This window comes from Bidens hawaiensis, unplaced genomic scaffold (assembly GCF_021521415.1).
Source record: "Bidens hawaiensis isolate Kalapana, Puna unplaced genomic scaffold, B.hawaiensis_p1.1 tig00017819_1, whole genome shotgun sequence".
NCBI classification, from domain to species: Eukaryota; Viridiplantae; Streptophyta; class Magnoliopsida; order Asterales; family Asteraceae; genus Bidens; species Bidens hawaiensis.
In genome coordinates this window covers 68,104-139,383 of record NW_027492689.1, presented here as the reverse complement: position 1 = coordinate 139,383, position 71,280 = coordinate 68,104, and the positions used below count along the sequence as shown (strand labels likewise).

At 34.9% G+C, this 71,280-nt stretch overlaps 7 protein-coding genes across 8 annotated transcripts; 3 read left to right on the top strand and 4 right to left on the bottom strand.

Annotated features, from left to right (window-relative positions):
* Positions 1–18,137: 18,137 nt before the first annotated feature.
* Positions 18,138–21,240, bottom strand: LOC143554713 (WAT1-related protein At1g70260-like). The gene is made up of 7 exons (XM_077044410.1): positions 21,038–21,240; positions 20,626–20,670; positions 20,189–20,305; positions 18,907–19,147; positions 18,612–18,770; positions 18,364–18,515; positions 18,138–18,273 (listed from the first exon to the last, which is right to left on the bottom strand). The coding sequence occupies exons 1-7, from the start codon at positions 21,238–21,240 to the stop codon at positions 18,138–18,140; spliced, it is 1,053 nt and encodes a 350-aa protein (XP_076900525.1).
* Positions 21,241–25,272: 4,032 nt separating this feature from the next.
* On the bottom strand, positions 25,273–28,368 carry LOC143554716 (WAT1-related protein At1g70260-like). Its single transcript, XM_077044414.1, has 6 exons — positions 28,166–28,368; positions 27,919–27,978; positions 27,279–27,395; positions 26,030–26,353; positions 25,568–25,763; positions 25,273–25,464 (listed from the first exon to the last, which is right to left on the bottom strand). Exons 1-6 carry the CDS (start codon positions 28,366–28,368, stop codon positions 25,306–25,308), a joined length of 1,059 nt encoding a protein of 352 aa, XP_076900529.1. The 3' UTR covers positions 25,273–25,305.
* Positions 28,369–34,738: 6,370 nt separating this feature from the next.
* On the bottom strand, positions 34,739–36,634 carry LOC143554712 (WAT1-related protein At5g40230-like). Its single transcript, XM_077044409.1, has 7 exons — positions 36,395–36,634; positions 36,247–36,312; positions 35,867–35,980; positions 35,531–35,765; positions 35,299–35,457; positions 35,079–35,230; positions 34,739–34,982 (listed from the first exon to the last, which is right to left on the bottom strand). Exons 1-7 carry the CDS (start codon positions 36,577–36,579, stop codon positions 34,838–34,840), a joined length of 1,056 nt encoding a protein of 351 aa, XP_076900524.1. The 5' UTR covers positions 36,580–36,634; the 3' UTR covers positions 34,739–34,837.
* A 7,406-nt stretch (positions 36,635–44,040) lies between these two features.
* Positions 44,041–47,856, top strand: LOC143554722 (potassium transporter 6-like). 2 transcript variants are annotated; one of them, XM_077044422.1, is made up of 7 exons: positions 44,041–44,189; positions 44,277–44,763; positions 44,893–44,946; positions 45,615–45,875; positions 45,967–46,019; positions 46,104–46,227; positions 46,336–47,856. In XM_077044422.1, the coding sequence occupies exons 1-7, from the start codon at positions 44,151–44,153 to the stop codon at positions 47,613–47,615; spliced, it is 2,298 nt and encodes a 765-aa protein (XP_076900537.1). In that variant the 5' UTR covers positions 44,041–44,150; the 3' UTR covers positions 47,616–47,856. The 2 variants fall into 2 exon arrangements, with proteins under 2 accessions (XP_076900537.1, XP_076900535.1); XM_077044420.1 differs by having other exon boundaries at positions 44,041–44,198; positions 44,268–44,763.
* A 2,844-nt stretch (positions 47,857–50,700) lies between these two features.
* Positions 50,701–53,563, top strand: LOC143554721 (putative alpha,alpha-trehalose-phosphate synthase [UDP-forming] 8). Its single transcript, XM_077044419.1, has 3 exons — positions 50,701–52,738; positions 52,821–53,094; positions 53,170–53,563. Exons 1-3 carry the CDS (start codon positions 50,805–50,807, stop codon positions 53,476–53,478), a joined length of 2,517 nt encoding a protein of 838 aa, XP_076900534.1. The 5' UTR covers positions 50,701–50,804; the 3' UTR covers positions 53,479–53,563.
* A 1,758-nt stretch (positions 53,564–55,321) lies between these two features.
* On the top strand, positions 55,322–57,722 carry LOC143554711 (uncharacterized). The gene is made up of 7 exons (XM_077044408.1): positions 55,322–55,440; positions 55,562–55,642; positions 55,765–55,941; positions 56,040–56,210; positions 56,294–56,506; positions 56,577–56,665; positions 56,915–57,722. The coding sequence occupies exons 1-7, from the start codon at positions 55,359–55,361 to the stop codon at positions 57,632–57,634; spliced, it is 1,533 nt and encodes a 510-aa protein (XP_076900523.1). The 5' UTR covers positions 55,322–55,358; the 3' UTR covers positions 57,635–57,722.
* Positions 57,723–60,464: 2,742 nt separating this feature from the next.
* LOC143554710 (protein RICE SALT SENSITIVE 3-like) lies at positions 60,465–63,152 on the bottom strand. The gene is made up of 7 exons (XM_077044407.1): positions 62,980–63,152; positions 62,756–62,809; positions 62,157–62,324; positions 61,978–62,083; positions 61,800–61,841; positions 61,637–61,693; positions 60,465–61,131 (listed from the first exon to the last, which is right to left on the bottom strand). The coding sequence occupies exons 1-7, from the start codon at positions 63,111–63,113 to the stop codon at positions 60,640–60,642; spliced, it is 1,053 nt and encodes a 350-aa protein (XP_076900522.1). The 5' UTR covers positions 63,114–63,152; the 3' UTR covers positions 60,465–60,639.
* Positions 63,153–71,280: the final 8,128 nt, after the last annotated feature.

The window sequence follows — 71,280 nt, the reverse complement described above, 5'->3', positions numbered from 1 at the left end:
TCTGGTACATGAAATGGTTTGAGTTTGAATCTTTCATGACATGAATCTGTGTGGTGACCATATTCATCACATTTTCTGCACCAAACCTTTCCTTTGAAGACTTCATGTTCTTTTGGTTTCTTGAATCTTTCACTTGGCTTAGGTGTATTGACTCCTAAATTCTTCTGATTCTTCAAACCATCAAAGTCAATTGAAAAGGGAACAAATTCCTCAATCTTGATGTCTTGTCTTTCAACATTGCTTTTGACAAAGACAATTTTCTTCATAATCATAGGTTCTTCATCACTGCTTTCTCTAACCCTTGACTGTCTTTTCTCATATTCTTCCATTGTCTCCACTTCTCCAACATCCAACACTTCATGACTAGAAAAGATTGGATAAACTGGGATAAAGTTTTCTGTATCAGTCTTTTCGTTCACTTTCTTCTTCTTGTTGTTCTGCTTTATCCTATTCAAAACAATCTTGCTTGGTGGTCTGACTGCATTGTAGTTTATCTTCCTCCTTTCACAGATGTCAAAAGAGACATGTTCCCTTTTAATGTTATCATTTTGCTTCTTTGATTTTGGTGGGACTGGTGGATATTTTGGAAGCTTGTCAACAGATTCAGGTTTTTTATACTTTCTTCCTTTTTCAGCAGCTTGAATTTCCTTTTCAGTAATTTGATCACTCAAATCAATCAGATCATCTTGATCCAATTCATCTGAATCAAAGTCATCCTCAGAGACTTGAACTCCAATTGACTTTTCCATTTTCATTTCTTTCTTAATCACAAACTCTCCATCTTCATTCACTTCTACCTTTTTGTATAAATCAACAAATTCTTCTATGTCTTGAAAGACATCTTTGAATTGTTGTAAGTATGCATCTCCTTTCTCTTTATCAACCTTTGGCATAAAGTTGTTATTGAATGGAGGTGAAACTGTCTTGTATTTGTCCTGTTCTTTCACTTGATTCAGTATTCCACAAATGTTCCCAGTTGAGACCAAATTCTTAAGAAATTCAGTTTCAACCTTTAGTCTTGTGTTTTGCACCTTTTCTTCAATCAACATCTTCTTTAGACCATCAATCTCAGTGATGTATCTTGTTTGAGATCTATAAATGATCATACAATGATCTTCAAGGCTCTTAATCTTTTCATCACTTATCATTTCACTTGCCTCATACTCATTTATGATACTTTGCTTTCTAAAACACTCACCTTCCAGCTTGCCTACTTTTGTTTTTAGTTCACTAATAAGTTCATTCAAATCAACTGTAGGAGCAGAGTGTACCTGAGAGGAGGTTCCCTTTTCTTTCTCAATTATGGCCATGAATGCCACATTTGCCTTTCTGATGTCATCAGCAATATCCTCCTCATGACTGCTCCAATCAAAACTTCCTTCATGTTGTGTAGTCACTGCCACATTTCCTTGATTTCTGATCTGATTTTGATTTGCTGGAACAGTGTTGTTTTGACTATTTTGAGTTGCTTGAAGGTTTTGATTGTGATTCATTTGAGGCTGAAATCCTTGACTCTGTTGCATACCCTGTTGTTGATTGTTCATCAGAGGCTGAAAGTTGTTGAAGTTTGGATTGTAACTGTTGTTGTTATTGAAGTTGTTCATTTAATTGCTGTTGTGGTTGAATCTTGACAGATTTTGCTGGTAATGCTGTTGACTTCTTGATTGATTCTGTTGATATTGAGGTTGACCTCCTGGTTGTTGATTCTGAAATTGATTCATTTGAAAGTTTCTTGGTTGATTGCATTCTCTTGCAAAATGACCAGGTTGCTGACAATTGAAGCATATTGCTTTTGACTTGTCAAACCCAATCCTGTCATTTGGACCAGAAACCAAAGATCTACAAGTTCTGTTGTACAGTCTTCTACTTCTCAATCCAAACATGGCAGCTTGCCATTTCAAATCCATATCTTCTAAGTCATCTGCATCAATCTGTTCTAAATCATCTTGAACCACACTTGTGTGAATCATGTTCTTTGCAACAAATGCATTATATGACTCAGTGAACATAGAAAACAAAGCTTGTGTCTCATTACTTTGAACATGTCCTATTCCAGGGTTAGGAACATTTCCATTAGACACAGAGGCAAAGTCAGAATCATCAATCAATTGCACATTTAACCTTTGCTGATTTCCTTGAGTGCTTGTGCTACCCCCAATAAAAGAATTTGGAGTCACAACATTATGTTCTTGTAACACCCCAACCCGGAGCAGGCTGACGTGTCACTATTACAGATATCATAGACCAAACAAAATTCATTTAAATGAAATGAAAAGAATCCCATGGCAACCAAAAGAGTTAAAAACACTGAAAGAAATTCTAAGTCAAATTCATTAAATGCTTAAATAAAAGAAAATTAAATCAAGTCCTTATTCTTGAGCTTCATTTTACTCTCATCACTGATCTTCCCGATTTCCCGAATTACCTGTTAGCAAATAAGACAGACACAAACAAGAAAATACGGCTGAGCCAAAAATTGCCCAGTAACGGAGAGAACAATAGTACAGGTAAAGGCATACATAAGACAAAACACATACTGAAATAAAACTGAAACTATTGCGGATATAAAACCACGTTTTAGACCGAACTATAATTAGATGCGAAACATAATCCGATACACGATCGGGACGTAATCTGAATATACTCAAATTTAACCAAATGCGTATACACATATCAAAACGGACCAGAAATATAGCAAAACAAAATATAATTACTAAAATACACGACGATGATGTTAAAATAAATAGGTCGTGTAATACGGAAGCACCCAGAGCCTAAACAGAGGGGTACACAGCTAGCTAGTCCATGCACCAAGGAGACGGTGTGGGTGGCGTGCACACATTGTTCCATCTCAAACAGAAGTCAGGAGTCAGGAGTCAGAGCTAAGATCGATCTATACGCCTCTAAGTGGCCAAGGTACTACATGAGTACTTTCAGAGACGCCGTGAACTTTGATTTCGCACTGTCACGATAAGTGCCATGTCGTTGACGCCCCAACGACAAGTCAGAAATGCTCGGGTAACAGAGTACTGAACTAAAGTCGTATAACTAAAAGATATTTAAACAGGAACATGCAATAATGAATTCAAAATATATATAACCTATTGCATGCTATAAAATTAATATAACCATATCATACGAATAAACCGAACTAGATAACAAAAATCCGCACTACGAAGTGACGGACATCGAATATAAAATGGACTAGAACCAATACTATGAGTGAAGAAAAACAGAATCCGTACCTCAGTAGTCAATAAGTAAGCACGCAACGTCGAGCCACGTTAAGTTGTACTAACACCTACATTTTATTTATAGTTTGAATTATATTTACAAAACTTAATTCAGTTTCGCTGGTACCTTTAGCTCCGGCGACGGAGGCGTTTTTTTTTAAAACTTTACTATAACATACTCGACGGTGGAAAGTTTCACCAATTAATTCATCTAACACTAATATACAATATGTACCAGTTATGAAGTATGTTGACGTAAGTGTAAATAAACATTTATAATTTGAAGTTCATTAAAAGACCCTATTTTAATTATTGTATCAATATTAACAAAAGAATCAAGTTTATTAAGACACGGTTTTACCAATACAAATGTATACGATTTTAGTTAAAAAGATGTTAAAAAAAATTATTAAGTTTATAAAATATTATTCACATTATTTGACAAAATAAACCATGTGACAATTATTTAATCTGTTCATACATGTAGGAACATAAAATAAACAATCAAAACACACATACACTCACCATGACCGCACACACTCAATACCCAAATACGAGTAGACTTTTCTTTGCGGAACCAAAATTAAACGAACCACGGTCGCCGGAACAAATCGAAACGATACCAAAATTTATATCTTTAAATTTAAATCAGACGGAGGTTTCTATTTGGTACCTTAATAGTCGAACCAACAATCAGAGTATGATCGAGATGAGCGATGGCACACGAATGCGGGATGGCGGCTAGTTCAGAATGATGGCCAGGGCGGAGAAGTGCAACAGTGGTGGTTAACTACGATCGTGACAAAAAGCGGCGAGGAGGCGGTGGAGTCACAAGGTGGTGCAGCGGCGGATTACCAGACGTGGAGAGCGTGACCTTACTTCTCCTTTGTAAAACAAAGCTTCAGATTAGTGAGTATTAGTCGCCGAAACCAAATTAACAAAGTGGTGTACGTATATAACATAAACACAAAACAGGTTATTAAAACTCACTTCAATGGTTTAGCGAAACGAATCAGAGGACATAGACGCCAGCGTCGTAACTCAAGAACGCTGCGGGCTGGTGATCGTCGTCTCCGGCAGCAACCAATAGCAGCGGCGGCGGCAATTAACTCGAAAAGTAACTACGTAGTGGTGAATACTATAGGAGGAATGAGATTTAGGGTGATGATGTATGATATTTAAACAAGAGATAAGAACATGAAATCCGGTTTGGTAGTTCGAAATCGAATTCGTTTGAATTTGAAATAGGTCGATGACTAGATTAGGATTTGAAATTGAAACATAATAAACATGTGTGCTTAATAATGAGTTTGAACTCATCCAGGTTCCATATTATTATTATTATTATTATTATTATTATTATTATCTTATATATTATACATATATATATTTATTCATTTGTTATCTAATACAAAAGTTTGGGTTATTATAATTATACTCCCCTAAAAAAAATTTCGTCCTCGAAATTGTAAGGCATCCTCGAAATTGTAAGGCAGGGACACATACTTTCGGATATAACGGAAACGAAACAAACTTAAACGTTCATAAATTCAAACATGACAATTGCGAAGTCTTGGAAACAAATATTAGGACATATAAAACGGAATTCATATGAAATCAAAACCATCCAAACTGAAATCACCAAGTGCTAAAACGGAAATAAATACGGATATTGGGAACGAATTGTATCCTCCATTTCCCATGTAGCTTCTCGTTCAGAATGGTTCTTCCAAAGAATCTTAACGAATGGAATAGTTTTCTTGCGCATAATGCGTTCTTGACGATCAAGAATAGCTTCAGGTTCTTCTTCAACAGTTAAATCCTCGCGAATCTGATGGAGCGGATAGGTAACAACATGTAACGGGTGATAATTATACCCCCTAAGAAGAGATACGTGAAAGACCCTATGCACATGAGATAACTGAGGTGGGTCTAGGCCAATTAGTGACTGCCTCGATTTTAGCCGGGTCCATTGTAATGCCTTCGGCCGACACAATGGGACCCAAAAACGCTACCTTGCTTAGCCAGAACTCGCATTTTGAGAATTTTGCATAAAGCTTCTTTTTACGTAAAATCTCGAGTACGATACGAAGATGATCCTCATGTTCCGCTTTACTTTTAGAATAAATTAGAATATCGTCGATGAAGACTATCACGAACTTATCAAGAAATTCTCGAAAAACTCGGTTCATCAAGTCCATGAAAACGGCAGGGGCATTGGTTAACCCAAACGGCATCACCAAAAATTCATAATGGCCATAACGAGTACGAAAGGCTGACTTAGAAACATCTGAATCTTTGATCTTAAGCTGATGGTAACCAGATCTCAAATCAATCTTAGAAAAACATTTGGCGCCTTGAAGCTGGTCGAATAGATCATCGATACGAGGCAAGGGATAATGATTTCGAATGGTGATTTTATTCAACTCCCGATAGTCAATACAGAGTCTTAATGAACCATCCTTCTTCTTCACGAATAAGACCGGTGCGCCCCAAGGAGAGACACTCGGTCTAATAAAACCCAGTTCCAATAATTCTTGTAGCTGCTCTTTGAGCTCCTTAAGCTCCAAAGGTGCCATACGATAGGGTGCCTTAGAAATCGGCTCGGCACCAGGGACAAGATCAATAGTAAACTCTACCTCGCGATCAGGTGGAAGTTCAGGCAATTCTTTAGGAAAAACGTCCGGAAAATCACAAACAGTCGGATAATCGGAGATTTTGGGTTCATTAGAAGATGTAGCTTTAACCGAAGCAAGAAATCCCGCACAACCGTGCGATAGAAACTTATGAGCCTTAAGCGCAGAAATAATTTTTAAAGATTTTCGAGGCTGGGTCCCCTGATAGATAATTTCGGGACAATGAGGATTTCCAAATAAAACACGACGAGTCTGACATTCGATCGTAACATTATGTTGCGATAACCAGTCCATACCCAGAATAACATCAAAGTCGCTCATATGCATAGGATACAAGTCTGCGGCACGGATAACTGAATTGATTCGGATTGGACACTCATTATAAACGTGAGAGATAACAGTGGTGTCTCTCAAAGGAGTAGATATCACTAAAGGGTACTCTAAGGCAGTAGGCATAGTCATTAAATATTTAGCAAATAAGAGTGATACCACAGAATGTGTCGCACCAGTATCAAATAAAACATACGTATCACGATCACCAATTTGTAAATTACCGGAAACCATACCTGGGGCATTAGCTGCATCATTAGCTGTAAGTGTAAAAACTCGTCCTCCTGCAGCAGATCTAGCATCTTCCCTAGTATTAGCCCTAGGGTCCCGCTGAGGGCAGTCTCTGATCATGTGTCCTGCATCTCCGCATCTAAAACAACGACCTTCAGCTCGACGACAAGCACCTCCATGACGTTTCCCACACGTGCCACACAGAGGAGTATTTCAGTTTTGTTGATTAAGTGGTTGAGCTCTGGTGGGGTTATGATGTTGTTGCATTATTCTGTGCGGGCCTATGATTCTGATTTCGATTTCCCCCATTTCGTGGCTGATTGTTGAAATTCGTATCAGTACGCTGTCTACGGTCTCGGGGTACAAGGGACTGTTCGGTTCCAACTTGAGAAGAAGATTGACCTTGATTATTTTCTCTAGGCCGCTTACGACTTTCATCAAAAGATTTCTGGCGGTGTTTCTTATCATTATCAAGGTTTTTAACCACATCAACTATCTCATTTATGTCATTAAAACGGAGGTTCAAGATAAACTTCCTATCTCGGTCACAAATGGCCACTTGAAATGGTTGGTCTGTTGTTCTTGCGTGCCTACAGTTGGGCCAAGAAAACTAACCAATCGACTGAAAAGATTTTTAAACTCAACGATGGGCTCATCATTAGCCTGAATAATTAAAGAATATTCTCTCAAATATTCACTGCGATCAGCATCAGTGAAATACTGTTGGTAAAACAAAGTACGGAATTCATTCCAAGGAAGTGTAGCAGCATAATTGTCTCCACCACGGGCAGCTTTCAGTGTCTTCCACCATCTGTGAGCGTCATCTTCGAGCTTGTAAGTAGCAAATCGAACCTTAAACACATCTTCAACACCCAGCACTTCAAACAGTTTCTCGATGTGCGCGATGTAACATCCTAAAATTTATAATGTTGAATAAAGGAAGTTATGTTTAGTGATTTCGCGTAATTAATTAATATCGGGTAAGGAGCGGATCATGGACTTGGATTAATTGAGATGGGTTAAATGAGAATGGGCTTAGATCCATGGGATTTCAGGGATATAAATATCCCCTAAACCCAAAATATCTTTCATTTTCACCAAACTCCCTAACACTCCAAAAACAAACACACACCACCGACTTCGCCGGCGGCCGGAAGAAGGAAGACCGAGATCCGAGAGAGAGAGAGAGAGAGATTAGTTGGGGCTAACAAGTTAAACAATATCCAAACAAGCTCAAAAAGGTATGATTCTTGATCTTTGAAGTTTAAAGATCCAAGCTTTTTAGTGTATAAACAACCGAAAATGGTCGGGAAGCGTAGTGGGTGATATTGAACCATAGCAAGGGTGTTAAAATCGCTCGAAATGCTGGACAGAAACCGAAACAGCGGCTGATCTGGGCAACTTCGCCTGCAACTGGGCAACTTCGCCTTCAAAGCGATAACTTCGCCTTCAAAGCGATAACTTCGCCTGAGGCCAAGTTCGCCTAATTGATAACTTCGCTTACGGCTAAGTTCGCCTGATGACAACTTCTCCTAGAGCTAAGTTCTCCTAAGGCTTAACTTCGCCTAAAGCCAAGTTCGCCTGATGACAACTTCGCCTAAAGCCAAGTTCGCCTGATGACAACTTCGCCTAAAGCTAAGTTCGCCTAAGGTTTAACTTCGCCTAAAGCCAAGTTCGATTAGGAAGTAAATTAAAAACCTAATGAAAAATGTGTTAAGACAGTTAATGGAAATAAAATTTTTCCAAGCTGACCTGGCAGCTCGACCCCAGCCAAGGGCTCTGCCCCTTGGACCCTGCTAGGGGCTGCCGCCCCTAGACCCCGCTGCCAGGGGCGCTGCCCCCGGACCCCCGTTCGTTGTGGGTCATATAAAGATAGAAATACATTAAGAGAAGTGATAGTTAATTGATACGTATACTTGTTATACAGTCAGCCGTGCACAATTGAAGAAAGGGATTACGATTAACGGTGAACGTAACCGTGTTCAGGTGAGTTTCTAGCCCCATTTATGTGTTATGTTTTTGGGGCTGTGTGCATACTCGATATGTTTGTTAATACGCTTATCCTAAGAGGTAAGTGTATGCCTTATGTGAATGATATGATATGTATGAATGATTGCTTGATGGTACGTGAACGATCTTCGGATATTGCACGTACTGTCAGGTTGTAACGCTATGTGTAAGGTAAGTATGATATGTATGCTTATGTGTATGAACGTGATAAAGTTAATAAAAGAAGGAAATGACGGTTGCATGGTTGTATGGTTACGAAAAGGGTACCGAGCCCTAATAATACTCGAGGTATGATGTATGGTTGTATGGTAACGAAAAGGGAATCGAACCCTACTAATATTCGAGAACTAGGGAACCGAACCCTACTAATATTCGAGGAAAGAGGGAAACCGAGCCCTAATAATACTCGTGGAAAGAGGGAAACCGAGCCCTAATAATACTCGTGGAAAGAGGGTACCGAGCCCTAATAATACTCGAGGAAGGAGGGTACCGAGCCCTAATAATACTCGAGGAAGGAGGGTACCGAGCCCTAATAATACTCGAGGAAGGAGGGTACCGAGCCCTAATAATACTCGAGGAATGTAGGGCGTAATGCTCTTCATAACGTAAGATATGAAGGTAAGTTAATACAAAAGAAAGAATGAAAGTATGAACGAATGAAAGTATGAAAGTATGAAAGTATGAATGAAAGAATATAAGTTTATGTGTATTGTATAGTGTATGATTAACTAGAACTCACTCAGCGTAGCTGACTTTTAGTATGCACGCAGGTGAGTAGGATGAGGCAGCTCGCTTGAGGAGACACGTGGCATTGAACAAGAGTCTGGCGTCTGAAGACTTATGATGTTTTAATTTTAATGCTTTAATGTTGAAAGACAAAGGATGTTTTGAGACAAGTTATGAATTATGTAATGTTTTATGAAAGTTTTATATTCTGCGTAAATGTTTTAATTAACTCTGATATTTAGAACTGTGTTTATGAGTAAATCCAACACGAAAGTAGGGCTACCGGTAACGGGGCCTTACACGCGATCCAATTTTCAGCTTCTACTGGAGAACTAGCAGTACTAAAGGATTTTGGCTTTTGCTTTTGAAAACGCTCAAGCCAAACATGAATACCAACAGGAGGATTGTTGCCTCCAGCATTGTTTCCACTGGCGTTGTTGCCACCGGCGTTGTTACCACCGACATTGTTGCCACCGGCATTGTTCTGTTGCAACTGTTGTATGATGTTAGGGACTGCCGCAGCAATAGCCGCATTGACGGCGTTAGCGACAAGGGTCGCAAGAGGTGGGTCGTTTCCAGCATCATTCCCGTTTTGGCGGTTAACACGTCTTCTAGGAGGCATCTGAAAGTAAGATAACGTATGAATTGAACGATAAGGATTTACGGAATACGCGGAAGACGAAAAGGAAAATCCTAACTCGACGTCTACCCATTAACTCACATTTTTAATTATTTTCGTTTAAGTTTTCTACAAGAAAGAGCCTGGGCTCTGATACCATAACTGTAACACCCCAACCCGGAGCAGGCTGACGTGTCACTATTACAGATATCATAGACCAAACAAAATTCATTTAAATGAAATGAAAAGAATCCCATGGCAACCAAAAGAGTTAAAAACACTGAAAGAAATTCTAAGTCAAATTTATTAAATGCTTAAATAAAAGAAAATTAAATCAAGTCCTTATTCTTGAGCTTCATTTTACTCTCATCACTGATCTCCCCGATTTCCCGAATTACCTGTTAGCAAATAAGACAGACACAAACAAGAAAATACGGCTGAGCCAAAAATTGCCCAGTAACGAAGAGAACAATAGTACAGGTAAAGGCATACATAAGACAAAACACATACTGAAATAAAACTGAAACTATTGCGGATATAAAACCACGTTTTAGACCGAACTATAATTAGATGCGAAACATAATCCGATACACGATCGGGACGTAATCTGAATATACTCAAATTTGACCAAATGCGTATACACATATCAAAACGGACCAGAAATATAGCAAAACAAAATATAATTACTAAAATACACGACGATGATGTTAAAATAAATAGGTCGTGTAATACGGAAGCACCCAGAGCCTAAACAGAGGGGTACACAGCTAGCTAGTCCATGCACCAAGGAGACGGTGTGGGTGGCGTGCACACATTGTTCCATCTCAAACAGAAGTCAGGAGTCAGGAGTCAGAGCTAAGATTGATCTATACGCCTCTAAGTGGCCAAGGTACTACATGAGTACTTTCAGAGACGCCGTGAACTTTGATTTCGCACTCTCACGATAAGTGTCATGTCGTTGACGCCCCAACGACAAGTCAAAAATGCTCGGGTAACAGAGTACTGAACTAAAGTCGTATAACTAAAAGATATTTAAACAGGAACATGCAATAATGAATTCAAAATATATATAACCTATTACATGCTATAAAATTAATATAACCATATCATACGAATAAACCGAACTAGATAACAAAAATCCGCAATACGAAGTGACGGACATCGAATATAAAATGGACTAGAACCAACACTATGAGTGAAGAAAAACAGAATCCGTACCTCAGTAGTCAATAAGTAAGCACGCAACGTCGAGCCACGTTAAGTTGTACTAACACCTACATTTTATTTATAGTTTGAATTATATTTACAAAACTTAATTCAGTTTCGCTGGTACCTTTAGCTCCGGCGACGGAGGCGTTTTTTTTTAAAACTTTACTATAACATACTCGACGGTGGAAAGTTTCACCAATTAATTCATCTAACACTAATATACAATATGTACCAGTTATGAAGTATGTTGACGTAAGTGTAAACAAACATTTATAATTTGAAGTTCATTAAAAGACCATATTTTAATTATTGTATCAATATTAACAAAAGAATCAAGTTTATTAAGACACGGTTTTACCAATACAAATGTATACGATTTTAGTTAAAAAGATGTTAAAAAAAATTATTAAGTTTATAAAATATTATTCACATTATTTGACAAAATAAACCATGTGACAATTATTTAATCTGTTCATACATGTAGGAACATAAAATAAACAATCAAAACACACATACACTCACCATGACCGCACACACTCAATACCCAAATACGAGTAGACTTTTCTTTGCGGAACCAAAATTAAACGAACCACGGTCGCCGGAACAAATCGAAACGATACCAAAATTTATATCTTTAAATTTAAATCAGACGGAGGTTTCTATTTGGTACCTTAATAGTCGAACCAACAATCAGAGTATGATCGAGATGAGCGATGGCACACGAATGCGGGATGGCGGCTAGTTCAGAATGATGGACAGGGCGGAGAAGTGCAACAGTGGTGGTTAACTACGATCGTGACAAAAAGCGGCGAGGAGGCGGTGGAGTCACAAGGTGGTGCAGCGGCGGATTACCAGACGTGGAGAGCGTGACCTTACTTCTCCTTTGTAAAACAAAGCTTCAGATTAGTGAGTATTAGTCGCCGAAACCAAATTAACAAAGTGGTGTACGTATATAACATAAACACAAAACAGGTTATTAAAACTCACTTCAATGGTTTAGCGAAACGAATCAGAGGACTTAAACGCCAGCGTCGTAACTCAAGAACGCGTGCGGGCTGGTGATCGTCGTCTCCGGCAGCAACCAGTAGCAGCGGCGGCGGCAATTAACTCGGAAAGAAACTACGTAGTGGTGAATACTATAGGAGGAATGAGATTTAGGGTGATGATGTATGATATTTAAACAAGAGATAAGAACATGAAATCCGGTTTGTAGTTCGAAATCGAATTCGTTTGAATTTGAAATAGGTCGATGACTAGATTAGGATTTGAAATTGAATCATAATAAACATGTGTGCTTAATAATGAGTTTGAACTCATCCAGGTTCCATATTATTATTATTATTATTATTATTATTATTATTATTATTATTATTATTATCTTATATATTATACATATATATATTTATTCATTTGTTATCTAATACAAAAGTTTGGGTTATTATAGTTCAGCTGGTTCTTCTATTATGGGAATCTGCTGTTGGTTCTTGATAGATAGATTCCCCATTGGTGCAATTAAAGCATTTGAAACATGAAAACTTGGTCTATCTTCCTTGATCATCTCATTTTCAATCATTTCAAGTTCAGCAGCTTGAAGAAAACATACCACATCATCTAATTTCAATTCATTGAAATTCTGCTTTTGAATGATGAATTTGCAAGCAGTATACCATTATTTTGGCATTGAGTTGAGCAACTTTGTATTCAAATCAAAGTCAGTCATTACATAATCAGTTGTTCTCAACTCATTCACAATACTCAGAAAACGTTCTAGTATTGACTTCAACCTTTCTCCATCTCTATACTTGAACCTTTCCAACTGTTGCTTCAGTCTTTGCTTCTTAATGTTCTTCAATTCAGTGTTCCCTTCATACATCTCAAGGATGGCATCATACATTTGTTTGGCAGTTGTGTGATGAGCCACCTTGGTCAGAATCTCCCAAGACAAACCTAGCTTAATCATAGCCAAGGCTTTGTCATCCACATTTCTCATCTTTTCTCTTATAGCAGCAATTGCAGTAGCATTTGCACCTTCTTCAACAGTAGTTTGTGGACCATTCTTGATGGAGTTCCACATGTCAATGTCATTGTAGCATACGGCTGCTTCAAAGAGTACCTTCCATTTGATAAAGTTTTCCTGTCCATACAACCTAGGTATCTTGTTAGTAGACACCTCTTGTTCCTCATATCCAGACATTTTGAGTAAACAAAAATCAGTTTCTTATAAAAAATTTAAAATAATCAGATCTGAAACCAGAATGCTCAGATCTGATGTGTCTGATGTGATTGGAACAAGATTTAGATATAAAGATTAAAACTTTAAATGAAACAAGGAAGAGAAAACACCGAAAAAATTGTAGATCTGGAAGAAAAATGAAAAACAGGGCTGCTGACGTCACAAATCAATTGAACAGTGCTCTGCTTACGTTATTCTTCTTCAAATCTTCAATCAGCAACAATCTTTCTAAAAAATAGCAGTAACAAGCTCTGATACCACTTGTCAGGTCCCAATTTTGGATGGTCGATTCGTCTCGGATCTTAATCAATCATGTCATAACTCACACAAAATTAATCGTGTCGACAAGAGAGTTAATGACGGGTTGTTGTATTTAGAAAGATGACCGTTTGTTAAAGGCGGAATCAATAACAAACATACGGTTGCAATGAATATTCAAAGATAGAAAACACACACAGGATTCACTCAAAAGATTTCCATTTATATAATGTTAGTCATACAAAAGGAGTAATCGATTTAGGGTTTATGAGGAATCCTCGGACAGCCGTTACACACACAAAATATTCTCAATTAATGTGTCGTGTGTATTCTGTCTGTCTCCTCTCTCTTGTCTTTTTTTCTTTTTTTTTTCTCTTGTCTCTTGGCGGCGTGCCCTAATTATTCTATTTATAGGCCTGCCAACCTAAGACAGCTGTCATTCCTTCTAGAAACCCTATCCGATAGTACATATTCAAATTACATATTCAAAAATAAAACTAAGTGTAAAACAAGTCTTCCGGATAGGCTTTTCATTAAACTTCAGTCTCCGAGTACGCAGTGTACTCGGCCTTCCTTCAGACTTGTTAAACATAGAAGTGTACTCGGGATCAGTTTCCGGGTAGACTTTACTTAAAGAATATTTTACCAAGTAAAATATTCACCGAGTAGACTTCAATCTTCTTGGACTTATCAAACTTTGCCCGACAAATCCTTACGAGCAACCTTGTTCTTCTATGGTCCTGTTCGGCTCATTGTCATTTAATAACTTATTGATAAGGCGTACTCGAGAATACATACCTTACTTGAGCAGAACCTTACTCGATATAACTTAGAGATATTCCATTAACTCATCAAGTATACTCGGACCATAATTATTAAAGAATACCTTGCCCGGTCTTCCAATCACTTGGCTTCATGGACTTGGTTGACCAAACCTTACTCGGAAGAGTAAAACACTTGGTCTTGAAGAACAACCCTGCTTGACAAAGTGAACCTTACTCGGATATGCTAAATCAATGATCCTTACTTGGAAATCACTAAAAAGCATACCTTGCTCGGATATCCACTTAAGAAGACTATTTGAAGTAAACCTTGCTCGGGAGGCAAAATCTCGTACTCGGCTAAGTAAAAGCTTACTCGAAGGTCCAAGGTGTGCTCGGATTCAATACTTAGCAGTTTCTGAGGAGGTTAAGAAGATTCCAATCTTCCATATTCTTCGTTTAGGTCAAATCTCCTCATTTGGGTCAAATTCTTGACCCAACACATGCTAAAGTCTGCGAAGAGAACCAACATGTTTTTGTCCCTCTGGCTTTTGATACCTTTGGCTCCTTGGCACCGGAAGCTATCCGTTTCCTAACCAAGGTCCAACGGGTTGTGCATAGCAATGTGTCGACTCCAAAGGGGCACAAGGGGTATGTCTTTAGCAGGTTAGGGTTTGCAATTCAGAAAGGGGTGTCGGCGCAGCTTGTTGCCCGGTTACCTGCTATGTTGATGTAATATCTATGTTTCTATATAATAAGAAAATTTCAGTTAAAAAAAATGAGAATTGTGATGAAAAGGAGGATCCAATGAATCCCATTTGTAACTTTGACAAAATCATAAACCCATTAGTTGTCATTGTTATTCAAATAATGCTTCATTTATTATTATTATTTTTACTATAAATTCTTTATCAATCAAAGCAATTAAAGGTTGAACATATTTTTTTCAACATTAGAAACCAAAATTTGTGATAAAACTTAACTTTGTCATGATAAAAACCAAACCATAAGTTTCGTAACAAATCACTATGAATACAAGATTCGATACATCTCGATGTGAGAATGGAGAGTAGACTAATAACTAAAGTCTCGGACAAGTGATGACATAAATAGGGTGTAAGGTTCTAATGGAAAATGAGCATCTGGGGATACACGAACTGACCGGAAGACTTGTTATGAATACCAAGGTCCAAAAACAAGTTGTACAAAGTCATACTACATGTAACATCTTCTATATATGTTTACAAACACAAACCGACATACACGTATGGCTTTGGCATTCACAGTATGGTCACCTTAACTTAGAGAGGGTCGACCATGCGAGTTGAGACAATTGAGTACCAAATAAATGGCACAAGGAAATAATGCCTCCAATCACGTACCCTGCACAAATTCTGTGATGCATGCCTTGTGAGAAAACACAGCAGGTTCTTATTTTTCTTTCGAGAAATCAACCTATCGTTCAACTCAATCTTTGGAACTAGTTCATGCGGATCTATGTGTTCTAAACCTCTTCCTACTAGCTAGTAGATGATCACTTTACCATATATATGTGGCCATGTGGAGGAGAATATTGATGTTAATACGGTTGCTATTTGACCATATAAATTGTTTGGCCATCAAGAAGACCCAAACGCGAAAACTGGATGTAGATGAGATGAGGATGTTGAAGTAGATGTGTGGACCGAATAAAAAAATGAGATTTTTCAAGGGTAGATAAGATTTGGGATGATCAATTGAGTTAATTTGGTTATGTAAAGAAAAGACATTCGCCGGACACCGATTATAGTCGTGGAATCCCTCACTACATAGGGGATGGGGAGTAAAAGTAGAAGCAAACCTAAACTAAATTGGGATGAGTTACGAGTATGATAAAATTTACTAGATTTGCACATTTGAGAACATGACTTATGGCATCTAATGGTTGATTGTATTTTTCATTTGCTTTTGATGCTGGTGGTTTTTGTTTTTGTTTTTGGCATGTTCCCAATTATTATACTTCACATTTATGTTTTTCATATGTTCCTGTTATACAAATTTTTTGTCAAGCTTGTGACACTATGCTCTTGCTCTTAATACTGTTTAGAGGTCCTGGTTTTTGACTCATGAATCTACAAGGAAACGACCTTTAGAATTGTAAGGCTTATATATATATATACTCAAGATACTATATTACTATCCATCACTTTATATATACTATACTCAAGATTATAACTTTTTGAAAACTTACCTCACCCGAGTGCAGCTTTCCTTTGTAAACTTTGCCAAACCCGCCTTTTCCAAGCAGGTTTTCTTCACTGAAAGAACACGTTGCGTCCTCCATTTCCTTTAGCGTAAAAACCGACGATTCATGTCTCCTTTTCGGAGGCGGGTTTTGAATGTTTTGATCATGTTCAAGCTTCCAACACTCCACAGGCCTATAAACCCCTGAAAATCAATCCATCATTCACAATTAGAATTTCAAGAAATCTCGTCCGAAAACTTGCATAAACAAACGACCGAGAAAACTTACATGGATCAAGATGATCGTCCGACTTGCTCCTCCTTCGTTTGTTCCAAGCCGAAACCAACCCGAATGGCATGATGATGTTTATGTTTATTCACATCTAGTATTATTAATATTATTGTTACAATATGTTACATAAACATAGCATAATATGAGTAGTAGAGTATTGAGAGTATGTATAAAGCAAGTGTAGGTTAACTTAACAACAACCTATAGAGATATATATATTTCACTTGAAGTAGAAGAAAAATATATGAACATAAATAGAAAGAAATATATTAACAAAAGAATACTTGGTTGGTGATCTTTGAAAATGAAAAAAGAACTGATATTTCCCTCCAACATCTATGTACAACATATTATTGCATGATGTACAAGTGGTGGTTGGAATTATATGTTTGTATTTAACCATTCTACCATCAACAAATTATTTTTGAATTTTCTTGGAGAATATTGTGGTTGCCAAGTCTTTTTCTAAGGTTTCTTTAATCATTTTATTTCCTCTTAATCGTGATTTATTTCACTTATTTTTTTGGAACGATATGTGCGTGCATTTATTTCTTAATAATATTTATTGTGTGATGAGATATGACGTGCTCCACAATGATATGACGTGACAAAGATTTTACAAAATGACATGTCTTAATTTCATTTAAAGATTCAAAATTGAAATTAAATTAAAAAATAAACTAATTGCACATTAATATGACATTTAGCGCTTTGGTTTCTAATACTTTATCGAGGGATTAGTTGGTTGCATTTAATGAAAAATTTAAAAAATAAAAAGTAAGCATTTGAAATAATTTCCAAGTTAGTATTATTGTTTTAGGGACGACCCAATACTACAATGCTATATTATTTACACTCTAAGTCAGCCCGAAGCCTCTTAATCAAACACAACACTCTTCTCAAATACCTAATTAAAACTATTTTTATTTTAAAATAAGTTATAAAATATGATTGATGACTGGGTATGTAAGATTGAGGACTCGCAAATCAGGCATTGATGTTCGGATACTATAACTTGAAATTGGACAACCCAAGTTGAAGTTAAATAGGATTTTTTTTGGGGGGGGGGGGGGACTATGCACAAACGTTTGAGTTGAACTACAACAATATTCCAATGCTTTTCCAACTAATTTGAGATTAAGTTGTAATATTTGGAGTTTACAAACTATTTAGACTAGTAACATATGAGATTATTAATTTATTTTGTATGCTAGATAACCGTTTCTATAATTATTTTTATTTTCATGCACAACTTCAAATCTTGTTATTTATTTCTTGCATAATATAAGATTGTACATTATGCTTGTAGCTTGGGCCTTCAAAAATACCCTAGTCTACATATCATGCATACATATATGTAATAAAACACATCTTAATTAAACTTGTTCTTCGTGTAAAAGAGGGGTTATCTCTTCCTGTATATTCACTTTGGCCTTCTTACTTTCATCCTCTTTGATTTGACCCCACATCATTGTGTAATATCCAATTCCCGATATCGCTGCGGCCATCAAGCTGTATAAATTGTGCCTTCGGAAAAGTTAATAATGCCGAAACAAATTAAGATTGGTAACAAGTTATTATGTAATGTTTCGAAAGGATTACCTTCCATAATGAAATGTTTGAGCAAAGAAAACGCAACCAAACATGCCAGCAACTACAACCCCGAAAGGCTTGAACATAATAACATAAAACTGGCTCTTCCTTTGGGCGCACCACATATATACATGGCTTTTAATTAAACTTCCAAATAGTGCCTATTAAGGAAGACGCGTGATAATCAGACTTATAATTATTTCTTAAACCGTGAAACTACAAACAATGATATGATATAAGTGAGCTAAATTGCTTACCGTTAACACAATGACAAGAAGTGCCATGTCAAATTCAAGCCTCCATGCAGTAGGATCTGTTTCTATGACTATAGCAAGCAAAGCGGATTGAAATGTACCGAATAAGGTAGAACTAGAAGCCACTGTCATTACATCTGGGCATTTTTCAACTATTCCAACCTGCCATCAATAATAAAAGTAAATCTTGGATGACACTTTAGCAATAATACTTATGGACGTTGTTAAATGACCTTTTTTATCAACAACATTCTTTGACGTTATTATAACATGTGTTTTATACAGAGTCAAGTAAAACCTGAATTATATTCCATATCGAGTAAGACAAGGACGTTGCTGCAAAAAGTGCACAACCAAGAACCCAGTTTTCAGTGTGAGATAAGAAAACAAAGAGTCGAGGAGCTAGTTGTAGATGAGTTGACGGGTCCTTAACCACGGGTCCCCTATAGAGCGTGAGCGTCGCGGCTCCAACCACAGATATCAATGTACCCATTAATTTTATTCGACTGCTTGAACTGCTCGAATCCACCTTTGTCCTTCTATAAACAATAACAAATTAATTATATAATCACTATGCGGTAAGCCGGTATAAAACAACAAATATTTATTTCTGTGTTTTAAATGCTCATAACATTTTGCTCATAGTTTTGAGTTCATGATCTAACAATATTCTTGTATATATAGTACGTTGTATATCTATATCTTGGTACATATTATATTCATAATTTATTTTAGCAACACTTTTTACAATCTATTGGTATTTTTTGTCATAGAGACAAAGCTGACGTAAGTTGTCTTTCTGGGGTGCTTTTTGGAGCCACCGGCCAATTCTCATTTCTGAACCAAATATTCTCTTAAAAGATTTCTAAATTAAGTCAAAACAAATGCAATTTTTTAAAATACAAATATAATATACGATGTGATATTTTAATTAAATGAACTTCAAAGCATAAGGTGTCTTTAGTTTGTGAATTTTCTTATTAGCCATATGTGTATATAAATCTATAATTTGAGCAAAACATAAACACTCTAATCTTGTAGCAGCTAAATCCTACGCCATTGTCCATCACGGAAACTGAACCCTTTATAACCTCATGGAGAGCGATACGTACCTTTTAAAGAATTAAAGGTCTTTTGGTGATTATAAATATATGTACATAAGTTTATACTTCACTGATGATCAGTTGTTTCCTACATCAAAATCTATCGTGTGAAACATTCATATGTATATGTGCATGTAAATAATATACTGTTATTAAAGCACAAAAACGTGGATCAGTAACCATTTCCAACGTTTGTATTTAAAACCATGTACTGCAGTAATTACGGATCATATTCTATGGTGTATGTGCGTACGTATTTGTTGATAGTTTACGTGCAACCGATTTTATATTATATAAACCTTTAAGGTTTCGTTGCATGATAGTAAATATATTTTTGTATATTTCCAAAACCTTCAACTCTAGTTTCGTACTAGCTTGCTACTCAATATAAAAGCTACGTACTATTATCATTCTTCAGTTAATAAAAAGATATATATGTAATTAAATCGCGGGAAGAAATATAAGGAGCTAGCGTACCTGCAAATGATGGAAAGAATGAATGAAATAGAGGGGATCGTACAACCCATTCCAATAGCGACGATCGGGGAACTATAACTCAATCCAACAAACGCTAGATTTTGTGCCATTGTCACCCTGTATACATATACGTACACAAATTAAGCCACCGTAAATCATATCAAGAAATCTGACTACATATATATATTATGTTTTCCTACAAATGGTTTTAATTTTAGTTCAAGTTGATTACTTATTTCTTTTAAAGCTTCAAAATTTGGAGGATCTAAAGAATTAGAAATTAACTTGGTCATTGATCTTCACTTTCCTTTACCATAATTAATATTTATTAGTGATCAACTTTCTACTGTATATTCATTAACCATGCATTACTGTTCAGATAATTTATCGACTGATTGCCATCGCTAGTAAGGATCATCAAGAGCAAGAATACATACCCAACGAAACCAAGAAGAAAAAACCGTGGCAGAAGATCTTCTCTCCTACAAAATATATAACCAATATAGAATTAAACAAACTTTAAGTAACCATTCATATTATGAATATGCTAAAACGTTCGATCATGCGAACATGCATGCATGCATTCGTTCATGTGTTATGTATGGTGATGATCCAGATGCATTTGCATCTGGATTCACAATCAAACTTTTTGTTCGATTGGGTAACATTTGAATGATCATATGACGCTGATTATATATTTTTTTTTCTGGATAACGATGGTCATCCAAGATGTTTACCTACGGAAGGTTTGGACCTGGACCATATATTCAGGTCCTTACTCCTCATCACTACTAGGTCATCCTGTAATGATTATGATATTAATTAATTAGTTAAAGGAAAGAACCGAACTTGTTTTTAGTGACGATGAACGTGTTGTAAGGCAGAAGAAAGATAGAAGAGAGTGCATTCGTGTAGACGACGAACACCAAGGGACTTAGGCCTTTGGACAAGACGGTGCTAGCCAAGATGGTTAACCCGATGGTACAAAACTCCATTGAAGCCATTAGCATCCATGGCACGACTTCACCTAGCACCATAGCCTTCAACACCATGATATTCTTTTAATGTATGTCAAGGTAGTGAAGACTCCGTTGCAAAGACAAGCCTATTTATAGGGATTTAAATTGGAGTGATGGAGAACCCTTGAGGAAATGGTGAAGCTAGGTACTCTTAAATCTTAATTATAAATTAAGGGGTTTTGTAGCTACTCGAATTAAATGGCCCAATCACATAGAGGGAAGGCATCGTTGGCATATATTTTGTTATATAATTCTCTCCTTTTTCATATAAGTTTCTATTATAATCAAACGAACAAAAGTTTTGCATATAAGTTTCATACAAAAGAGTTAACAATAAAGTAGGAAAACTTATCTCATTTTGCTGACTTAAGAAATCAATAGCACTTTTATATATGTATAAAATGAAAAATTAAATTTAGTAATTTAATCTATGATAATTAATGCCAAACAGAACTCATATATATGTTTTCTGTATATGATGAACGTATTACAACCCCTTAATTCGCTGTATAATTAAAGGGAAAAGTAATCATTCTTGTTTTTCCGTTTTCTGTCATTTTATTGTAATCGTTTTTTAATTTAATGGTAAAGTAAGGATCTAACTTTATTATTAAAAAAATCATTTTTTCAAATATGTACGTGTTACATATTAATTCTGAACATCTTTTAGCTCGGTTATTAATTTTTTGTAATTGTTATGAATTTATGATCCACCTACATATCTAAATTGATTTGAATAAAAGTACGTACAACCAAATTAAAGATAATCTTGTGGTCGCAAATTTTGTAATGATTCAATGTCAAATAGTTGAAAATACACTATCAAGAAAATGATATGTTTTCTTTCTTCATTGTTCAAAACATCTTGTAATGAGTATTAACATTCATTTAAAGTGTTCTATGTTATTTATGAATGGTGTGTTCCTACCGTTTGAACTAAACTGAACCACACATTCATTTAAAGTGTTAAGTGTTCTACTCCCTCCGTCTCATTTTAAATGTTTTGGGACCCAAAACATATAAATTAAGAAATGTTTGATCATTTTATTTTATGAGCTGTAAAATGACAATAATGTTCTTTAAGTTATTATGGCTAAAAACTATTTTTCTTTCCTTGGCTAAAAACTAACATTTAATAGTAAGGGCACAATTGAAAATTGAATTTATATGTATAGAAATGACATTCAAATTGGGACAACCAAAAATAAAAAAATAAACATTTAAAATGGAACATAAAGAGGATTTAATTTATATGAAAACACACTGTGTTTCTTTTACAAAGCTAACTTTCAAAGCTAACATAGAAATTGAGACCAACCACTTCATATCACAGCTGCGCATTAGTACGGATTATACGCACATTTATTTTTAGTAATAAATCGTTTTAAATAATGATAAGAATATATGTGATGTTCTAGTTTTATAAACACTGATTTAATTGGAGTATAACTTTTTTACACTTTACTTCTATTATACAATATTTTAATTTATTTTATAAATAGTTTCATTGATAAAGTATTTGTTTCTTATAATGACTTAAACCAGATTCTTTCAAATAACTTGATTTGTTAAAAAAATTAATTTGACTATTAAAAGTGAATATAAAAAACAAAAACAAAAAAAAAGTTGAAGATTAAATTACCCATTGATGTAAAGTTTTACGGACGTTTATTTATATATAAGATCATACTATTTAAATTTCTCAGATAATTTTTTTAATACTTAAATATATATAAATCGTAGTACTTTTTCTTCCATTAATCCATATATATATATATATATATATACATCAAACAAAATGAGCATGTACGTTGAATGTTTACAAACATGACAAAATGATGACAGGCCTTAATTTTCCTTTTATATATTCCAAAGAAAATGGCATATTAATTAAAACGTCATCAAGTATTTTTTATTTTTATTTATGTACTGTACTAGTTATGACAACGTTTAGTTTGTTTTTATAACAACCTTATATAAATTTAATGTATATCCAAAATGTTGACACGAAATATATCGTTCAATGAATTATTTAGAGTTTTAGACCAAATTAAAGAATAACTATGAACTGGCCCGAAATATATCTATTTTTGGTTTCTTTTTTTATGTATTCGCATTTAATCCAAAGCCATAAGCTGATAAAATTTGGTGATAGATTGATAAAGTTTGTGCTGGAAATTAAACGATTACTAAACTGATTATAACTCAATAAGATGTTACTAATATATTTTGTGTAGGCTTATTATTTTCTTTGTCATTTTGTGACTTTGTCCCAAATTAGGTATTTAAGTGTCCGTTGGTACGATTAAAAATAACAAATATGATCTAATTAAAGGTGAGGTATGATATACAAAACTAATGTTTAAGAGCATGCATAATAATTGTATTTTATATTTATCAATTATCATTATATGTTTAACTGATTTATTACATTATCTTGTTTTTATTTTAAGGAATCCATAATTAAATTTGAGTGTCTCTTTTTAGCCACTGAATATAAAATGTTAAATTTAGTTGTCCATAAGAAAACCGAAAAAGTATGTTTAAAAATTCTCTCTCCTAGAGTCCTAATTGGTTCCTTTTGGTAATTCTTTCCGGTTTTTACTTTTTTTGTTTTTTAAAGCATTTTTTTCAGCTGTCAAAAGCAAAAGTTTATAAATGAATTCCACAAAAATCTTACCAATATTGTACGTAAAAGAGAGAGATTAAACTATTAAAAGAAAAAAAGATCTTAAATTTTAAGAGTTTTGTGAACGGAAGAAGAGGGGGTTCATAGTCATACACAAAGAGGCGCTATCAAACAACATTTATATGGAGAAGGGGGCACCATCTCCTTCTCCAACACGCGGTTTTAAAAAAAATAATCAGTGTTTACTTGTTTATTCAATTATAGACACTATAGTTTAGCCTTTTCTTTTGATATTTTTTATATTAAAAACTAATAAAAAGAAATGTGAATGAAGAGTAGTGGCCATATCATATGTTAAGTGATGAGAGTGAATGATGGAGGAGATGGTCAAGGTCGCAAAGCATGAAGAATCATGAGTCTAACGTATGACCTTATTAATGTTGTTTATCGTTAACCAAAAGCGAAAACACGTCAACTAGTTTGCATTTTTCTTTCTTCTAATGTTCTTAAAAACCAAATGATATGTCATTCATAATTCATTCCTATAATTTTTATATCATAATTTGGTCGGGACCTTTTAGCATCCAATTTCATTGCATTTGGTTTCTATTTCATAAATTTATCGTGATAGTTTAAACCTACAAAAATATAAGAAACTAAAATAATATATTTGAAACATATGGATAAATCTTGCATGTCCAATCACAACATAAGATATCGTGTTACATGTAGAAACACAACCATTCGTCTTGCGGTAAATAAAACTCATAATCAATACAACGCGCGTTCTCTAACTAAGTAGACTTAATAAGATGATTATATGAAATATATGATCCATTGTACGTACTTCACGATTGAATGACATAGCGTAATAACCAAGTCATAATAGCTCCATTGAGCTTAATTTATTTGTTTTCGTTTTAATGCAAACCATTTCAAATTATGGTTTCATGCATGGTTATATAAAGGCATGCTTGTAACCAGGGCCTCTAAAATATACCCTCGCTAACATGCATATATATATAGTTACACTTATACATACAAACATACATATGTAAAAACATCCTCTTATTTAAACTTGCTCTTCTTGCAAAAGAGGGGCTCTCTCTTCCATCAAATCCGCTTTAGCCCTCCTACTTTTGTCCTCTTTAAGTTGATCCCACATCATTGTGTAATATCCGATTCCAGTTATCACTGCGGCCGTTAAGCTACATTGACATCTTAAAGTTATTGCTAAAATAAACTAAGGGGGCGTAATTGGGATTCCTGATTTTTACCTCCTTAATTATGACTTATTATGAAAAGTGAAAAAAAGATGTTTGGAATATTACTTATTATATGAGATGATAAGAATTTATAAGTTACAAACTTGTAACTTATAACTTATTGCTATAAGTTATAAGGAGGTAAAAATAAGGAATCCCAAACACCCCTAAGTCAGATGACAAGTTAGGATGAAACGCTTAGGATTAGTACCTTCCGTAATGAAATGTTTGAGCAAAGAAAACGCAACCAAACATGCCAGCAATTGGAACCCCTAGAGGCTTGAACATAACAACGTAAAAGTGGTTTTTTCTTTGTGCACACCACATATGTACATGGCTTTTGATAAGACTTCCAAATATTGCCTGTTTTGGAAATCAAACACATATATAATAGTTAGAATTTTAATAGATTCTTGTAGCGCAAGTTACACGTATAAAGATATTATAACCTAGATAGATCGCTTACCGTTAATACAATGACAAGAAGTCCCATGTCAAATTGCAGCCTCCATGCACTGGGGTCTCTCTCAATGATTATAGCAATGAAAGCCGATAAAAATGTCCCAAATAAGCTAGAACTAGATGCCACTGTCATTACATCCGGGCATTTTTCAACGGTTCCCACCTGTACACCAATAATAAATGTAAATATTGGATACAATCTTTAGCTACAAGTACTTCATTTACATTTGTTTATGTATGTCCAGTTATCTTTGTTCAAATGTTCATTTTTGTTCGTGAAATGTTCGAAGTGAAACAAATGAACATAATGAATACGAACATGTTCATCTTTTAAATAGACGAATACGGACACAAAATATATATGTTCGATTAAGTGTTTGTGTTCGTGTTCGTTTAAAGTTAAATGAACGAACATGAATATGTCCTTATTCGTGTTCGTTCGGTTCATTTACGTGCATAATTTTACATGTTGGTCGGTTTTACCTGAATAATATTCCATATCGAGTAAGACAAAGACGCGGCTGCAAAAAGAGCACAACCAAGAACCCAATTTTCATGTTGAGACAAGAAAACAAATAGCCGTGGAGGTAGTTGAAGATGAGTCGACGGGTTTTTGACCACTGGACCCCTATAGACCGTAAGCATCACGGCTCCAATAACTGATATCAATGTGCCCATTAATTTTATTTGAGTGCTCGAACTTCTCAAATCCACGTTTATCTTTCTGTAAACAATAACGCGTGATTTATAACTCATTCGCAAGATAAAAGAAAACAAATATACAAAACTTATTTTAATCACCCGTAACATTTAATCAGCTGAATAATAATATATTAAATAATAATATATTTTTGTTGGTAGTTAAAAAAAACATTTGAGCTGAATAAACTGAACTTCAGCAAGTTCGCTTTGAATTCATCTAAAATATTTTTTTATCATCACTTGCTTTTCTATACATTAAGTACTCTTTTAGTCCGGTTATATAGATAATTAATGATTTGATATAGTCATATAGATAAACAGTTACCCTAAAATTAACTTTAAAAGTTTAACCAGCTCAAAAAAAAATTTATTTTTTTATTTTTTTATTTAAGGGCACAAGAGAGGCCAAACAAAACTGACGTCAATTTGTCTTTCCAGGGTGCTTTGAGAGCCATCAGTTCTGATTACCGAATCAAATATATTCTTTTAAACCATTTTTAAATTAAGTTAAACAATAATAAAGTTTGACTTAATTAGTCGTCATATATATGCAAAATTATAAATATTTAGATGTACTTTTGAACTATTCTACTTATACAAAGTATATGTCTTTTATACTAAAAGTTGACATATATAATTATACAAGCTTCTTACTAATTAAATGCATAGTTAATTAACGAATGATCGTAAAAGATCAAATGACAACTTCTTCGTATAAAAACCATAAGAACCACTTTCAATCAATCAATTTTTTTCATTTTTATGTTTCTCATATGTAATATATGTTAATAAATATCTTTTACGAAAATTAATGATTAATATATGTAGGTCGATGTATAACAGATACGTAATGATCAACGAGCTAGCCAAATAGTAGTATATGTAATTAGTATTGCTTAATTATACGTGTAATGATACATTACATATATTTAATTACAAAAGTTTTGCTTATTTCCACACTTTATATTCAATATAAAAGCTATATACAATTAAGGAGAAAAGATTAATCAAACCTGCAAATGACGGAAAGAATGAATGAAATAGAGGGGATCAAACACCCCATTCCGATAGCAACGATTGGGGAACTATAACTCAATCCCACAAACGCTAGATTTTGTGCCATTGTCACCCTACACGCACACGCAAATTAAACATCGTATTAGATCTAGTTGTCCTTTTATCTTTTGGATGTCTAGAAATTAATCTGGCTATTATTATGATCCTTAAATATAAAACACATGCAAAAACTGATCATCATTAACTTGTGGTAAGCTAAATTGTCTCTTCACTTCATTTAGATTTATTCTTTATATATTGAGTGTATGTGAAGCTTTATCATATATCATTTGAAATTACCAACATATATAGATCACCATAAGTGATTTGTATACATAATATATTGTCTATATACTTGACTATTATTACTATGAGAATGTACACAAATGATCAAAAGTTGTTTTCTCTTTTACTTTTTAATTTTCATAACTTGGAAGATCAATCAAATTAGAAATTTGGTCATTCTTCACTTAGTTTACCAAAAATATTATGACTAGCTTCGATATGATATCAATATTTAGAAATGGTAAAACCCAAGATCGATTGCCATCGCTAGTGATGGAAATCTTTATTTTTACAAGGAAGGTAGAGATCTACAGCAAGAATACAAACCCTACGAAACCAAGAAGAAGAAACCGCGGCAGAAGTTCTTCTCTCCTGCAACATAATCAATACAAAATTAAATAAACTTTGAGTAGCCATTGGTATTATAAAGTTCATGCATGCATGCATGCATTCGTTCATGTTTTCGCGATGTGATCATCCATATGTTTAATATTATGACCAAAGTCTATATGTTGTAGTGTGACATTATTAAGTAATTAACTATAGGAAAGAACCGAACTTGTTTTTAGTGACGATGAACGTGTTGAAAGGCAGAAGAAAGACAGAAGAGAGTGCATTCGTGTAAACGACGAACACAAAAGGACTTAGGCCTTTGGACAAGACGGTGCTAGCCAAGATGGTCAATCCAATGGTGCAAAACTCCATTAAAGCCATTAGCATGCATGGCACTACTTCACCAACCACCATAGCCTTGGTTTCCATGATTAATTTCCTTTTGTTCTCTCTCTCTCTTAAGATATATAAGTTCATGATATATATTTTGGTTGCAAAGAGGCCCATTTAAAGGTGTGAATGAGAGAGAGTAACCCTTGAGGAGTACTAAAGGGGTGTTGCAGCAACTCGAATGGCCCAATCACATAGAGGGAAGGCAATCTAGTATTTTTCAATATTTATTATTATTTTCTCTCATTTTTATTCACTTCTACAGGCCTCACAATTATTAAATACAAAGTACCTGACTCTGGTTATACGTGTATAATCTAATTTGGGTATTTGTATATTTATGAAACTTGTATAAGTTGGTATTTAAGATCAATATGCACTTATTAAATGTATAAGAAAAAAGTTACATTAACCATGCAAACAAAAATTAAAGATGAAGTGTGCAAATATGAGATCAAACTCTGTACAGTGTAAAAATTTAGTCGTTAAAAAAATTTATAAGAAAATCTAGTTTCTAAATTTATATGAAAGTGAGGTAATATAATCAAAAAAGTAACGTTCAACACGTCACAAATGTCCAAGTCTTAATGGGATATATCGTCTAAAGATATATATGTGTTACAATTTTAATTTTAATTTTAATTTTAATTTTTATTTAACACACATTAATACTACAAATACTCTGAACACGTTTCTCTTTACGTATCTTCATATCTAAATTGCTAAATAAAATTCATCAAATGACAAGATAATGTTGTGGTCGAAACTTTTGTAATGATTGAGTATCAAATAATTGAAAATCCACTATGATATATTTTTTGCACGGTTAATATATATATATATATATGGGTGGGTTAACGTACAATAATGGCTTATCATACATTAGGTATGCGACATTCCAGAGCGTTTGATTAAAAAACGCGCAGTGGCAATTTCGTAAATAACCCAACAATAGTTCGCGATCAAAATTCGTCGATTACAAATCAACTCTGATCCAAATTCGGAACTTGTCGCTCAATCTAATCCAATTTCTAAACTCTAATCACAGCTTAAAGTATGAAATCTCTAAAGTCAAAAACCAAAATTGAAATAGAACGTCCCTGAACATTAAAAATCTTCAAATTGATCAAAAATTGATGATTTAATCAATCGAATTGGTGTGTAAGTGGCTTTAGAATCATCAATCGATTATGAAAATACAAATTAACACACTTAATTGAGCTATGATTATGGTTCATGTTTAAACGTTCTGCTCAAAGTTTAAACGTTCTGACCAAAATAAACACCAAAATTGATGATTTAATCAATCGAATTGATGTGTAAAAGGCTTTAGAATCATCAATCGATTATGGAATTGCAGAAATAACGCACTCAATCGAGCTCTGATTAGGGTTCAAAATATTATGTTTAAACGTTCTGAAACAAAACTGAAGACCTTTAAACGTTCTGACCAAACAAAAGCATCTTTAAACGTTCTAATACGTTCAATGAAGTTCTGGGTGTTCAAAAAACAATGAACATCTTTAAGCGTTCTAATACGTTCTAAGAAGTTTAGGTTGTTAAAAAAAGTTTAGAAGTTCTGATAAAATTTAGAAGTTCTAAGAAGTTCTGGATGTTCAAAAAAGTTTAGAAGTTATGATAAAGTTTAGAAGTTCTAGGAAGTTCTGGGTGTTCAGAACTTCTAAAACTAACAAAAAAAAAGTAAACACCTGTTAACATGAAATTGAATACTGAAATCACTTCATATAATCTCATAATCATCAAACAATCGTCAATCGACCGTTAATTTGATCATTGATTCGATCATATGATCAAAATATGGAACACCTGCAACTGGGTTTCTGCAAATGGCGCTTAAAACTTAAACGTTCAGTTAAAACCCATCACTTAAAACTCAAAATTAATCAACTGAAACTTCAAATTGATGATTAATTGGACCAATTTCAAAGTTTAATTGGTCAATTAGTTCAACAATTTCAATTTCAATTGGTCAATTTTATCAACAGGTCGTGACGGAGGAAGATGGTGTACAGTGGACGGAATCATTGGATGGTGGACGGTGGACATGATCGTTGGATGGTGACGGCTTGCTGAACGGTCATGTTGAAGGTGGACGAAATCGACGGGAGCAACGATTTGATGAATATTACAATATTGCCACCGCGTGTTATTTGAAATCGACGGGGATGCGAGTCGCGTACGTAATGTACGATTAGGGATTATTGTATTGGATCCTTTATCTATATATATATATATATATATATATATCATTTAAGAACTCCAAAAAAGTTAAGAACTGTTAGGAACTCTAAACAATCAAACATTTTTTTAATTTTTTTTATATACTAACATTATTTAAGAGTAGTTTTATCATATTTTATATAAAAAATTTTGATTACATATATAACTCACAAGTTTACATATGTGTAAAATTTTTGTATTAACAAATTTACATAGGTGTAAAATAAAACATAGATATGTATAAAAACTAATTTTCAAAACTGTAATTATAAATATAGATATACAAAATGATGAAACTACACCCAAATAACATTAACATACAAAAATATTATAAAAAACGTTAGTTTTCAATGGTTCATTCAAGTTCTTAAATAATTTAAGGGTTCTGTAATTATACTCATCATATATATATATATATATATATATATATATATATATATATATATATATATATATATATATATATATATATATATATATATCAACATTTTAGGTTAAATATATCGTTCTCTTGTTTCCTGTTTTACTTTTAATAAAACAAAATCAACATCAATAGCAAATAGATGATACAATACTATTGAAGTATTGATTAATTCTATCTAATTAATAACTAGTATCTAATGATGCCGTCACCAATTAAATAATTTTAATATATATATCCTTACACATGTATGAAACAGTTAATAAAACAATATTTTATAGACATACGAAAGAATCAGATCAATAATTATGTCATGACGCCATCCCGTGGCCCGTTCAAAATTTTGCCAGTATTACCAAATAGGCATGTTCACCGAGCCGGAGAAAAAACGAAAAAGTTAATCGGGCCACACGTAGTGGAGGGACTACATTTGTGGAGATTTTTTACACAGTGATGTCACGTTAACAGGTTGGTGATTTTCATTTAAGGGTGTGTAGTGGTTTGTAACCCAAAATCACCTAATAATAATATAATATTATTATCTTTTCGTGTTGAACGGCGACAAATACATCCCCCCCCCCTTCTAAAAAGAACAACCCAAAATCGTCTAAGGGGGCGGTCATGTGAAGGGCGGCAATATTGGGTCGATTTTTTTCTTCCAAAATTGCCCCAGTACACATGGCTTTATATAGATGTATTACTCATCTAATTAACATTCAAGATTTCATAATATTGAAGTTAATGTATATATATCATTTAAAGTTTATATTAATGATAAAATTTACACTTACATCTATCATATTTCAATGCAATATGTATGGCGTGGTGATTTTCCTAGTGGCACCTATAGGCTATATATGTGGAAGCCACTTAATATATACTAGATGGTCTTGAGAAATATGAATTACATGGAGAAAGAATAATGTCTAGTAGGTATTCATATTGATGTCGTGTCGATATGATTTATGGATGTTGGGTGGCTCGTGTTACTACTGACCCCATATATCAAAATCATATATATATTTCATAAATATTTATAATGATTAAGTCACTTACTTACCCGTCCATCTAAAGTTTAAACTTTTACATTTTTTTTTTTACTTTTGTAAATCCATGTTGAATGGAACAAAAATACCATGTTGAATGTTTAGAAAACATGACAAAAATGATGACTTATATGCCTTATCTATCTTTTTATTCCAGAGAAAATGACATGCGTGTATATGCTAGACCAACTCGAGTACAATCTACATGAGGTGTCACACTATTAGGATAAGTGATTAATAATTAATGAGAAGCTGATTAAGTAGTTAGCAGACTTTTACATGGACCAATTTGATAACGATAAACTTAATTGGAAGGGCCTAAGCTTAAGAAGGGTGTAACTTAGGCTACAAGTGGAATTACGAGGTCCATAATCAACGGAAAGGTTTCGACGAGCCGGACCTTGCGGCAAAATGCCCATGATGGTTTGGCCCAGCTGCCAGCCCCATCATTTAACCCTCCGATTTCACCCGAGAAAACTTTCCGTTCAAGATTCGCAAAGTTCAAAACTTTCCATATATAAATAAGATAAAAACTCATACTAAACTTTTGTTAAGGTTTTCTGGTTTATTTTTAGCTGCTTTCTTGAAATCTTGGTGATCATGAATCATTTTTTATTTTATTTTTTTACACTTGTAAGTGTCTGCGATGGTAACTTTATCTTTAACCAGTAATTTATATCTTCAGTTTACATAATCTTAGAACAATATATATAATCATCCAGATGAAAATGATATCTTTTTTGTAGCAAGTTGCACACCAGGTCAAATGTCTAAGTGACTGATGACCTCATATACTACTTGGTGGACGGTGGTATACTTAGAACTCTACAAGATTTAATATATTTGTCTGGATAAACTGATGTATAGTAGTGTCAAATGAATAATTTTATAATTATAATTATAATACTACTGATACTTTGACTTTATGTAAACAATTGAATCCCAAACATTCATTCATATCATATATGTCCCATTAAACTTCTCAAAATGAGCCTTTGGTCGTGCTTCCCATGCCTCCTCATAGTTTAAACTTAGCAGAAATAGAAAAAGTAGTCATCATGTTACTTTTATGAACCTTTTTATTATTCCTGTAAACGAACCGAACGTACATGAACGAACTGTTGTTTATTTAACAAACGAACGGACACGAACACAAGTTTTGTTCGTTCATTTATTTTTAATAAATACGTAGGTAGTTATGTTTATATTTGTTTGGTCAATCGTATTCATTTGCATTCGGGTTTATGTTTTATGTTCGCTTATGTTTGTTTGTTTAAAACTGTGATCTTATTATTAATATTATTATAATTAGTAGTAGTTTTTATATAGCTGTTAAACTTTGATTTCCTTTATTTTGCTTCATACACATGTACTTAGAGCCGAGGGTCTCTCTGGAAGCCACCTCTTTATTCCTTTGGATAGAGGTACGGTGTGCCTACATCCCACCCTCCCCAGACCCTACTTATAGCTTTGCTGTCGGTGGGATTTTACTGGGTATGATTGACTGACTGACTTGACTGACTTATGTTTGTTTGTTTGTCTTTGTTCATTTACATTCAAGAACTGTTCGTTTAGGTTTTAAACGAACGGACATATACGATAATATGAACACGAACAAGCCCTCGTTCGGTTCGTTTGTTGTCCTATTTCTAGTTTAAAAAAAACATTTGTAAGCAACAATATGACATAACCATTTAAGTCAATTAGATCCTGTTCCAAGTTAGGATTTGAGAGACATAATGGCTTGTGAATGCAATTATGCAAATAAACGACTATTAAGCATGTACGCGAGGCATCTAAATTAGAACTATGTGATGCTGATAACCGATATATATCAATGCTAAAGAATATTATCAAGCGTGATGATCGTTATAATGTTGTCAAGGAAGAACAATACAATAATGTAATCTAAATTACAACTTTTTTTTTGCTCCAAAGGGTATTGTATATTTGTATATTTGTATACAACCGCCTTTTCCTTGCTAGGAAGCGTCGAACACCATCCTAGTTTCAGCATGCAGAATATAATACCAAGATAAGAAATTTTCAAAACAGAATGTTTACTTTTCATAAAGTCAAAAGGTTGACTACTTTGCGCGCATGCTCATTTGTATTTCGTCAACGCCCTCCACATTGATGTTAGAACTTGAACAAGTCATCCTCCAGCTAGCCTCTTCCTGGCTAAATTATCTAACAATTTGTGATTTTAGCATATGTTTGTTTGTTCTATAATGCAAGAGGCAATTGACTCTTCCTGCTCAAAGGCGTCTAAATGTCTTGTCTTTCGACTCTTTTGACCATTACACAAGACACAAAAAAAGTCAAAGTTGTGTATCCTTTTGCTGAAAGTCAGATTCGTTGACATCTTTGTGTATGCGCATATGTATATTATCTAATTCTTGCCCCTGCTGACATGAGAACTTGCAGTAGCCTCCGACCCGTCCAGCTGCAGCCAGCTCATGATTGAACAACATCAGTACTTATCTAGTGTAATGCAACTAACTGATTCAACATAAAGGAAGAAGTCCAAAACATATCATACGTGTAAGTTTTTTATCGAATAAGTTATGTTCACTTATATCTTTAATTTGGTTATAGCCTGATGCTTTAAATCATGTTGCTGTTATTGATAATCCAAGAAACAGGATTGTTGCATACGTAAAATGACATTTTACTTCTCGAGGATATAAATAATATGCATCATAGATCAATGAGGTTTCTGAACCAGATATATTAGATAAACCATGTCATTGAGCATTATACAAATTATACAAAGTTTAGGTTATTAAGCCGCTTTAGTTTATGATAACCCAACAGTATGCTCTTCAGACTTGTCTTGCAAAAGAGGGGACTTTGAGCTCTCAACTTCAACAGTTTTATCTTCTTTAGACTTGCCCCACATTACACCATAGAATCCAATAACAATGACCGTTGATCCAATTAGACTGCGCGCCAAATATTAAAGTATTAAACACAAGTGTGAAGTGTCGACCGTATGTTATGATATATAAATATATAAAACAATAAACAAGAAAGATTACCATCCAAGAGAGAGTCCATCTCCTAGAAAAATGATACCCAAAATAGCTGAAATTACAATCCCTAACGGATGAAACATCGCAACGTAAAGTGGCCCTTTCATCTTCACACACCACGCTCCAACCGTGATTTGAAAACCGGCCCCAAAAAATACCTATAAATAACTTATTTGCATATTACAGTTCACTTTGCTTGCAAAAAAATTAAGTTAGAAGATCTTACCGCGTACAGAATGGCAAGTAACCGCGTTTTAGACTGTAAACTAAACGCACTCAGATCATGTTCCAAAATCAATGAAGCTGAAAACGACAAAACAACTATAATGGAACAATATGCCAACATGACGATCATTACTGCCGAGTATTTCCTGAGGATTAATGCCTGTAAACATTCATAAGTAAGCAAACCTACATATGCAAGTAATAACATTCACGCAATCACGCGTATAACGTACCTGCGTTATAATGAACAAAGCAGCTAAAAGACTATCTAGTAGCATCAGAAAGCCACCTAGGATCCAGTGTGATGATTCTCCAAGGAGATGTTTTGGGCTAACCGAAGTTAAATGAGACGTTTTTATAATCGCAGGCCCTGCGTAGAAAGTTACTATAATAGCCCCCAACACCGAAACTACTGTTCCAATGAGTTTGACCCACATATGCAATTGTCTAGTGTCTAGTATTTCTAATCTGAAATTATGGGAAAAATATTATCTTTTGTAGTTAAATCCTGTTCTTTTAGTTAAATAGCGAGAATAATAATAATAATAGATATGAATCTTGATTGATACCCGAAGATGATGGCAAGTACAAACGTAAAGCCCGGTATGAGGTTAAGTATTGCTGTTGCAACTGTTGCAGAAACATATGTATATCCTGCATAACCAACTACCTGTACCAAAAATCTGAAAACGGAGGAATTTGTTTATAATAACAATACCGAATCAGATTCTTGATCAATGGTTTGATATCAATTTTGTTTTGTCATTTTTTTTCAGAAAAAATGTCACTTTGTGGTCCAAATCTAAGTACATCTATATTACAAACTCCGTTGACCGTTAAAATAATGGATTTTAAAGACAGATCATCAAGAATTGTAAAATGAGATGGAATTTATAGTTAAGTAGATATGTGAATATGTGAGATGATAAATTATGGAAATACTAATTACCCGAGTATGCCAAGTACAAGAAAGCCACAAATGGTTGAGAAAGTTAGGGGAGGACGATTCGGTGGTCTGCATAATAAACAAAAGTTCGGTCTGTCACGTTTATAGGTTGCATATACAAAGTAACAAAACATGAGAAACACAAAAGTACCTATGAATGAGAAAAGCAGAAGGTAGAATTATTAGGCATGTTAAAGCATTGGAGTAGAATACAAACGAAAAGTTTTGCATCCCGGTTTCGATGGCTTTCTTGCCTGCTACCGTTAATCCCGACTGTGAAATTTGAACGATCACCATGGCCAAAAATGGCACTGCACTCTTCATATTCATCTTCATGTTGAAGATCTTGGAGGCACAAAATTGCTTATATTTTGTTCAACAGTAGTAGTCATAGTATCAAGTTGAAACCAATAAGAGTTTAGTAATACTAAATCTAATGGATTTGCTAGTATATGGACCACTTAGGATGCTTCAGTTATTATTTATTTATTCATGATGTTACCGAGTGAAAATGATGTCGAAAATCGCGTTGTATAATAATCTGGTAAAGTTTCTTTATATGTTTAGTACATCATGTGTTTTAACTTATTTGATTAGTTTATAACTGGCCTGCAAAGTTGTAAGTTCTCAGCTAAGTTTCCTAGGTTTTTGTTTGGTATCCAAATAATAGGGATTTAATATTAATGGCATGCTTATATTCTCAAAATCAATTCAACTACTTCTTTAGTGTTCACTTAAATGAGAACCAATGTGTATGTTGACTACCATTAAAGAATCTTGTAAGATCAAGATTTATGTGTAATTTATTATTATGATTCACTTAAACGCGGGTATTTTAAACTCAATTTCAAATATAATCAAAGAGCTAGCTTTGTGACACCAACCATAGTATGCCCACCTGCACACAAAGTATGCATCTTAATAACTTCAACTGAATATCAAAGTGGCTTGCGAGGTATAGAATGAGGGATTTGAGACTTTGATTAAACATTAAGAGTCATGAAAACGGCCTAAATCAAGCGTAACAATAACCACGGCTACCTCGGTGATTTAACAAAAGAAACGAGAGAGGAAACAAAGAGATGGGTGTGCTTTTTTTACAATGCAAGTTTGTAACATAACATCATGTTATGTTATGTTATGTTATGTTACATACTGGCTTTGATCTAGTCAATACTAGAAGCTGCAGCAGATCTAGTCAAAGCCAGTATTGATCGTAAAGGGGCTTCTGAAGGTTCGGTTCACTAGGATTATTGTAAACCAAGTAAAAAATTCAATGGTTTATGGGCCTCAATTGGTTCACTAGGATTTGGACATACTTTTCTTATTTGGGCCCCGATACAAGTTTAATTGTAAACCAAGTTCTCCTCCACATTATCGATTTTAAACCGCAAATATGATCAATTACACTTAATTAACAAACAAAAATGGTATGATCAAACATCAACTACTTAGTCGTTAAACCAATATTTGGTGTGTTGTAAAGAGGGATATAACTTATAAGGCAGTAGATTTGGTTCTTAGGTTTTTGTTTCATCTTGTGACTTGTAATAATTTCTTAAGTATATTAATAACCTCTAATCGTTTGAACTTTGAAGCTTTATTCGTCTTGTTCAACTCTTTGAAGTTTGGACTATAAATTTCTTATTGCAATTTTAACAAGTGGTATCAGAGCTTTGTCATCACTGAACCACCATCACTGTCATCACCACCACCACCACCGCCATGATTACCATTTTTTTTATTATTTGGTAAATATTCTTTATCTAAGACATGAGTATTTTTTTTGTCATATTTATATCATGCCTTTGTTTTTTTATGTCTACCAAATAATACAGAGTAATGATTCGTTTCATTCATGTATGTTAACAAAGCGAAAGAATAGAACTTCTATTGGCTATTTTATTCTCCAGTTCATTCCAATCTCTCGTTTTTTTATTATCTCATACGAAAGAGACCCCTAACTTACTTGTAATATTTGAAAGTCAACATTAGGATGCAAAAGTTTAAATAAATATGTTTTTGAATGGTGCTCATTTGTTCCTTGAAAACTGACAAATTGTCTCAATAAATTCTAACATTTTGTTCCTCACATTTTTAATATTTATATGCTTAAGCATTTTGGTGTAAAATAATAATAATAAAAGGGATAAATTGATAATGAATTATATTAAACACATGATTAAGTAATTGTATGCTATCACAATTTGTTGATTTTTAAAACTAACTGGTCAAAAGATTTAGACAAAAGTTATTAGCCCTAACATACCGAATTTGACTTGGATAAAGAAATTGAAATATAGTGTTTGCAATATTGCATCAAGACAGAATGTAAACGAGCAACAAGCTAAATTTAATGAAAATTTGATTAAAACATTAAAAAAGGAAATTTATGAAAATTCGAAAACTTACAATGATATGCTCGCTTGCAACTTTCGTTTTGATTTGAAAGCATGTTAAGTAATTTTATGGTTTTTCAATTTTCATTTACTTTAAACATTAAAGGTTTTATTTAGTTACTACTATTATTATTTTATTTAGGGGATCAAAAAGTAGTATAAAACTAAAATTTCTATTTTATGTATTATTAATGGCTAAGGAGTGAGGCCTTTATATTGGTCCCAAATTGTTTGGTCCACATCAATGTCAGGCCAAGTGCCAACTAACAATATCTACATCATTTTCTTTTCATGTAGAAGACAGTTAAGTTTGTTGCTCATCATATGTGATTAGATATTATTAATGACATGTGTAGTATAGTTTACAAATCATTGTAGAATAAAATACAAATTTTAACAATCATAAATGTGTAAAAGGCATAAAGAAAATATATTTCATAAACTATACACAAAAAAAATTGTAAAAATAAAAAAGGTGCCATCAAAACTTACACTTAAGTTTATGTATTTTAGGTGTGATACACTCGAAATACATCTTTGAACTTACAATTTAAGTATACATCATAGATCGAGTTTAATGAATCGATTGCAGTCTACATAACATACTTTACACGTAAGTGTTTGTAATATAACAAGTATGATAGTTGTCTATTAATAAATGAATGATTGACGATTAATGTAGTTTAACCTATCAAGACTCGTAAGTGAACAAAATTCCAAGAGGTGTCGCATGAGTGTCGTTGAAAGATTCTTATCTTTTGGAGCGAGCAAAACAAAAAGAAGTCAATAAGGGACATAAAATTGTTATTGTAAACAAAGTTATTGCAAAGTGTGAAGGCATGCTAATACCAAATGCCACAAATTACTGTTTTTAAAGTTATTAATTTATAAGTTTTGAAATATACAGCTATTTAGAATGGTGGTAAAAGGGCATCATGTAAGTGTAAATTGAATGATCAGCATGTGTGGACGTGTCGTTGATGAGGAAGAGAATAAAGTAGTTCAAGATAACATGAGTTGATACCTTTACCTTGTAAGTATGTCAGACTGCGTTAAAAATTGTTTCATGATGAGTTACTAAAAAGGAAAAGGTGTGCCTTCACAACAAGCACAACCAACATGTATTTCTAGCTTTTGCATTCTTGCGTCTAAGGCTGTGGAGCAATTATTGACCCCAAGATCAATGAATGCAATTTATATACTACTTAGTTTGCTATTCAAAAAGTATTAGTGATGCAGCTTGTTATATGTTTACCTTCTATGATAAAGTAAACATTACTCAGTTACGTGAAACTTTTCCATTCTCTATTACAAATAAGTGGTACAATATAAAAGTATTTAGAGGGTTGTTAAGAAGAAGAAAAAAAGGTTGGTAAAGATTGATAAGTAGGTTGAGAAAGAATGGCACCTAACACTTAATAAAGGTGAAAAGCAATGTGATCTCCATCCATGAGTCGTGGGTGCACATATAAAGCAACTCATTTCTTAAGTGCCCTTCCTTAATTTATTTTCCTTTTCCCACTAGGATTTCTTTTCTTTTTCTTATTCTTCTTACTTTCAAATTTATTGGTAGTTTCTTCTCACTTTCCATAATGTAAAAATATTAAAAAGTTGAAATCACATCTTGTTTAGTTGGTTGTTAATATATTTATATTAATAATTTATTTAATCTTTCAAAACCTATTCTAAAAGTAGACACTTTATAAGTTTATCAATAAAGAGATTGTGTTATTATTACCAAAGAAAGCAATGAAGACACCATTATTTTACATATAATATTATTTGTAGAATGTGTAGATAACTTCTTACACGAACCTAGTAATACGACACATATATTAACATGTTTAGGTTTGAACTTAACATGTTTTGTATCTTAAACATATCGACTAGTTTAAATTTGTGACTTAACAGGTATCTTGTTTATAAACTTTCATTTTTTTATATGTTTATGTATTAAGATTTTTATGAACTTTCAACGATTTTTGTTTCAATATATATGTATTATTTACCGTGTCTTTAAATAGGTTCTTAAACATGTCGCTTCGTGTTAAAATGTTTCTAAACAGGATTGTGTTCATATTTGATATTATAAAATGACACGATTAGTTATTATGTCGTGTTCGTGTCTAACACCACAGGTAATCGTGTCGTTTTATGTTGTGTCTGACACTTATTGGTTTAGTATTACTAAACTCTTATTGGTTTCAACCTAAATCCGGTCGATCAAATGCTGATGGAAAAGCAAAAAGAACGTATCCGAAAGAGGTTGATCGAAGAAGACCAAGCCGAAGAATAAGAATAATGTTTTTTTAGTACTTTAATTTTTTTTTATTTTTAGATATTAATGTGTTTTTTTTAATGTGTGTTTTTTTTAATAATTTATGAGTTTTTTTAATAATACGTTTTTTGAATATATTTATAAAAAAATAAAAAAAAATCCGCTGGAGCCCCTGCTGGAGCCCCTCCACACCAGGGCCAGGGGCTCCAGCGGGGGCTCCAACACCCACCTTATCCAGTTTCTCTCTCTGCCACACGTCACAATATTATTGACTGGAGCCCCCACTCGCGCCCCCGTTGGAGCCCCCCACACCCCTCAGCCTTACCTTTACTTAATTTTCTTCTCCAATGACTATTGTTACATTGCAACCTCATTGCATTTACACACACATACGTTTTCAACATGATTTATTATAGTTAGTGATTTGTAATCAACATGCACCTCACGTTTTACAAGTTGCTAAATAAAATATCTAGTCTATAATATAGGCTTCATTAAATAAACTTCTTATTCTTTTTCAGCCATTAAAATCTTTCACGAAAACCTTACATAACATGTTTATACTAGCCAACAACATCAGATAAATTACAAATACTTGTAATATAAAAAAACTAAAAACCCAATCAATATACATAATAACTTATTTCAAGATCAGATGAATGACAACTTACAAGAATTTATCTCGATGATATATACCGGAAACATTTTATTATTATTGTTATAACTAAACAAAAAACACATAAAAAGTTTATTATTTTTATCAAGTGACATAAATATTATTTAAAGTCTCAAACTTACCTACTATAGTAAGAAAAAGCAAAATGATTTGATTTCTGAATCAATGTTATTTTATTAATACTAATAGAAGTGTAAGATACTAATACGATTCTTTTGTATTTATAAGAAGACTAATGTATAATTACGTGTTCAAGTTGTCTTTCACCCTACAACTACAACAATACAAATTATTTGTTTAAATTGGTGGTTTGAAGTAATTTGGAAATAAAAAAAAAACATAATTAAAAAAAATACATAACTAAAAATATTAAAAAACATAGCTAAAGAAAAAAAAAACATAACTAAAAAAGAAAAACTAATATCCGTAATATTCGCGCATTTTTTCACGTCGGCGTTGTATCAATAATTCAGCATCCTCGTGAAACCCCTCCGCTTTGAGGGATTCGTAGTCGTCTTTCATTTGTTTTAATTCGAATGTCTGGTTCAGTTTTTCTTGTTGTTTGTTGGATGCTCGAATGTCGGCTCCAATTACGGTGGTATTTGTTTCCAAACGACTGACCCACTCGTTTATTTCAACGGGATCCGTATTGAATCGTGTTGATGACGAACCTTCCCCCTTATTTTTCCTCGATCTCCCGCGTGGTCGAGGCAACTCCTCTACCTCATCTTCGTCGGGTATATTCAAATCATCGGTTAAATTGACCGTGTCGTCGAGGAATAAGCTACGAGCATCGGAGGGTGTGTTTGGTGTGCTCGGATTTGTCGACGACGATGTCTTCGACCTTTTTGAAGGCCGGGATGAGCCGGCTCGTCGGGCGGCCGGAACGGTTGGTACCACATTCCATTTCGAGCAACGACGTAGCTTTTCCCAATAACTCAAATACTTGAACGGTTTCCCGGGCCGCTCAACAGTGTGACCTTGAGCTTGAAATTCGCTCAAGGCTTGACCTATAATGTCGACGTCGTTATTTCCGCTACGCCAGCCAGACCCCTTCAACCGGTTAATTATCCCGGCAAATTTTTGACAATCGGCGTTAAGCCCCTTCCACTGGCTGAACCGCTTCTTTTCCCCGGTATTCTTCGGGTTTATCGGTTATCGCGAGCCAAGCTTCAAATACTTTCTTCCAAAACACCCCGGTGGCTTGAAAGTTAGCTACAAATTAAATTTATTTGTAACAATTAGTATATATTTTAATAAACACTAAATACATTTTTAAAAAATACTTAATATTAAAAAACTTACCGACATCGGGATCCTCAGAAATGTTAATCCAAGCCCTTGCAAGGGCCACCTCCTCCTCGTTCCAATGCTTGTATGGATCACGTTGCGCCATCGTCTCCCCCGGTTGTTTTTTTTTTGTGTTTACGGGTCGGCTTTTTCCTTGAACCGGAGGCCCGTGACGTTTGGGTATCCGGTACCGACTCCGGTGGTGTAGACCCGAATGCCGGCATTGTGTTTTGGGGGCTGAGAAAGTTGGCGTACATGTTTAGGTTGGGGTCGGAAAGTTGATACAGATAGCTCGGTTGGTTCCATTGTAAGTTCGGTTGGTTCGGTTGGCTTGATTGCGAACCATACGTTTGACCGAAACCAGGGAATTGGTAGTTTGGTTGGCTCGATTGCGAACCATACGTTTGACCAAAAAGAGGGAATTGGTAGTTCGGTTGGTTCGGTTGCGAACCATATGCTTGACCGAAAGCAGGGAGTTGGTAGTTCGGTTGGTTCGGGTTGTTTCTAGGATTCATTTTGTTAATTTTTTGTAAGAAATTGGGTATGATTTGTGTATAAAATGGAGAAGAAGGGTGTATGTTTTTATATATATATATATATATTGTTTAAATTTTTTTTTTAAATTTGACCGTTTCACAACGGTCGTTTTAATATATTATTATTTTCTTCTTCAACCGGACGACAAATATATCCCGCCCCCGCCCCTTTTCGCCCAATTATCGCTAGGGGGGGTGTTCCTCCAAAAAATCGTCCCTCTTCGCCCCTTATTCCCGCCCACTACACACACCCTTACAATTGAGAAACCAAATCTACATATAAATACGGTCCAGAATTACCAGTAATCATTTTTCTTTTTACACAAAAACAAGATTAAAATTTTTAAGGAGGAATATGTGGCAAAAGGTGAGAAACGTGTTAAAGTTTTCAAATAGAAAAATCCAGAAGATCAAATTTATAAAATAAAATATTTTTACAAAATACATGAAACCCTTGTTCCACCATCACACGCAATTATTATTATTAAAAAAGTAAAGAAAAAAAATATATAGTTTTTTAACCTCTATAACTCTATTTAGCAAACCATTTTTTTTAATTATCAACTATTTTATTCAATCTTCTTTAGTCTTTACTAGGGTGGGTGGTTTTGTTTCTCTGCATTTTACTTAATTAATTCATCAAGATTCAACCTTTATTACTCTTCTTCAATGACCCATCTGTTATTCAAGATAAAGGTGACAACTTTATCAATTTGAAGCAACTTCTAATGGATCTGGAACTTGGGTTTCATCATAAACATCAAAAGGTGAGATGGGTATTACAATTTGCTAAAAAGATTAAAACTTGATGATACCCATATGAAATTTGTTAGCTTTTTGTGCAGAATGGACAGAATCAGTCATGGAGGACAATCTTGGCATTAGCTTACCAAAGCCTTGGTGTTGTGTATGGAGATTTAAGCACATCACCTTTATATGTATTCAAAAGCACTTTTGCAGAAGATATTAAACACTCAGAGACTAATGAAGAAATATTTGGAGCACTTTCTTTTATTTTCTGGACTCTTACTTTAGTGCCTTTGTTGAAATATGTGTTCATTGTGCTTAAAGCTGATGATAATGGTGAAGGAGGCACATTTGCACTCTATTCTTTGCTTTGTAGACATGCTAGAGTCAGTTCATTGCCTAATTCTCAGCTGGTTGATGAAGATTTATCAAGCTATAAAACTGAAATACCTAATTTACCCCTGAATTCTTTTGGGTCAAGGGTTAAATCTACTTTGGAGAAGTATAGAGTGTTGCAGAGGTTTTTGCTTGTGTTGGCTCTTGTTGGTGCTTGTATGGTTATTGGTGATGGTGTTCTAACTCCTGCTCTTTCAGGTTTCATAGTTTGTTTACTTTTATATTTTTATTCATATTAATCTCATATTTCTGAAATTTGATTGTTTTTGTGACAATTTGGGACTCTACATAATTTTGTTTAATTTGTTGTTATGATGATTTTTGTAGTATTTTCGGCAGTTTCGGGTGTGGAACTTGCAATGGCCAAAGAGCATCACAAATGTAAGTATCTTAATTATGATGTTCTTTGTTAATGAAACTGACTAATCAATGTCTTAGTCATATGCATAATGTTTGGTATTAAGTTCTCTAACTAGCTATTTGTCTTTAGTTTGTGGGTTCCTCTTTTTTTTTTTAATATCAAGAAAAGAATATTATCATTCCAAATAAAATTCTTTAATGTCAAGAACTTGTGAATGAAACTAGTTAAAACTTCCCATCAAATAAAGTAGCATAATCACCAAATTCCCTTAATCTTATGAACCTGTGAATGAAACACGTTAAAGCGTCCAATCATAGTATGCTTTTATAGTCAAACGAGTCAACCGCCCCGTAACATGATTATGCACAGTTTAACAACCAAGTTAAGGTTTAAGCATGAATATTCAGAATCAGATAAATAATATTTTAAGCACACTTCCAAACACCGCTTTAAGTAATGGATCACACATCATCTGCCACTAAATGGAGTTCAATAGACTTCAAAAGATCATTAATGGTTATGGAAGCAGTTGTCATCTCTCCATAATCTTAAAAAGAACCATATATTATTTAGTGCAAATATTATATATAAAACGTTAGCCGTCTCACAACACGAGGGCCCACATTCGATCACACGATTGACGATTGCATTTATGTGTAGATTAATATGAATAATAATATTGTTGCAGATGTAGAAGTCCCTGTTGCATGTATCATACTGATAGCACTGTTTGCCCTGCAACATTATGGGACCCACAGGGTCGGGCACTTGTTTGCACCCGTGGTTATATTGTGGCTACTGTGCATCAGCTCAATCGGCGTATACAATATTATTCACTGGAACCCTCATATCTATAAAGCACTATCTCCGGTTCACATGTATAAGTTTCTCAAGAAAACTCAAACCGGAGGCTGGAAATCTTTAGGGGGTATCTTATTATGCATCACAGGCAAGTTTTTTTCATTAACATTACACACGTAAATTTTTCTAACTCGTAGGGTTAAAGTCGTCATTTTTTAAAAAACGTGTTCATTTTCCAGGCTCGGAAGCTATGTTTGCTGATCTTGGACACTTTTCACAGTTGTCTATCCAGGTATGCATATTACAGGTTAAGGTGACAAAATTGGGTTCGGGTCAAAATAGTGATTTTATTTAAACTTATGATTTTATTTTACAGATAGCTTTTACATCATTCGTTTACCCGTCGTTAATTCTTGCATATATGGGACAAGCTGCTTATTTGTCTCAGCATCATGTTATCGAAAATGATTATCGGATTGGATTCTACATATCTGTACCAAGTAAGCTGCTTCTCAACCTTAATATTAAAACATGCCAAGTGATGTAAATATGTATTTGGTTATTTACTAAATCACCCTTCGGGTTGGTTTTCGTTTTGTTTTGTTTAGAGAATTTAAGGGTGCCCGTACTGTTGATAGCGGTACTTGCTGCAGTCGTTGGAAGTCAAGCCATAATTACCGGGACATTTTCGATTATAAAACAATGTACTTCTCTCGGATGCTTTCCCAAGGTTAAAATAGTCCATACATCTTCAAAGTTTCATGGGCAAATTTATATCCCAGAGATCAACTGGATCTTGATGATGTTATGCTTAGCTGTTACCATCGGGTTTAGAGATACAAAACGTATGGGTAATGCGTCGGGTTTGGCGGTTATTACAGTTATGTTGGTTACAACTTGCTTAACGTCTCTCGTGATCGTCCTATGCTGGCACCAAAGTGTTTTTGTCGCAGTTGGTTTCGTGGTGTTTTTCGGTACGATTGAAGCTTTGTATTTTTCGGCTTCTCTTGTTAAGTTTCTTGAAGGGGCGTGGGTCCCGATCGCACTCTCGCTTATCTTCATGCTCGTGATGTACGTGTGGCACTACGGTACGATTAAAAAGTATGAATTCGATGTCCAAAATAAAGTATCGGTGGATTGGCTACTGAGCCTGGGCCCCACGCTTGGCATAGTCCGGGTTCGAGGAATCGGGCTCGTTCATACCGAGCTCGTTTCGGGCATCCCTGCAATCTTCTCCCATTTTGTGACCAACCTCCCTGCTTTCCATCAAGTGCTTATTTTCCTTTGTGTGAAATCAGTCCCGGTCCCACACGTGCGACATGAAGAACGGTTTCTCGTGGGCCATATAGGCCCACGAGAGCACCGTGTGTATCGGTGCATAGTCAGGTACGGTTATCGTGACGTTCACAAGGATGATGTCGAGTTTGAAAAGGATTTGGTTTCTAGTGTAGCTGAGTTTATTCGGAAGCAAAAAGACGATACTACCCCTGACGGGCTCAGCGTCAAGGGGGAAATATGCAACGATGGCGAGGCAATGACTGTTGTTGGAACATCTTCCACACACCAAGATGGACCTGAGGCCCAAGAAATACGGGCCTCACCCGTTAACCAAGTAAAGAAGAGAGTGAGGTTTGAAACACCTGAGAGCCCGAAGATGGATGATAGTTCACGGGCTGAGTTGCGGGATCTAATGGAGGCTCGGGAAGCTGGGATGGCCTACATTTTGGGACACACGTATATTAAAGCGAAACAAGGATCGAGCTTGGTTAAAAAGATTGTTATAAATTTAGTTTATGAGTTCTTGAGAAGAAACAGCAGGCCGTCGACCGACTCGTTAACCGTACCTCATGCTTCGACGCTTGAAGTAGGAATGGTATATCACGTGTGAATACCGAATATAACTAATGTTTTTGTAAATATTTTTTGTGGTTTAGCTATATATGTATAACTAAAGGGTGGATCGAACAATAATATCTGACGAGCCACCCTTTCTCGTGGTGGTTGTGGGCGGCGGTTTGCGGGTTTTTGAAGTTTGATAGAAGATAGGTAAGTAGGTATAGTTTTGTATTTTGGTGTAGTTTCTTCATGAGGCAATGCCCACATCCTATATCTCTTTTTTCATCTTTTTAATTGGGGTGGTTTTAAGCTTTTTATAGTTTAAAACTGAAGTTTAGGTCACGGGTCAAAACGAGTTAGGATAATACCGAGTACAGAAAATGCATAAAGCCATGTGATTAATGATAATATTTTCGTTAAGTTATTGTTTTAATGAGTATGAAATCTCTAGTTTTCTGTATTAACCACTGATTAATATTTAAATTTGTTTAATATATATAAAACTTTAAACAATAAATAATTAAACTAGGTACATTATTTTCTATATTCCAGCCATTTTCAGACCATGTTTATCAATGTGTTGTTTCATTTCATGCCACCATGATTTGGTATCAATATGTTTACAAAATTAACTTATTAATATATTTATTAACCTTTTTAATTTATTTGTAGTTCACTGTATTTCCAAAAAAAATATGCTTGATAAGTTTATAAATATATTGTTAATAAATAAGCTTTTTCATATAACACTAGACTATTTCTTGGTCAATAACCAATTACCAACTTTCTTAATATATTTCATAATTTAGCATAACATAACTTATCTAGATTTTATATAAACCACCTGCCAAAATTTATGTATCTTATGATTCAAAGTGTTTAGAACAAATAAATCTAATCCTAAATCTACATGTTTTATAGTTGTTAGATAGCAACAAAATTTTTAACCTAACTAATTTTGAAAACTTAACGTTAATTATGCACTTAAATGCTAAATCCAAAAGAACAAAGCCAATAAAATAATTGATAATTGTTGAGTGGGTGTGGTCTTGGTCTAATCTCATTGGTTTTGGGATTAGTCAACGAATGACTAGTCTTTGCTACCCACTTTATATTGTCTTTTTTTTTTTTTAAATTTAATTAACTATTTGTTTAAGTATTGAGTGTGCCAAAAAGGAAGAAGAAAATGTTGTATTATTATATAATTAGGCAAATAGCCTAACATACCTATAGGCTAAATCTCTAATTTTAAACTATCTATCATGTATTGTGTTATCATAAGTATTCTATTCACTTGTTTCAAGATGATATATAAGATGTTTATACTTCTATAACAAAAGTTTACACTAACATATCATAAAAACCGATTGTAAGTAGAAAATTGTGAGTATTATATAAGTACTCGTGTTTATTTGTTTCAAGATAATATATAAGATATTTGAAAGCATGTCTCTTGACATATGCCGTCACTAAGAACCCCTAAACTTCACTCTCTTTGCACATGGTACAATTGTCTCATATTATGTTTTTTTAATGTACCACCCGTCCACGCGTATAATGTGAGTATTACATCGGGGGTGTAAACAAGCCGAGTCGAACCAAGCCCAGACTAGGCTCGTTTCAAGCTATTTTTCTAAAGTTTAAGCTTGGCTCGTGAGTTGTTTCTTTAAGCATGGGTTTGGCTCCTTTATTATTTATTAGTTAATCTATATATGCTTTAATTACTTTTCTAAGTTTTGATTAAAAAAACTTAATATGAGACAATTGAACTCGAGCTTGACCGTGCAATGTAAAATTAATACGCGTAAGCTCAAAAGAGGTAAGCCTTAAAAATACATAAGGTTCAAGCTTGATAAATAAACGAAGCTGAATGGAATGGAATGGTATGGTATAGTAGTATAGTATTTAAAGTATTTTTGTTATAGTATTTAAAGTATTTTTGTTTTTGTAAATACTAAATAAAATAAATAGCATCCATGCTATATAATATGTTATCTGAAACCAAGTAAGTAACCATGGTTAAGAAAGTAGAAGTGTTGGTTAAGTTAAGTGTTAGTGCGGTGGCAAGTTTATCCTGTTTCTCTCTCTAAAGCTTTAATAATATTCTCAACTCTCTTTCTCTTTCTCTTTCTCTTTCTAAAACTAAAACCGGATTCAGTTTCAACATCTGGTGCAGTTACTGACTTGTTCAAGAGGTTGTATCAAACAAGATCCTATCCTCACAGGCAAGTACTTTGTTGTTTTTTTAATTAGTTATAAAACACAAACATGATTACTTATGTTATGTTCTGTTTTACTTTACTGGTTTTAGAAGAAGATCTGTTACTGATTCTAATTTATTCATACATCATTCATATTTGTTATTTGTTATAGGAAACCATGTTTTAAACCAACCCCAACCAAATTTACCATTTCTGACCCGAACCCACCCAACCAGACCATTGTTTGCCAGTCCTACTTTGGATTACATATGGTTTCTAATGTCACACATAGTGCTTTTCTAAATCATTATATATTTATTTAGGAAACTGTTGCAGTTAGGCCTGTAAACGAACCCAACACTTAATCCAACACATATTTTGTGTTCATGTTTGTTATTTAAAAAATGAACATATTCGTGTTCGTTTAACTTCTAAACCAACAGTTCACAAACATAAATGAGCAACGATAAACAAACAAAATTGAACATATATAAACAATGTAAATGAACACAGACAAACATAAATGGACACTTAAATGAACACAAATGAACAAATATAAAACCATTAACAAGATGACTCTTCAGAATAATACTTATTAATTTTCTATGAATATGTAAACGAACATAAAAAAACGGACATAAATGAACATAAATAAACAAACATAAAAGTATGTTCACGAACATAAATGAATGAACGAAACATGTGTTCATGTTCGTATTTAAACGAACATAAACGAACTTCCTGCTGAACGGTTCACGAATAGTTCACCGAATGTTCGGTTCATCTCCAGGCATACTGTTGTTTCTTTTTCTATCTTCTTTGCATGCATTATGCAAAATAGTATTCATAAATGAATCTCAATGAGTCAATGACTTTACTCTTCAAGTATGAACATTCAAGAGTGTGGCTTTATAATATAAATGTTTCATGCTAGTTTACCATACTACCTACATGTTATATGTTATTCAGGATATTTGATTGCGATATCCATATCGTCGGATGCTTTTATATAACAACAAAACACTGGTATACAAATAATCATGGCATCAAAATCTTGTGCAAACATTTTGGATTTGTTTCCTGATAAACTACTGGATATCCCTCACACTCCAAGAAATCTTCCACGCGTCATGACCCTGCCCGGGATTATCACCAACGAGGATTCCGACAGCGTCTCATCTGGTTGCCACGAGAGAAAAATCATCGTCACGAATACGCTACCGTTACATATTCAACGGGACCCGGATACCCTAAAGTTGACTTTCAGTTTTGACGAAGACTCGCTTTATTGGCAACTAAAAGACGGGTTTTCTCCCGAAACCGAGGTTTTGTATGTTGGTTCACTCAAGGTTGAAGTAGACGCTAGCGAACAGGAAGAAGTTGCGCAGAAGCTACTAGAGGAATTCGGCTGCGTGCCGACGTTTCTTCCTCATGATCTGCATAAAAAGTTTTATGCAGGGTTTTGTAAACAACAGTTGTGGCCACTTTTTCATTACATGCTTCCCATTTGCCCCGACCACGCTGACCGGTTTGACCGTGTTCTCTGGCAGGCGTACGTGTCTGCGAATAAAATATTTGCGGATAAAGTTATGGAAGTTGCTGACCCGGATGTTGATTACATTTGGGTTCATGATTATCATCTTATGATATTACCTACATTTTTAAGAAAACGATATAACCGAGTCAAACTCGGTTTTTTTCTACATAGTCCGTTTCCTTCATCGGAAATTTATCGAACTCTTCCTGTAAGAGACGAGATTCTAAAAGGACTTCTTAACTGTGATCTTATCGGGTTCCACACGTTTGACTATGCGCGTCACTTTTTGTCATGCTGCAGTCGTATGATGGGCTTGGATTATGAATCCAAACGAGGACATATCGGACTTGATTACTTCGGTCGAACGGTGTATATCAAGATTTTGCCTGTGGGTATCCATATGGGTCGGCTTGAATCCGTGTTAAATCTTCCGATAACATCTAGTAAAGTCAACGAGATTGGTCAACGGTTTAAGGGGAAGAAACTGATAGTTGGAGTTGATGACATGGATATCTTTAAAGGCATTAGTCTTAAGTTACTAGCATTTGAATATTTGTTGCAGACGAACCGTGCGGTACAAGGTAACCTTGTTTTGATCCAGATAGTGAATCCCGCAAGGAGTACGGGAAAAGATGTACAAGAAGTGAAACGGGAGACTTATTTAATTGTGAACAGAATCAACGAGACGTACGGGTCACCTAATTATGAACCGGTTGTTCTAATAGACCGACCCGTTGCTCGTTACGAAAAGTCAGCATACTATTCAATGGCTGATTGTTGCATAGTCAATGCGGTTAGGGACGGAATGAATTTAGTACCGTATAAATACATTGTTTGCAGACAACACTCGCCTCATGTTGACAAATCAAGCATGTTGGTCGTGTCTGAGTTTGTCGGGTGTTCACCGTCTTTGAGCGGTGCCATACGGGTCAACCCGTGGGACATTGAATCAGTAGCTGGAGCTATAACTTCTGCTTTAACAATGAAAGATTCCGAGAAGAAATTAAGACACGAAAAACACTATAAATACGTAAGCTCACACGATGTTGCTTATTGGGCCCGTAGCTTTATGCAGGATTTAGAAAGAGCGTCGAAAGATCATTATAACAAACGTTGCTGGGGTATCGGTTTTGGCCTCGGATTTAGAGTCGTTTCTCTTTCTCCAAGTTTCAGAAAACTATCACCAAATTATATCGTTTCCGCGTATAAAAAGTCAAACCGACGGGCTATATTTCTCGATTATGACGGTACACTTGTCCCACAATCGTCCATCGTAAAGTCTCCTAGTGAAGAACTGGTAAGTATCTTGATCACACTTTGCAATGATCCCAAAAACACGGTTTTCATTGTTAGCGGACGAGGAAGAAGCTCGTTAAGCGAGTGGCTTGCACCATGTGAGAAGCTCGGTTTAGCCGCTGAACATGGCTATTTCACAAGGTATTATCATTTTAACATTTATCTAACAGTTAAAAAGTTTTTTTTGTTTTTTTTTTAAATAATAATTTGTATCGGTTTGCAGGTGGAGTGGGAGTTCTGAATGGGAATCGAGTATCCCGGCTACTGATCTCGAGTGGAAGGAGATTGCTGAACCGGTTATGAGGCTGTATACCGAAGCAACGGATGGTTCAAGCATCGAGGTCAAAGAAAGTGGTCTGGTCTGGCACCACCAAGACGCTGATCCTGACTTCGGTTCGTGTCAAGCTAAGGAGTTATTGGTGCATCTAGAAAACGTGCTAGCTAACGAACCGGCCGTGGTTAAACGTGGTCAACACATAGTTGAAGTCAAACCTCAGGTATGTATGCTTCCAAGTTTCAGCCAACTATATGAATATGAACATTAAAATTTATAATTTTTATTTTAAATTAAGGGTGTGACAAAAGGATTAGTTGCGGAGAAGATATTATTAAAAATGGCGGAAAAAGGCAAAGGCACTCCAGATTTTGTGACATGCATAGGGGATGACAGGTCAGACGAAGACATGTTTGAAAGCATTAGAAGTACGGTTACTTGTCGAGACATATTTGCGTGTACGGTTGGTCGGAAACCGAGTAAGGCTAAATATTATCTGGATGACACTGGTGATGTTATTAAATTGTTGGGAGGACTTGCTAATGCTTCAGATCCAGATACTAGTAAAACTGCTAGGTTTCAGGTTACTTTTGATACCATTTTTTGAGTGTTAAATTACATGTACAGTTTTATATTTTTAACCTGGTATGGTGTGCATACTTGTTGAATTTGACTTCCAAAATTTGTTAGAATTTGATGGGTTGATTTTTGTTTTTAATTTTTTTTCAATGTATAGTTATTCTTTTGGTATAACATAGGGGGTGTTTGGGATTCCTTATTTTCATCAACTTATAAACTTTTTGAAAAGTTAATAAGGTGTATAAGGTGTTTGGCAAACCATAAAGTCTTATGGATTTTAACTTATGGTAAAGGAAAAATAGAGGGGTTTTGAAAAGTTAGGAATATGTAACTTATTAACTTAATGAGTTTGATTTACCTATTATATCCTTCTCACCCTTAAACCTTATTACACTCCTTTTAAAAAATAGTGTCCATTTTGGTTTTCCCCAACACATAAGCTAATCCAAACATCCTTTTAAAAACTTTTTTTCAAAATTTCTTAAGTTTATAAGTCATTTTAATTAAAAGTCTATTTTCACTTAAATAAGCAATCCCAAACACACCCTTAATCACATAACTTAATAACAAAGTAATTATTAAATAAAAATAAAAATAAAAAATGTATATTGGTTTTTATTAAATTGGATATCTTCTCGATAACGTTTATAGTTGTTTCCCAAAAAAGGATTCATATATCCTTTTCGTTATCCACATTCCCAAAAGACCCTTCTTTCCATAGAATAACTTGCTTTAAATTTTCTTTTGATAAAAAGCTATTCTATTTATCATATCAGTTTTGTCATTAGTCATTACTTAAATTCCATAATTTATGTTTTAAAGGCATATGATACGCAACTTTTACTAGCGTATCGACTTTGCCCTTGTGAATCGTTACCATAAGGTTCAAAATGTCTAATACAAGAAAATAACTAGTGTACATGAGTCACATTTGTAATGATTTATTGGTTCTTTTGTTATATTGCTATTTGACGAGTGTTGTGGTCCATCATAAGGTGCCATTCATGTTTTAGCTTTAGCCAATCTCATCAGCACCAAGTGCAGTTGCGCCTTTGAGTACCGTCATTCTTCCATTTTGCCACTGCAATCCTCAAAAATTCACTCCACAACACTCACTCTTGATACCAAATTGTACGTTTGCAATTGACTGTTGTCTCGGCTCCCTTTCTTCTATGTAGGGGTGTTCAAAATCGAATATCCATGTATCTGAAATTCGGATATTCGATCGGATAGTAAATCAGATCTCCAAAAAAAATAATAATTATAAAATTCTTTTAAAGAACTACTTTTATAATAAAACAAATATTTCGGATAGTTGGGATAATTTTCGAAATCACTATCAGAATCCATATACAAAATTTCAGAAATCTGAAATTTCAAAAATTTGAATTTTCGGATAATTCGGATTCATATATTTTATATATGGGTTTGGATTAGATTTTCTTAAACACCCCTATTTCTATATGTAAATCCGTAGGAGCGATGAACCAATTGACGACGGTCCAACCTTAGATAACTCATGTACATTGTTGGATGCAATTTTACCAATTTTAAAACAGAAGAATCTAATTACAACTTTTAACACTTGAAAAAAATAATTAAAACAATAAACACCAATAATCTTTTTAATACAAAAAACAAATCTCAAGTTCTTTTCTTTTCTTTCTTTTTTGTTAGCAACAAATAATAAATAAGATTAAAAAATGGAACACATTTCTGAACTCCAACTACTGTCTTCCACTGTCCCTGACACAGTTTCTTTCTTGTCCTTTTCAACCCCTCATCTTTCCCCTATTTACCTTTTCACACCATTTTCATCAAACACAAAACCACTCACTCCTTTTAATGTTTTAACTATTACATTACATTACATTACCTTAGGGTTCTTCTACTCTCTGCACTTAAAACATGTCTAAACTTGTTCTTGTCTTTGTGTTCTTACTTGTTGTCTTAACTCCTTCATCTTCTGCTTCTTCTACTTCACCTGCTAGTAAGTCTATATATATATATATATATATATATATATAATTATATACTACTACATTTCATTTCACTCACTCACTCACAGGATCTGTAGTTATCACCACTTACACTTGTTACTCTTTTTGCAGGGCTTCTTAATGGGATCTTCTCTAATCTTGCTTCTGCTTTCATCAAATGGGCCTGGTCTTTCAAACCCATCACCAAAACAAGTAAAAGTTTTTTTTATTATTTTTTTTTTAAGCAAATTAGATATGTAAACAATTGCCTTGCCCCCAATGTTATTTTTGGTTAATGGTTGTTGTTTGTTTATTTATTTATTTATGAAATTTAGCGATCACGGGGCGGCCATTAATGAAATTTGAGAGCGGGTACAATGTCGAAACAGTTTTCGACGGAAGCAAGCTCGGCATTGAGCCGCATGCTCTTGAGGTTTTGCCTAATGGGGAGCTTCTTGTTCTTGATTCTGCTAACAGCAATCTGTACAAGATCTCTTCATCTTTGTCTTTATGTAAGTGTATTTAGTTAATTTACATTTTAATTATAATAAATGAATATATTGGTGTTAACTAGATTTTTATTTGTAATAAATAATGTGAGGATTTTTAGATAGTAGACCGAAATTGGTTGCTGGATCGCCCGATGGGCATTCGGGGCATGTAGATGGAAGGTTAAGAGAAGCTAAAATGAACCACCCGAAAGGTCTTACGGTTGATGATAAAGGGAATGTATACATTGCTGATACTGCCAATATGGCAATTAGGAAAATAAGCGATACTGGTAACGAGTTCATATTCATATGTTACTATGTTGTTTGTTGTTGAACATTCAAAAATCGCAACCGCTTGTTATATTTGGAGCAGGGGTGACTACTATTGCGGGAGGCGGGAAAGTGGGCCGTGGGGGGCATGTAGACGGACCAAGTGAAGATGCAAAGTTTTCTAATGATTTTGATGTCGTCTACATTGGAAGTAGTTGTTCTCTTCTTGTTATAGACAGAGGAAACCAAGCCATCCGTGAGATCCAACTACCGTTTGAGGATTGTGCTTATCAGTTTGGAAGCGGTTTCCCTATGGGTAAGTTAAAAATTCATTTTTAACGTTACTTTGTCACATTCACATGATTTATTTTTCAAACTTGTTGCAGGGATTGCAGTGTTGGTTGCAGCGGGATTCTTTGGTTACATGCTTGCGTTGCTGCAACACAGAGTTGGTAGTATGCTTTTTAATCAAATGGTAAGTCTTAGATTCTTGACTCGCATATGATTTTCTAGTCAAAATCTAGCTTTTTTCAACCGTCCAGTTTGATTTTTGATTTCTATGGTTTTTTGTCACCAATATGTTTGTCAGTAATATGTGTTATAAAAATTAGGATATGTAGGAGGCAGATCTGTTTATGTTCGAAAAATTATGTCAAAATTGAAGTTCAAAGTGGATGTGTTTGACTTCAAAAGTCAACACTGTCTAATGACTCATTTCTTGCAGGATGAACCACAGACAACAATGAGTCCAAACATGACACCAACACCACCATACCAGAAACCGACCATAAGGCCGCCACTAATCCCACTAGATAACGAGCCCGAAAAACAAGACGAGGGCTTCATTGCATCTCTCGGGAAACTCATGGCCAATGCCACATCATCATTCTCCGAGATCTTGACAAATATCTTCCCGAGCTTCAAAAAGAAACAAGTCAACTATCGCTACCAAAACCAACCACCATTTCACCAAAACCACAAGTTCGGCCCAAATCCCTGGCCCGTTCAAGATAGTTATGTGATCCCAGACGGTGACGAGCCACCCCCTTCTATCGAGACCCGAAACCCGACACCGAAAAAAACATACCCGTTTATGACAAACGACGCTGAAAAAATACAACAGTTTCGTCAGAGCCGCCATCTTTACAGCGGGTGGGACCGTGACTATCAACAACCACAACAACCGCAACAGCCGCAACACCCACAGCAGCAGCAACATCACAACAGATACTATTCGTCGGTAACGCAAACTTATTATGAACAAAGCACAGAGAAAACCAATGAGATTGTGTTTGGAGCAGTTCAAGAACAAGCTGAATCAATGATCATAAAGCCATTAGATCACGGGAGTTCGGTTTATGATGATCGTGGTAAGCTCCGCTCTCGTTCCCGTCCCCGTTCCCGTACCCGTCCTCATCCTCGTGGCTTTGCTCATGGTGATTGATGAATCATGTGATAATAAAATGGTGAATTGGAAATTATTTGATTGTGATAATTAATTTTGGTATAATGGTATGTTTTAAGAATATGGTAGTAGGATGTTTATGAAGCTGCATTTGTTATGACAAGTGAATATTAAATTTCTAGCAGTTTTTTCGTCGCGGTTATGAAAAAAAAATATTCTAGGTTGAACTGTTAACTGCAGTTTTAAACTGGCTGGGTTAGTTGGGTCGGGTTTTGAATCAAAATTAATAATTTAAGAACAATTATTATTATTATTAATATTATTTTAGAGTGAGGTGTGTGGTGTAATTTAAAAGATCCAACATGTGCATGTGGGATCAAGAATGTCTTGTGATCACTGTACTTTGTTACCAACTTGTACATTAAATAGTTATATAATACACTTCTTATATGTTTCAAGATCCAAATACTCTAAATAGATTAATGTTTGTCCCAACTAATAATATAGTGTGTGTATTGTACCAAATCCAAACATGTATGTATTGTTCTTTTCTATGTTTCTTTATGTCTAGCTGGTCCAAATAAGAGTATGTTGATATCAATAAACATCAAGTGCTCATTATAGTTATAACATATATAAATATGTATAATTACAGTATTGATTAAGTATTAATAATGAATAAGACAAGTTGGAAAAAGGTGAGGTCACGTGGTTGATGAAACACTGAAAACAAATAAGCATGATGGTGCACATGATCCACCAACAGTAACTTCCAAACAACACAAACAAAACATTCAAGATCCCACCTTTTTCCTAATATTATTAATCTTGTGCATGCCACTAAATATCTTTTTGCTCACTTTCCTCTTATGCTTCTCATCATTTTTGTTTATTCATTTGTTGTTTCACTCATACTACTGTCTACTGGCCAATCGATAGTTATCGTCCTTTGTCGACAAACATGCAATCGCTAAGTAATCAGTGAAGACGGTGAATGTTCTTTGTGAAAAGTTATGATCAAAGCCTTTATATGATCTTTTAACAAGACTAGTTACTAGTGTAAGTGACTAAAAAGGTTAACAGTTAATCACCTATTAGTTAATTGTCATTCACATGATTAATAAATATTTTAATGCTACTAAATTTATCAAATTAAATATTTGAATAGTCTTCTTAGTATATCCCAAGGATCAGAAGCACATACATCTAAATTAGAATATAATATGTAAGAGTTAGACAATTATAAAGTAGAGAGAACATAGTTAAGACAGATGAAGCTTAATGGAGGAGAGAAATGGGATCTTAAATGGGCCAAAAAGCCCAAAGCTATTGGGTTGAACTCAGATAGAACAAAGCCCACATTATATATATTCAATTCGGTACAGGATCCATGACCGGTATTCGATCCAGTTTGAATTATGTTTGAGAATATATTGGTTGAAACCGGTTAAACCAAACCGATCCAGTTTCAAACCGATCTTCGTCTAACAAAGCACCTTTCTAGCCTTGCAAGCTGCCCGACAAGGCACCTTCCTAGCCTAGACGAACAGTTGGGCTCCACTGTATTGGTTGGGTATTTTAGTAACATTAATTCCTTAAATAAAAGTTATATTTGGTACTATTATAGTAACATTGAAAAAGAGTTAAAAGAGGATATTCGTTATCAACATTATTTGTATAATGCTTCTAAAATAAATAATTTCGTTGTTTCTGGATTGTAGGACCAATATTTCTAAACACCATGGGCTTTAAAGCCCATCAAACGTACAGTTGTCATCTATATCTATAAATTATAAGCATGTTTTAGGCTTACAAGTTACAATAATAAAACGTTTGTACCATGCCTAAAAAACTTATATTACATCTCTAGTTGTTTACTAACTAATAGTTGGTCAAATTAATTCCTTGTTATGCCGTATTTAGTGAACTAAAACAACATAATTTTTTTTGTAGTGTTTACAAACTGAAGTAGTTTATTATTAATTTGTTTATAAATTTTAATATAATGTAAAAGGTGATGATGATTTGAAAAGGGGAAAGCTGTTTATATTACATAGTATTAAATTTCTTGAAAAAAGTATACAATAATATCTCTTCATCATAAACTACAAAATCCAGTGATCAAATTGTAGAAAATAAATATAAAAGACTACGGATTATCTAGCTTCCAATACCACCAATTCTAACAATTCTAACGTCGTAGTACCATCTGAGATGACGGATACGTTACGTGATTTATTGTATTAACTTCTGGACCCATAAATTCGAATTAATAGTATGACATGTGAATGTGTAGTATTTATGCTATTCAATTACATAGAGTGCGGCACATACATTTGAAAACGATGGAACACATTTGATAAAAAAAATGCGATTTTTGTAGTATTTATAATGAAAAATCACAATAGTATCGACACAAGTTATATTACCAAAATATGTTTATCTTATTGTTTTATCTGATTTAGCAAGTTCCATCGCTAACCTATTAGTAATTACGAATGAATACCGAGAGTCTAAGATATAATATGTGTCGGTAAAGCTCACTTTTATAGGATCGAGTGAGAGTGAGATGATAGAAAATGTTATACATTAGGCACGTGATTAGATTGGGGCCATTGTAGAAAGGTCCAATGTTTTTATAACTCTGAGACTTGTCTAATAACTACGACTAGTGTTTAATAGGATCAACAATCTATCTATATGTTTATATACCATAAAATCAATATAAAAAAACCGGGACCAATGACTATATATATATATTCAACCCAAGGCTAGCTAGTTATATATGGACCAAGTACTTGGAACCGATCACAAACCACCTAACAATTAAACATGATCGATCAACATGCACTATATATATTTATATAAGCGTACCTCAAAAAACCATCATGATTATTTATTTATTTTATTTAGTAAACACACCAAAACTAATATAAAAAAGGGTAGGAAAACAAAACAAAACAAAACAAAACACTCTTCTAATAATTATACTAAGCTATAGCAAAACAATCTTCTAATAATATTAATCAACCACTAAATACTAATTAATATCCATTGTTGGGCATGCAACTGCTTACATTCAAGTCATGGTGATAACCAAAATGTTCATGGTTATAAGAAGTCATTGAACTGCTACACTCTCCACCATCCTTTACATCCTCCTCCTCAATCTCCTCTTTTGCTTCGACCGCCCAAACATACTGTGATGGTGCAGCCTCACAAAATGATGGAACCGTTGGCGCTGATGAAGAAACCGGCACAACTGATGGGAGTTTGGAGAGGAGAGCTTCAAGGCTGCTCATGGAAGGAGTTATGTTCAATGGTTGGTTGTAATTGTACCGGTGATAATATTCGGGTGGTGGTGGTACCATGGTTAAATTGCCACCAAGAAAATGCCATGCTTCGGATGCGTTGTAACCTTCTGGTTTGAATGGGTAGGCTGAGGATGATGGGTGTGGCAACAATACTCCTGGGATGCTTTCTATGTAGCTGAACTTCTTTCTTAGTAGCAACACATAGTTCAAGGCCTCATTCGCCTAATTATGTATTACAGTAAAAACAATTTGTAAGTGTATTACGCGATTCTCATAGTTTTTATACAATATTAGTTTTACAAGGGTTTCGGTAATTAAACTAAGACCACCAATACACTATCCAAACACCACTGGCATACCATATGACCAATATGACCTCATAAGCACCATATGACATGCATAAATGGTCATATATGTATCATATGTCACGCAAAAGACTAGCCATATGCGTGCGTTGTATTTGGTGATGTTTGCCAAATTATACGACCCATATTTTTGACATGTTTGACTAACTTAGATATTATAGTCATATTACTGATGTGACCATTGTCAAAATAATATGACCTTCATGACCATTTTTCGTTCTATCATATGACAAGTATGATATGACAGACATGTTGGTATAAAAATTTTAAGACGTGTATAGCCATCACCTTTTTAAAATGAATTCTGATATGTGTGTGTGTATATATATATATATATAGAAAGAGAGAGAGAGAGAGGCAACCTTATGAAGGGATCCTAGCTGGATGACACCTTCTCTAACAGCAATTAAAGCAATGGTCTGCAAAGATTAAGCACTAGCTATCAATTATGAGTTCAAAAAGAAAAAGAAAAATCTAAACAGTCTTCATGAGTTAAAAGTCATTGTAGATCATGCACAATTTTACCTTTATACCAGATTGGAACTGAGCTTCCCATGTCCTTGGATGCTGTTTCAATGTAACACCATAAATGAGTTTCAAGTCATTAACTATACATTGTGCTTAGTGCAAAATTTTCACCTTAGAATTTTATAATTATTATATCATAAGCATTTATCTATTAACATCTTGAAAATATTCTTACTGAGTCAGCTGAATTATTCCAAGCAGACAAAAAATTGATTTCTTGATCATTTGGCTCCTTGAATATCCACTTGTGACTATGGTCTGCTGCTACTTTTCCAATTAATCTGAAATTTTAATGTAAGTAAATATTACAACAAATTGAAATGGCATTTAAGGAATTTGAAATTCCAAAATCACCCTTCGCCGTAGTTGTAAATTTCGTGGGACATCTTGAAGAAGAGCTCGGGTTGAAGGCCATGACATTGTTGGTATTCATGATCAGCATAAGCTGAACAATCTCTAGTGTTATTCTCACTTGTTGTTGATGCTGCAAAATTACAAAAACCATCTTCCCATACCAATATCCTGTTTAAATATATAGTTAATGATCAAGTAGTCACAACTATAAAAGTTAACTATAGAAATGAACATAAACACAAATAAGTATAATCATTAAAATTTCGACTTTTAACAAGACACTGAAAACTATATCTAAAAAGTTCATACAAAATCTTAAGAAAAGAAAAGTGCTTATAATTATAATATAATATAGACAAAGAAAGTTAAGTAAGCCACTAAAATCTTTATAGATGTTTATGATAATACAAATGTCTACAATTATTTAATATATGAAATTCTTATTTTACAAATACCAACCACAACAACATCAATAAAAAATAATATATAAATAATAACAATAATAATAAAACCTTGGGATTTCAGAAGAATTTATCTTTAACAATGACATTATAGTTAGTATACATAGTAATAATTAATGAAGATATATAATGGTGTACCAATTTCTTCTGTTGCCTCTAGACCTGTCATATGCTCCCCCCACAGCATCCCATCTATAACAATCATTCAAGAAAGTAAACATTAATAAGTGTTTGTGAACCTTAATAGTGATGTTCATTTCCTTAAAAGGAAACACTAAAAAAGTTTAGTTTAAGAAAAAGAAAAAGTATTTAAAAAAAAAGAGCTAGTGTTAATAATTAATAAGTTAGGGTTTAATTAATACTTTGGTGGAGGGTAGTTTCTTGGAAGAATTCTCCAGAAAACAGCATAAACCCATTGTGAGTTTTCATGAATGCAAAAGCTTCTTAATGTATGTTGAAGCAGATGTGTTACTGCTACTTGGTTTAGCTGCTCCATTTGATCCCACTCTCTTCTCTCTCTCTATATATATACATATATATGTTTCTCTCTCTATAAATATATATATATCTTTTCTCCAAAAGAAGTGAAAACCAGACACCCTTTCCTCCCTTTTATAATGTCACCTTCATGGATACCTCACATTTATCTCTCTTATATTTATAAATATATATATGTATGTAAATGTATGTGTGTGACTTGTTTATGAATGATGGTGCAACCTTTAATATTGTATTTACACAGAAGTAATTTGCAAAGGCCCACAACAATCCACCTTTTTTCAAACTTTCATTCATAAATTAATTAACACCTCTCTCTCTCTCTCTCTCTCTCTCTCTCTCCTCATATTATGAGCTATCAGTATGACCAAACCTTATAATTCCATATACATCATGACACTAGTATATATATATGTACACATATACATATACATATAGATACATACATATACCATCTCTGACAGTACAACACTCTTAATGACTTCAGTCCCAGTAAAACTACTCAGTAAACAAGAGTTTCTGCAACTAACTACTGTCATATACTATATATTACTATTTTGAATTTAAACTCATTTAAGGAAAAATAGAGTCTTAAATATTATATAACACATTAACATAGCATGTTAAGTTATGAGAGTATATTAAATAATCATCTTAAAGCAACAATCTTTTTTTTAATTTTAAGATGCAAAAAGTATAATATTATTCACCAAATAATCAAACAAGGTATATGGATTTACTATGCTGTCCTTAAGTTGACCAATTGATCTGATGGGGTCAATTATATAGTGTGTGGGTGGATATGCCCACCAAGAACAATTATTAGCCGCATTGGTACATTTTTGTAGTACTTGGACAAATGCAATGTAGGTACATATATATATGTCCAACAAATACATATAATTATAGTTACGCGTATTGTAATGAGAGCTAGCTAAGGTTAACGAAGATCGCAGTGTCTGGATTAGTGACCCATAATGTGTGCAAACATGTATAGTTAATATTTAATAGCATACCAAAATATCCTTACATCAATGTGACATCCTATATATAGCCAAATTTCTTTGATCAACTAAAGTATCATTGTTAAAGTTAGTAATTTTTTTAAGCTCATTCCATATTTCACTTATATATTAAGCTTATGAAATCCAACAATTCATGTCCATCTTCCTTTTTTCTTGGTTTTCAACATTATAAGAGGATGTACACGACACGAGCCGAACTAATTGTTATTTAATTTTCTAATAATCTAGTTAAACTCAAATTTATTTACGGTGATCACCTACCTAGATACAGTGAATATCAATAGTTAGAGTAATAGTAATAAATATTGGGAAGAAGGGTAAGTAAAAGAATATGATTGATATGGACCAACTATGACTCTCTAAAGAAATCTTGACAGAATAATAACAGTCCCATTTTGACCATTCATTTCATCTGCAAACAGTACCACTTCACTTTATACTATGTACAACCCTACCAATATTCAATTTAACCATATATATATATGTATGTATGCCACTCCTTTCACGTACCGCCTGTATACCAATAATATAAATAATCTATATACTTTAGTTAATTCATAACCCAACCCAACCCAACCTATTAAATTATTATTTTTCAATGTTATATGACAATCCAACCTACCAATAGATTGCCAACGGGAATGGTCTATAACAAGTTTAACTGCAAATTATTCTCACATTTAGTTGTCAATAATTCATGTTATTTAAATCGTGTTGGTGATACTTGAAACAAGAGTACGTACTCTCTTGTACCATATGCGCATGGTTCATGTCATGTTGACAACCAATTTGAACTTGACTGGGGTGTTATGATATTCACACCCTCGCTTTTATAGACTAACAGTGAAGCGGGATTTGTCAAATACGTCTTTCAAATCCCGTAGCGCTTATAGTATACATAATCTGAGTGAAAACTTCTCAATAAGTTAATCATTATAAAAATTACTCAAAATCAAACACGCTTGACTATGGAGTTATCCTCGATCTTATTTAAAATAATGCATATATTCAAAATAAGTTGTTGATGTATGAGTATGAGCTAGATAAGATATTCCTTATATTAATTATCAGATTTCTACCCAAGTAAATAAAAAACTGAAACTATTGATTTGTTAAGTTAAATTAATTAGAGACAGGACTGAACCCTGAGGGGACGTACGTAGGCAGGGACTTGCTGATCAAGGATGATGATGTCTCTTGCTTTCTACCTTTCTTTACCCTACTTCTGTTACTATAATTGCTTATGATTTAACATTTAAGCAGTTGAATCTAACAAATTTTATATATAGTGCATCCACGTAAAATATTATAGATACTTTCCGATATATATATATACTATGCATTCGTTAACCCTTTTGTGTCATTAGTTAACATTCTTATTTTGTAATTAAGTTATGTGTTATGTATATATATAATGGTTTTGCATATATAACAACAATTATTTATTTTTAATAAAAAGAAAATTAGATCATTTAAAAGTTCTTTTTCTACTTTAGAGCGATATTAATTTGTTATCGAGATTTATGTTACTTCTAACATCATTACAAGAAATTATTGGAATAATACACATATATATGATTATATTATTATTATAAATAAAACATAAATTTAGTATTTTTATAAAATGCATACATACAGACACTCATTCACGTCCTTTTATGGTAAAGTAAACACCCAAAAGTTGCTAGCTAGCTAGTTACATATTCTAGTTTCAATAATGACAATCTGGCATAGTATATATATACATATACCGTGGTTTAAAAATATGTAAGTTTTAGTTTAAGATTTTATGTATGACACAAGTAAATAAATTAGTTTAAGATATCATGTAGTATATATGTGCAGTTATTTTTTTAGCAACAGTAAGGTTTAAATATATTAGTATTTCTTACCATTACAATTTTATTTTATTTTATTTCATTAATTTTTAATTAAAAACCAAAAGTAGTTAAATGAGAATGCACTATTTCACTATTTAAAAATTCACCCACCTACCTTTTACTTTAATAAATCATAGAATCAAAATATAAAAACAAAAATGTTTGTTTTTCATTTGTGGGCAAGGTCACAAGGAGTTATGGGTTGTAGTTGGATTTACCATAATGTTATCTTTGTAAATAAGTTATTTAAATGTGTGGGATATTGTAAAAAATTGGAGGGGGGGGGGGGGCAGAGATGATTTTTTGTGTCAAGATAAATGTCGGAATTTCACCCATATTATTATATCGTACGTATGGCTAAACAGCAGGCCCTTACAATCCTAGCCAAAATTTATTTGTCCAATTCCTTCAAAGAATTTGCTTTTATTGTTAAATAAATGAATTTGGTTATTGAATATAAATTTTATTTATTGGAAACAAAGGTTTGACGATGTCTCAACTTAACATTTAAATTAGAACGATGTTTTCCCTTATATATCAAGACGTATTTCTGGATGATTAATTGGCCGTTATTGAAAACAAAACCGTGAGTTCTTCTAATGTCAATCCATTAGTGCCAAGTGGACATCTTGACACGGCTTACTTGGGTTCTTACAAATGGTATCAGAGCCAGGCCGGTGCGCCAGCGAAAACGTTCGGCTCCCAAAAGGGAGTACGTGGTGGACATGTAAGTCCCACATTAGTTGAGAAGGAGAACGAAGCCTTCCTTATAAGGGACGGAAACATTTTCTATCAAGACGTGTTTTGTTTGTGCGAGCAATTAGTCACATGAAAGTAAAAATAAGCCGTGAGTTCCTCCATTAAGGGAAAAGTGGACGATATTTCGACATGGTTTACTTAAGTTGTAGCTCGTCATGATGAATTTTTTATTGTGATTTACTAGTTATATTTTTATAAGATGATGGACCGCCATGGATCGATCTTGTATAAATGTTTGAGATCATTACGCATGATTTAGGCATTTAGCACTTCAGTGAATGAAGAGGTAGGTCCCAGCAGAGCCCAGTTGGACCCGCAAGACTCACCTTGAAGAGGGACGTCTGCGCAGAAACCAACTGGATCCGCAGGACCAACCATGCTCAGAGACGTGACGTCCTTACGCGCAGTACGCAAGCTGGTCCCGCAGGAAATGCCTCCCGATGGTGAAGGACTCCGCCTGTTCCCGCAGCTTCGGGTACAAGCCATCAGGGAAGGCCACCCGCGCAGCATGGCTACACGCACAAGGCACTTAGCTCTCAATCACTCTGTCACCTGAGGGAATGAGCAAAGCCGGGAACAATCCCGCACAAGGGCGGGAGGGGGAATACTCCCGCCGAAATAAGCCAGTCCGTACGATACGGGAAGATCTTCTGTACTGTACCTGACGAGGTATGGGAAAAAGATCTGACTAAAGGTACGACAGCTTATTGACAACAGTATGGCGAGCAGCATGCTCCTGTACTGTGTCACTATTAGCCGCTGCCTACTCACCAACTACTGCCATACCACGTGCGTAGCCGGCAGTTGGTGGAAAAGGAATAGTGCATAGCAGGCCTGGTCACTATCAGCCGCTGCCTACCCACCAACTACCAGCAGGGCACGTGCGTAAGCCACTGTTGGTGGAACAGGAACACTGTTGCAGCCGGCCACACCTCCTTGGAAACCTACCTTCGGCTATAAATACCACAAATGGTATGACCATCTCATCTTATCATATTATCATCATATTATACCTGATATCTGCTCTAGCAATCTCTTAATATACTTTTATATTTAAAGAGCAATCTAGTCTGATTCTCACGCCGGAGGGTGGTCACAAGGAGGAACCCCCCCCTTCTCAGTGACAAGCTCACGGTGTCTGTTTTGCAGGTTATCAGAAGAACCATCTTCTCAGGGTCTAACCCCTCGTGGGAAACGTCTATCTAACCCCCAGGTTATCAGTAATCTGCCCGGGGTTCACTTAGTGTTTCTTCATTGGCGCCATCCGTGCATAAAGCTAGAACTATTCTTCTCCAGTTTTTTCAAACTTCCAAGATGGTTAAAGAAACTCCGGTAACCACAACCCCAGCTACTGGGGGGAATACCGGCAACACAGTTTTTACAAACACTACCCCGGCTACCCAAGCCGGGGCAAGTGAAGTAAATTTTACGAACACTACCCCAGCCACCCAAGCTGGGGCAAGTGCAGTAAATAATCGCTCACTGGGATTCACCGATGCCCAGTTAGAGAAACGAACAAGACTCCCCCGCCAAACACTCGATGATGTTAAGGCATGGGCGGAGGCACGTCAGAGGGAATTCCAAGCCGAGTTGGACGAACGCTTGCGCTCCGTCCAACAGGCTAACGAATTCGAAGATTACTTGGATGACTCGGAGGAATCCGACTCCGACGCGAACCCTCGCCATAGGGCAAAAGGGAAGCGTAAGGAAACGGATTCCCAACCGAGAAGGCATTTTGGACAAGCCTTCAAACCAAAAAGCACAAGTAGAAGTCCACGAGACTTCTCCAAAACATTCAGACCAAACATTGCAAATGCGGGAACGTCCAAATTTGCAAGGGACATTGCGGAAGCAATCGCCCCAAAAAGTGCCAAACAAATGTCCAGCATAGGCACATATGATGGTATATCTGATCCAGACGATCATTTGAACAGGTTTATAGCGGGGGCAACCGTCAGTAGTTGAACGGAACCTACATGGTGTTACATGTTCCAAATGACACTGGTCGGGGCTGCTAGAGCATGGTTCGACCGTCTACCGGTCAACCACATCTACGACTGGGCTGACTTCCAACAGAAGTTTAGCCAACACTTCAGCCAGCAAAGAAAGTATACCGAGGAACAATGGACAATCCTCAAGTGCATTCGAGAAAAAGATGAATCTTTGCTGGACTTCATCACTCGCTTCAACTCGAAGAAGCTAAGTCTGGGTAATATCAGCGAAGATCTTGTTCGCGCTGCCTTTATCCTGGGCGCGAACGACCCAGAGCTCATCCGCACCTTAACGGGTAAAGATGGCATGCCATCCACATGGGATGCCATCATGACAGCAGCTAAACGCTTTGCGGAAACGGAAAAGCAACTGGGTAGAGATCTCCCACAGAGCACAAACCTCTACACCCAGAAAACAAGGGAAGAGAACGTCCTTACCGCCCGATTAAACAAAAAGCGGAAGCTAGGCATTTGGCAGTCAAGGGTAAACTTTGACACCTCATCCGGCTTGCAGCATCGGTTAGGCGGAAGGGATAACGTACAGCCCAACAAGAACTCCAGATGGACGCCGCTCACCAAAAGCGTCACCGAGATATTCGCCACGGAGGAGCTCCCATGGCCAAAGCCTCAAATAATCTGACATCGCCACAATGCTGATCGGAGCAAATACTGTGACTTTCACAGGACAAAAGGCCACAACACCGAAGAATGCATAGACGTGAAGGACATGGTCGAAGCATTCGTCAGAGATGGGACGCTCGCGCACCTCGTGGCGCAATGAACGCTGAGCAGGCTGATGCGTGTAGAACCCCAGCGGGGGAAAACACGAATAAAATTTCCAGCTTCAATGTGGAGACTACATGCTGCGTAAAGAACGAGATCCCGAACCAGGTGCGTATCGGCTCGATGGCACTCCCATCCCAACAACATGGAAGGGAGCTCATTTACACAGTTTGCATGTAAATCAATTCCAAATTTGTAAAGAAAAGGCCAAGAGCCACTTCTAATGGAAACGATTCTCCTTAAAACATTGACGCTGATGATTTTACATTTTTATGAACAATCAACACGGATATGCCGGTTTTCACCGCATAAATACGTGGAAAGTCGTTGCGTGGGGAAGGCGGCAAAACCCGCATAAACCCAATAAACGACAAACCTTCGCGCAGGTCAGTCGAAGGGGAAAAGTTCAGTCCCATTAAATGAAAGTGCCGGTCTATCCGCATGAATCATGAAAAAGGGAACTGAACACTAACCTATTGACAACCGCGCGTCGAACGCTTCAAAATAGAATTTCTAATAAAAGGATGAGGAAAACCTACACGCAGGTCAGATGGTAAAGTTTAGCCATCCTACTACGTGCAAGTGACGGTCCTACCCGCACAATCACGGAAGAGGAAGCAAAACTTCACACCTATCTACCACGTTCAAAGGTTAACTTATCCTCAAAAGATGAGGAAAACCTACACGCAGGTCAGATGGTAAAGTTTAGCCATCCTACTACGTGCAAGTGACGGTCCTACCCGCACAATCACGGAAGAGGAAGCAAAACTTCACACCTATCTACCACGTTCAAAGGTTAACTTATTCTAAAACACTTGGAAAATTGCTAATTTAAACTAAAGTATGCAAGTCATACAACGTTTACAAAGCAAGGAACCCAACGAAAGTAGCGGTCTTACCCGCAAAAAGATTTATATTTCACAATGGTTGATTACAAGAATGGCCGGGTAACTACCCGCCTACAAGAAAATAAAACTATACAAGCTAAATCCATCCTAGCAGCGGGAAGGGATCTTCAGGATCAGGCTTCAGGGCCACTTCCACTTGGACCAGCCCCATCAGTAGAGCGTGGCAGTTCAAGGAAAGCTTTGAGGATAGCTAGCCCATCATCAGCAGCAGCAACTTTGTTTACCTTCTCCACCACCGGATGCGGGAAGGCGGCGTATTGATTTACTGCTTGGTCATATATGGCTTCAGTATCTACATCGAATAAAGGGAAGTTGGAAGGCGGGATGCCTTTCTCAACGAACCCTAGACCAAGCAGGAAGCCGGCCTTTTCCCCATCCTCGTGAGAAGCGTTGAGGGCTGCGCTCATAGCATCGTCGTAAGATGTCTCTGAGAAGACACGATGCACAACCTACAAAGAAAAAATACAAGTGTCAGAACCTTTCTATTTACAAAGAAAAGCGTAAAGACATGAAAACTTACCTGAGACAACGCTTCTCGAAGAAGCCATTCCTTGGCAACCAGAGCCTCTTGGAGGGCAGCTTGAGCTTCGTTACGGGCGCGTTCGGCTTCATTCTTGTTGAGGTTGGCAAGCAACACTTCTTTAGCTGCAGCCTCTTCGACGCCCTTTAGCTTACGCTCGGTATGGTCAAGCACCCCCCTCTGGTCCAAGATTTCTTGAAGCTTCTTAGCATCCTCCATCGCCAAGGCATCATGAGCCTGCTGGAGAGCCTCCAATTTGGCTTTAAGTTCTTCATTCTCCACGCGCAGAGGCTCAGCAA

What these genes read in the sequence shown, in the direction of transcription:
- LOC143554713 (XM_077044410.1), bottom strand. Translation starts at nt 21,240, where the DNA reads ATGGTGTTGAAGGCTATGGTGCTAGGTGAAGTCGTGCCATGGATGCTA. An exon ending in CGATATGGAATATAATTCAG is followed by an intron (nt 18,771 to 18,906) that starts GTTTTACTTGAC and finishes TATTGATGGCAG; the next exon opens with GTTGGAATAGTTGAAAAATG. An exon ending in CAAACATTTCATTATGGAAG is followed by an intron (nt 18,274 to 18,363) that starts GTAATCCTTTCG and finishes CAATTTATACAG; the next exon opens with CTTGATGGCCGCAGCGATAT.
- LOC143554710 (XM_077044407.1), bottom strand. Translation starts at nt 63,113, where the DNA reads ATGGAGCAGCTAAACCAAGTAGCAGTAACACATCTGCTTCAACATACA. An exon ending in ATTTACAACTACGGCGAAGG is followed by an intron (nt 62,084 to 62,156) that starts GTGATTTTGGAA and finishes TTAAAATTTCAG; the next exon opens with ATTAATTGGAAAAGTAGCAG. An exon ending in AGTTCCAATCTGGTATAAAG is followed by an intron (nt 61,694 to 61,799) that starts GTAAAATTGTGC and finishes TAATCTTTGCAG; the next exon opens with ACCATTGCTTTAATTGCTGT.
- LOC143554721 (XM_077044419.1), top strand. Translation starts at nt 50,805, where the DNA reads ATGGCATCAAAATCTTGTGCAAACATTTTGGATTTGTTTCCTGATAAA. An exon ending in GAACATGGCTATTTCACAAG is followed by an intron (nt 52,739 to 52,820) that starts GTATTATCATTT and finishes ATCGGTTTGCAG; the next exon opens with GTGGAGTGGGAGTTCTGAAT. An exon ending in TAGTTGAAGTCAAACCTCAG is followed by an intron (nt 53,095 to 53,169) that starts GTATGTATGCTT and finishes TTTTAAATTAAG; the next exon opens with GGTGTGACAAAAGGATTAGT.
- LOC143554711 (XM_077044408.1), top strand. Translation starts at nt 55,359, where the DNA reads ATGTCTAAACTTGTTCTTGTCTTTGTGTTCTTACTTGTTGTCTTAACT. An exon ending in TGGAAGCGGTTTCCCTATGG is followed by an intron (nt 56,507 to 56,576) that starts GTAAGTTAAAAA and finishes AACTTGTTGCAG; the next exon opens with GGATTGCAGTGTTGGTTGCA. An exon ending in GTATGCTTTTTAATCAAATG is followed by an intron (nt 56,666 to 56,914) that starts GTAAGTCTTAGA and finishes CATTTCTTGCAG; the next exon opens with GATGAACCACAGACAACAAT.
- LOC143554716 (XM_077044414.1), bottom strand. Translation starts at nt 28,368, where the DNA reads ATGGAAACCAAGGCTATGGTGGTTGGTGAAGTAGTGCCATGCATGCTA. An exon ending in ATTCTTTCCGTCATTTGCAG is followed by an intron (nt 26,354 to 27,278) that starts GTTTGATTAATC and finishes GGTGATTAAAAT; the next exon opens with AAGTTTTGTATATTTGTTTT. An exon ending in TTCTTGTCATTGTATTAACG is followed by an intron (nt 25,465 to 25,567) that starts GTAAGCGATCTA and finishes TTTCCAAAACAG; the next exon opens with GCAATATTTGGAAGTCTTAT.
- LOC143554722 (XM_077044420.1), top strand. Translation starts at nt 44,151, where the DNA reads ATGGATCTGGAACTTGGGTTTCATCATAAACATCAAAAGGTGAGATGG. An exon ending in TATCTTATTATGCATCACAG is followed by an intron (nt 45,876 to 45,966) that starts GCAAGTTTTTTT and finishes TTCATTTTCCAG; the next exon opens with GCTCGGAAGCTATGTTTGCT. An exon ending in TTTCACAGTTGTCTATCCAG is followed by an intron (nt 46,020 to 46,103) that starts GTATGCATATTA and finishes TTTATTTTACAG; the next exon opens with ATAGCTTTTACATCATTCGT.
- LOC143554712 (XM_077044409.1), bottom strand. Translation starts at nt 36,579, where the DNA reads ATGAAGATGAATATGAAGAGTGCAGTGCCATTTTTGGCCATGGTGATC. An exon ending in CTTTGTTCATTATAACGCAG is followed by an intron (nt 35,458 to 35,530) that starts GTACGTTATACG and finishes GAATGTTTACAG; the next exon opens with GCATTAATCCTCAGGAAATA. An exon ending in GATGGACTCTCTCTTGGATG is followed by an intron (nt 34,983 to 35,078) that starts GTAATCTTTCTT and finishes TTTGGCGCGCAG; the next exon opens with TCTAATTGGATCAACGGTCA.